This window comes from Diceros bicornis, chromosome 8 (genome assembly GCF_020826845.1).
Source record: "Diceros bicornis minor isolate mBicDic1 chromosome 8, mDicBic1.mat.cur, whole genome shotgun sequence".
In the NCBI taxonomy this organism is placed as follows: domain Eukaryota; kingdom Metazoa; phylum Chordata; class Mammalia; order Perissodactyla; family Rhinocerotidae; genus Diceros; species Diceros bicornis.
Window position 1 is genome coordinate 460,472 of NC_080747.1, and position 71,674 is coordinate 532,145.

General features: G+C 50.3%; 1 protein-coding gene across 1 annotated transcript; it reads right to left on the minus strand.

Moving 5' to 3' along the window:
• Nucleotides 1–11,588: 11,588 nt before the first annotated feature.
• Nucleotides 11,589–53,563, minus strand: RNF212 (ring finger protein 212). Its single transcript, XM_058546359.1, has 11 exons — nt 53,455–53,563; nt 48,772–48,833; nt 41,509–41,583; nt 36,602–36,658; nt 35,061–35,119; nt 32,968–33,020; nt 32,824–32,877; nt 31,565–31,608; nt 26,429–26,492; nt 12,852–12,924; nt 11,589–11,823 (listed from the first exon to the last, which is right to left on the minus strand). The coding sequence occupies exons 1-11, from the start codon at nt 53,561–53,563 to the stop codon at nt 11,643–11,645; spliced, it is 831 nt and encodes a 276-aa protein (XP_058402342.1). The 3' UTR covers nt 11,589–11,642.
• Between the last annotated feature and the right edge of the window lie 18,111 nt (nt 53,564–71,674).

The following is a 71,674-nucleotide window of genomic DNA, read 5'->3' on the forward strand; positions in this document are numbered from 1 at the left end:
CCCGAGTGAGCGGGGAGAGCAGAGTGGGGGCAGCTCCTGCTGCCTGGTCAGCGGCTCTGTGGTGTCGGGCCCCTCGCTCTCCTTCCTGGTTTGAGGGCTGTACCGGACTAAGCCTGGCCTCTCCAGCTCTGTGTTCTGTGCCCTCAAGTGCCCCCTGAATCTCCCTTATTCCCTGAGCCCTCTCGATTTCCCGAGCCCCCGAGCCCCCTGCACGTGGCCCCGAGGTGCCCGGGGCCTGAACTGCAGACGGCCTTCGCTGTGGACTCGGGGCCACATTTCGGTGCGAGGTTTCTAAAGGTCCATAATTCTAGTCACCAGTTCTTCCCACTCTCCCATGCTCCAACAGCTGCGCGGTTTCCCTTCCTCAGGAAAATGCTCCTCCGAGGCCCTGAGGGTCCCAGCACCCACTCCAGCCCTCCCGGCCACAGACAGCAGGCGCCTGAGCCCCAGGGTGAGGCCCGCCTGCCCCCACCCTCCAAGGACACAGCCAGGCTGTGCGTCTGGGGTGACAGGCCCCAGGTCAGGTGCAGAGCACTCCCTGCCTTGGCTCAGCAGTGCTGGGCGCAGCCCTGGGCCACCCTGGAGGTGAGGCTCCGCCAGCTTCCAAGGGGCCAGGTGCCAATCACACGTCAGCCAGGAGCGGGTGGCTCAGGTGGGGTGCCTGTGTCCCAAGTCTGCAGTCACCTTCCTCCACTTTTGCCCCTGCCCAGGGCAGCTGGAGGATGCAGAGCTGTACCTGGCTGGCTCCACCTGTGGCCCCAGAGGGCATGGGCCCCATCACCAGGAGGGGAAAGGCTCTGCCTGCCTCGGAGTCTCAGCCCAGCCTGCTTTCGGGCTGCACATCCTCCATGAAGCCTGGGGAGGGACGCCGGAGACCACCACCCTAATGGGTCCCAGGAGTTCTCTGCTCGGGTTGGTGCTGGAGCGCCCGATGTACTGAGTCCTGCACCGTGAGTCCTGGTGTGGCTGCCAGGTACGTATCTGCTCAACAAACACTGTCCCTGAGTGTGTTCTGTGTTCTTGAGGTCAGGCAGGTTCTTCTGAAAGCAATTTTCCAAATAAAGATGATGACTGAAACACGCTGCATCCAGAAAGATGAGGAGTGCCTGCCCTGCAGCCCGTGCCTCACCCCACTGGCAGATTCGCAGGGCATCTGTTGCTGTCAGCCCTGTCCAGCAGCTTCCACCACCCTCTCCGTGCCCACCCTGAGCATGCTGGACCTGCAGCCGCCCTCTCTGCCAGCCTCCTGGGAAGTGGCTCTATATGCTTGTTCGCAGCCTCAGCCCCTGCCCAGTGCCCACCTCCTGGGCTGCGGGTGCAGCCAGCTGTGTGTGCCATGAGCCTAGTGGGCAGAGCAGTGGCCACTGGAGACACCAAGTCCTGCAGCCCCCTCTCCAAATCTCTCTGTGAAGGACAGAGGCTGCTTCACCCTGATATCTGATCGCTCTGGCCAGTGCTCACACTCACCAGGGTGGCTCCTGTGGGATCCCCAGTGCTGTGGGCAATGGGCCCCTTCTCGGCGAGGTGGGAGCTGCTCGTCTGGCCCCTGGGCCCCTGTGAGCTGGGATGGGGCTGGGGTGCTAACCAGGTGCAGGACTGCCAGCCTGGCCTGGTGACCAAGTGCAGGAATGAAGCCACTGGGACTTGGGGACATTTGCTTCTGCAGCAGTAACGTGTCCTGTGTCTGATGCCAACTTGTGACGTCTTCCTGGACACGCACCACGAATCAGGAGGCGCAGACCACAGGGAGTCACCAAAGCCCTGTGGGCGTCATCTTGAGTCGCTCGTTGCTATTTCCAGTGAAATAAATTAGGTAATAAACTAGGTTTTTAAAAGAAACACTTAGAGGGACCATGTGAAAAATTCCTGGAAGAGGTCAAGGGCAGATGTGTGGTCCAGCTCGTTCACCCTGTGTTTCCTAAGAGTGGCCACGCTGGAGCATGCCGTCACTGTGGTGCGGTCACCTGCCACAGGACAGGAAAGAGCAGACACGAGCGCCGGCTCAGGGTGTGTGCCACGCGAGGTCCCCCGCCCACCACAGCAGGCTGGCTGTTTGCCTCCTGAGCCTTGGATCCCACTGCCCACACTCCTTCTCTCCCTGGCTCGCCTCCTGGGGACCAGGCACCAACGAGGTGGGCGTGGGGACAGAGGCCTGGGGACATGGGGTGGCACAGCAGCCAAGGGCTCCTGGAGTTTCTCCAAACCAGCTGGGACAGCCTGCACACCAGGTGGGCTCTGGGAGGCAGGGGCCCCACCCCTCACTCATTCCTTCACTTGCTCAACCCTCCAGCCAGTGGCCAGCCTCTCCCCCCATTTACGTCGTGCCACCAGAAGGGGATGCGTGACCCGACTCCAAAACCACAGCCTCAGAGCTAACATTTTATGTTGGTGTAGTTTACACGACATGTTTTAAAAGGTGAAAACGGTGTTTCCATATGTGAACATCTTTAAGCTGAATTTCAGTGTGCCTTAACATTTTTTTATTGTGGTAAAATACACTTATCACAAAATTTACCATTTTAAAGTGTACGATTCAGGGGCATTAAGGACATCCACGTTGTTGTGCAGCCATCAGCTCTATCTAGAACTTTTTCAGCACCCCAAACACAGACCCCACCCAATTCGAAATACTTCCTGTTTCCCTCCCCTAGCCCTGGGAGACCTTAAAATTTAACTGGCGTGTTTGCACACTATAGTGAATAAGGTGCTGTACGGATTTCCAGGCTGCAACAGATAAAACCTTCTAGTAAATATTTTATTCAGCATCTTTTGACTTTTTTATTCTGAAATACAGGCACACCCCACTCCACTGTGCTTCGCAGATTCTGGGTTTTCACAAGACCCTCCACCAGCAAAAAGATGACGACTCGCTGAGGGCTCAGATGATGGTTAGCACTTCTCAGCAATAAAGTGTTTTGAAACTCAGGTGTGTGCCCCGTTTTTTTAGACAAAGTGCCACTGTGCACTGAAGAGACCACGGCACAGTGTGAACATCACTTCCACGTGGACTGGGAACCACGGCACTCGTGCGGCTCACCGCACTGCAATACTCGCGGAAGTGTGGTGGTCGGCAGCTGAGCCCGCGCCATCTCTGACGGATGCCTGTGAGCTATCTGTGCTTTTCTGTGTCTGTACCCACATTTGGTGGGTGTTCATAATTTGCCGTGTCCGCTCTTTTTGTTTCCTGGAGACATAAATGTTGCACCTGCAACTCACATCTCCCTCCCACCCCGTGCGCCCAGCCTGGTTACCTGTTGTGCGCCGTTAACAGGAATCTTAACTTCTGGTTTTAAACTTCCCGTGCCCATCAGCTTTGTATTCAGAGGTTTAGTCCTGTGGAGATACTTGGGCCTAATTCAAGGACTTTAACAGCTTCATGGTGTTTGCAAACCCTCCACTGACGCTTCTCCCGCAGCAACGCCCGGGACCGTTGCCTTCCCATTGCCCTGGGCCGGCCTGGCTCACCAGTCCTCGGGACATGCAGATTTCCACCCCACCCCAGTCTCCTTCCACCCCACCCGGGGTCTTCCAGCCCCACCGGGACGGTCTCCTTGTCGTCCTCTGCTCTCCTAAGTGCAGCAAGTTCTTGTCGGTGGCGCACGGCGTGGGGTCCCTGCGTGTCTTTGAGGTGCTCGTGACTGGTCCCTGGAGACATGTGTGGAGGGCATGAGTGGGCACTCTTAGAAACTTCTGTCGAAATCTGTCAGGTAATTGTACATCTTTTGGATCTAGTAAGAAAGAAACAAGCTTATGTTTTGTATCTTTTAAAATTTCATTTCCTAGTAATTCTTTTTCTACTGTATTTATACGAGTATCACTCCGTGGCAGGTTGGACATTTAAGGGCAAAAGTTCTTCTCCGTGGGGAGCTCAGAGCACCGGTGGCTGGGTCTCCCAGAGGAACCAGCTGGACGATGGGGCTGGGGTGCCTCAGCCGGGGGCTCCCGAGGCCTCTTCCTGGGCCTGGTGCGGACTCCCAGCAAGTGTGTGTCTGCACCAGAAGCATCAGGACACCCAGTTACGTCCCCGGACACCGAATAGAGGGACAGAGACAGGCCTGCTAGCACGTGGAGGTGTGTCCTCACACGCCGTCCACACATCTGCAAACATTGTACTAAAAAGCGAAAGTCACCAGCGAAGGGCGCTGGACCTCACGCGCTTGACCCGTGACACCTGGAAGGCCACCCACGTGGTTGTGTGTCTGGAATGCCCACATTGGCCATGAGGAAACATCAGATGAAGCCAGAATGAGAACCACCACACTTGAAAAACAGGCCTGCACACTTAAGACACGTCAATGCCAGCCGTTGTAGTTCAGAAAAATGTGATGAGAGAGTGCACGCATGCAAGCACGTGAGTGTGCTCGTGTGCAAGTGCAGCCCAAATGGGCATGCCAGTGGCAACCGCCAACAAGGGGTGAATCGGCTAAAGGGTGGCGTGTTCTCAGATCAACTTTACTTCGTACTTAGTTCTGTGAGATTTTTTTCTTTTGTGAGGAAGATCAGCCCTGAGCTAACATCTGCCAGTCCTCCTTTTTTTGCTGAGGAAGACTGCCCTGGGCTAACATCCGTGCCCATCTTCCTCCGCTTTATATGGGATGCTGCCACAGCATGGCCTGACAAGCGGTGCCTCGGAGGGTGCCCGGGATCCGAACCCGGGCCGCCAGCAGCAGAGCTCACGCCCTTAACCGCTACACCATGGGGCCGGCCCCAAGATTCTTTCCAAGTTGAAAGTTCAGGTCAACATTCAATTGAGGGGCTCGGTAGGTCGACCTGGGCAGACCCTGGGGTGAAAGGTCTGGCGCCCAGGCTGGGAATGTCCCGGGAGATGAGGCTTGGCGGGTGCTCATTTTGTGCGACGGCTGAGCCCCTCACGAGGGTGACACGTGGTTTTCACGATGCAGAGCTCACGGCTGTGTCCAGGGAGTGTGTCTGCCGTGGTGGCCGTCCCTCTGAGGGGCCTCTCCTGGGATCTGGACACTGACTTGCACAGATGGCAGGAGGGACCTTGACTAGAAGCCTGGTGGACACGTGGGTGCTGTCATCCAGCCACAGGTGGCCAGGCTGTTCCTACGTCTGCCGGACTCTGCAGGAGGACTGTGGGCTTTCAGGCCGCAGGATGCAACATGTTGGGTGCCTCCTGTTACCAGGCAAAACCCCTGGGATCTGGGGTCCTGAGAGGAGGCACAGACAGGGAGGAAGGGATGCCCCGTTCCCTCCTCCCACCATGCAAGCCCTGGCTCTGCGGCTGCCTCATGCACGACACAAAGTTGGTGTGCAGACTCGGATTTACCACCTAAGAATTTTAGGAATTTCCTCTTAGCCTGAAAAGAAAACTCGCTCAAAACCTCCCTTCACTTCACAACTGCGAGGGCATGAAAGGACCTTTGTGCTCTCCGGAGTGGCCACATGGGTGTGCCTGGGGAGTGGGCCCTGCTCCTCAGGCTGCCCAGCCAAGCTCCCGCTCCACTAGGGGGTCCAGGTTGGGTCTGGGGGCCGAGGGGCCTGGCGGCAGGTGGACACTGCACCGGGAGGGCTAAGCACCAGAAAGTGGGGTGTCCTGTGGTGATGGGTCAGCAGTGGTGGCTGCAGAACCCAGACCTGCCTCCTTCCTGAGCTGAGCTCCTCCTTGGTCTTCCTGTCAATCCTGGGGGCTTTCCGGATTCTTCTTCCGATAAAACTCACCGCTGGAGCCGGTGGCTGGGAGGCTGTGGAGGCCCAGTGCCCAGCTCCCAGTGGCCGTCAGTAGGTCCGTCTGTCTGTCGCTGGGGAATAGTGCTGATGGACACCTTTTCTTCCACTTTCAAAAACACATCCAGCAATTGTAAATTAACACCTAACTTGGCCTATTCATCCATGGAAATGTTATGGCTAAAAACAAAGTTTCTGCCAGATGGCCACAGCTCTGTCTCTTAGACGAGGCCAGGTGAGAGGGCCGACATCTTTGCAGGCCAGGAAGCCTGCAGGGTGCTGGGTCCTCCTTCCGTGAAGCGCCCGAAATGCCCCGATGACAGCGGGTGACGGAACACTGGGCAGAGGATTCACTGCCCACGAGGTCGTCCTGGGCACATGGACCCGCGGCGTCTGTGCACTTGAGGGGACTGTCCCGGGCGTGGGGACCCCCAACGTCGGTGCACTCGCGGGGACTGTCCCGGACACGGGCACCCCCGACGCCCATGCACTCATGGGGACTGACCTGGGCTCGGGGACCTGTGGCATCCGTGCACTCTCGGGGGCTGTCCCAGGCGCAGGGACCCCAGATGTCCGCGCACTCACGGGGGCTGCCCTGGATGCAGGGACCCGCGACGTCTGTGCACTGGCGGGGGCTGTCCAGGACGCGGGGACTCGTGATGTCCGCGCACTGGCAGGGGCTGTCCCGGGCACGGGGAGTGAAATGCGCGTGGGATGGCATCTTCATCAGCGGAGAAGCAGTCCGAATGCGTTCTTGCTTACGTTAAAATCAGAGAGGGAACCAGAAGACTCGTTAGTCCAGGGGAGTGGGGAGCGGGTGACGCTGGGCCTCCCTGAAGATTTCTTTTTGGGTAGATTTGACTTTAAAACCATGTAATTATATGATGCAATTATGAACAGAATTACACAGAAAAGCATCCCTAAACACGAGCAGCTCGAGGAAACAAACGGCTTCTCCACGCATCTGCTGGAGGGGCCCACGGGGGTTGCCTGCACAGTCCTGGCAGGACGCGTGGTCACCACGGCCAGACGGCACCGCAGTGGCACTGGAGTGGCCGCCTTCATGCAGGGGCTCTGGGGGCTGGGCCGAGGTGGCCGCTGAGCTATGCAGGGAGGGAGGGCCTCTTCCGTTCTGCGGATTTTCTCCAACACAAGACAGCGTCCCCCACTGCAGGAGAGGCCCCCAGACCCTCGCCTTCCGTCCTGCCTGCCTCACCCTTCGCCTTGCCCTTTGCCCGGCCTTCCTCAGAGCCACACACTTGGCCCTCAACACTCTCCCACCATCTTTGGGGGCCAGGGGCAGTGCACAGGCCTTCCTCCCTGGCGTCTCCCCGTCCTACACCAGGGCTCTGGAACTCCATCGTCCTTGGACCCTCCAGACCCTCTGATTCCTCCCACTCTCCAGGCTGAGCCCCTGTCTCCAGGGCCATCTGCCCGGGCCCTGCCCAGACCCCACATCACCAAGACTGGTCCCTGCCCTGTTTGGCTCCCTCAGGTTGGGGACCCTCATGGCCCCCCACCCGGCTTTCCTGGGCCAGGGGCTTTAGGGCATTCGTGACCGACTGGGGTCTCAGCCTAACGCCCCTCTCCAGCTGGGCCTCCCTCCCGTCCTTTCTCAGCCCCATCGTAGGCACCAAGGACAGGGTTTGGCGATGGTGCCGCCTCGCTGCTCCAGACGGGGAACAAGGACTCCACGTGCCTGTGCAGCGCAGGACGGCCAAGTGCAACTGGCCTCACTCCTCACGCTCGGCCACGTGAGCCAAGGGAAGAGCTCACGACCAAACAGGCGAGTTACAGATCCCATTTTTATTAAAACCAAAACGATCCAACCCCAGCAAGCAGGGCTTCTAGAAGACGAGACATGGTCTGGATGATGCTGTGCTGCCAGAGGAGAAATAGGCCTGATGGAGCTGGCCTGGGCAGGGAGGACGCACCCTAAGCTGGGCTGTGTCCAGGCACCTGTGGCGGCCAGCGTGAGGGGACTCGCCTCCCACTTTCTCAATCTTGGGGCTGGAATGAGTAGGTGTCATCTTGTAATTAAAACAAGATAGAGGGCCGGCCCCGTGGCTTAGCGGTTGGGTGCATGCACTCCGCTACTGGCGGCCCGGGTTCGGATCCCGGGTGCGCACCAACGCACCGCTTCTCCAGCCATGCTGAGGCGGTGTCCCACATACAACAACTAGAAAGGATGTGTAACTATGACATACGACTATCTACTGGGGCCTTGGGGAGAAAAAAGAAAAAAAAAAAAAACAAATAAAAAAAACAAGATAGAAACCAGGATACCAGAGAAGCTGTCAAGGAGTGACCTACACCTATGGGGAGCACTGCATCTACATGGATTAGGCGTAGGACACAAAGAAAGCCGGTTAATGGGCACGTCTGAATAGAAGACACGGTAAAAACCAGGACAGGTGCCACCCTAGGGGCCTGCGGTCAGTCTCATCATCTCATACCCAACCCCTGCACATGACTCAGACGTTGTGGGTGGTCTCCCTGCCTGTAAGCACGAGTCTCGTCCAGAGGCGGCCCTGAGGCTGTCTGGGCACGTGGTCGCCCTGACACCTGCGTGCTCCCTGGGCGCTGTAACTGACACTGCTGCACAGACGACACCTCCCGGGCGCACTGCAGGGACAGGCCAGAATCAGCGACAACGCGGCGGCAGGCGGCGACGGAGACTCGGCGTTCTGCTCTGCGTCTTCACTCGAGTGAACTGAACCTTGGAGTTTGCCCGCATTGCCGTCGTCTCTGTGATTTTCCTCAGTGGCCGGCACATTGCACAGGCTCCCTCAGAACAGCACAGGGCCGGCTGCTCTCCCGAACGACGGATCTGCCTGGCGCAGGCCTGCCCGGTCCAGCGCCCTCTGGCGCCCGCGCTCGGGAGGCTCCCCATGAGCGGATGTGAGAGCTTTTGGCCAGCCCTGCGCTCGCTGGACCGTCAACAGCCTAGCAACGAAAGTCTCATGCTGCACTTAACGTTCACATTGTGACACTTCAATGACATGAGACAGTAGCGTTTTTAATAGCAAACAACTTGAGGGAAATAGTGTGGCCAATTTGAGCAAGAATTACACGATTTTCTTAAAGAACGTGCATTCTCTCGTGGACTCGGCTCCATCAGCCGACCAATGCAGGATTTCATTCCTCCTGGCGGGTCCCTTCCAGGGCATTTCCTCTGACTCCCACGTGCTGTCTGTGACATCTCCTGTCTGTACACATTCATTTCAGTCTCAAAGATTTTTTCCTCAAAACTCAGACGCTTAGCAAAGAAAGAAAAATCACAATTAGAAACGTTTACACTTCCGTGGGGCTTCTGGGAGGTTTCACTTAAGCCATGCAGGGGATGTGGAGACATATTCTTGTCTGGTGACTGTGCTGTGACAGGTGATGTGTGCAGGGCCTTCCCATGTCCCCTCAGCGAGGGGCCTTGCCTGTGCTGGCAGATGGGAAGAAGGGGCCCAAATCTGGACCTGAACCCTGAAGCCCTTGCTCTGAGTGACGATTACACAGCGGCTGCAAGAAAATTAAAAAGCACAAGTCGTGGCATTTGGGAACTGGCACGGTTACCGGGCCACAGGTGTGTCGAAATGCCGGCCACACAGTTCTCCTCGAGTAAGAAACGTGGGATGGGAAGGGAATGTCGCACATAACTTCCGTGTTGCAGATGAGAAACTGAGGTCCCAAGACTACGACAGAGCGGCTGCCATGCAAGTCCCGGCCATCACCTTCCCACGTGGTCCACGGCCCCCGCTTCCTCTGCCGTCTCCAGGCCACACGCCACCAGGCAGGACGCAGGCAGACGGCACACGCAGGAGCAGAGCTCAGCTGCTGGTGCCCCACACTCTGAACCACTGAGCCACAGGAGGGCCTCCTCCTGCAGGACACGCATGGAGAGCCCAGCCTGCGGGCGCGCTGGTCAACGTTCTGCGGCCCTTCTGCCCTTGTGCCGACTCCAGGACGACCCTTTTAAACAACTGCTGGCCCTCGATTCCACGCATCTTATTTTCACACAGCTCACACTTTCATGAATTATCTGTCAATGCCCCTGAACTGCTGTTTCTAGGCTGAATTTGGCTTTTGTCCATCAGCTGATGAAGGGTTTGAGCTAATACCGGGGGTGTTGGCCAGCAGTTTAATTTTGGACGCGTTGTCATCCTTGTCTATTGCAGGATCTGCGCTATTATTTGTACATTTTATTTAATTTTGCCTTTCCACCGAAAATTACTGACAAAGAAAAGCAGATGTGCGGCTGTTAGTGATAAGATGACCAGAAGGCGCTGGTCACCACTGCTGGCGTGGCCAACACTGTCTCAACCGGACACCCACTGGACTTAAACTGGCCAAACAGAAGCTCAACTGTGAAAAAAACAAGAAAAATAAAGAACATGAAATGCTAAAAATACAGCATCAAAGTTTGTGTCTAAAAAGCAAGGTGAGGTGAAGGAAGGAAGGGTGAGATTTTGAAATTACGGACTGACAAGCAGCCCCCACACCAAGCAGACCCAGCGCTCCACCCGGAGGACGCGCACAGAGGCCCAGAGAGGCCAGGACTCGAGGTGCGGCCCCACTGATGTGGACGTGTTTCTTCATGGCTTCTGAAGGAGGACCACAGCCGCCAGGCCATCCGCTGCCACGTCCCTTTGCAAAAACACTCCCAAAGCCCATCTTCCAGCCTCGTGGATCCTGCTGCCAGGCGCACGGAGCTGAACCAGGACAGGACCATCTAAACGTGACCCTCACGTCTGCATTTCATGACCAGCCCACGTTTCAATGTCTGAAACACTCACGTACATGTGACATAAGACACACAGGGAAAGGCACATCCACAATCAGGGATTTCATGACACAGACACATTCCCGGGAACGGAACCAACCTGGAGCACACACTCCCGCACCCCGACTTTAGCACACGTTTGTCAGCTCACAGACGCGGCGGCTGCACTTGTGCCCTGCACGTTCCAGAGGACAGCGAGGGTGCACGAGCTCCCTCTTCTGCCTGCGGGACGCCTCCTGGCCCAGGGAGACACCCGGGAGGCAGGGGTGACGGACACAGTGCCTGGAACAAGGTGCGCCCTGCCCAAGCCTCAGGTTTCCTCAGGGTGGACTCTCCTCCTGCCCTCACCGTGAGCCTGACCCAGTGAGATGACCATACTCAGCTTTTTGACAAGTTTTAGTTAACTGCAACACAAAGGATTATAATTAACCCATAAGCCTCTTTTCCAACCCGGTGTGGTCCTGACTACGGGGGTGAGGAGGGAGCACACTGCTCTCCTTGGCTGAGTGGGGGCGACTCACCCACCTGGTGGGGAGACATCAGCACAAAACTCCTCCCTGGCGACAGATTCATGGCGAGCACGGCATCCATGAGTCGCGCACCATGTGACAGGATCGTGTGGGAGGCAACCCATAACCAGGGTGCAGGGACTGATCTGCACCGAGAGGCCTGACCCACTCCCACCTGCCCAAGAGCTGCCGTCAGAAAGCCCAGCAGGGAGCCAGCAAGAGGGTGTTCACTTTACTGCAACCGCGTTTTAAGGAAGTTTGAAGAACAGTCATGGTTCAAACATATCACGTATATGCTGCCCCCGATAATCAGAAAAATACTTTATTCAATTGTATTAATTACTCCATCAAGAAAAAACATACGATTACATTTACTGCCCATCGTCTGTGTGCTGGGGGGCTGGCTGAAGACCCGAGAACTGAAGAGCTGAGAAGACCCGCCTGGGCGGGGGCGTGCTCATCTCTCGTGCGGCTGCCCGGGGAGGCTGGCAGACCCTGCGGGAGCATCACAGTCACGATCCACAACGTACACACAGTGAACACTGTTGAATTCTCATCTACTAAGAGAAGCTCAGAAACACAATCCCAAGAACATTCAAAGGTTCGAGTCTGCTCTTGTCACATGTGTGGAGTTTTCTCAAATGCACTTTCCCGAGAGAAACGCTGGCTTGTCAGGGAGCACACTTGCCTAAGTGCTGTCTCTGCAGCAGCCCTGAGATGCTGATGGGCTGCCGGGGCGCCGGAGCCCGGGAGCCCCCGAGGCTGGGCGAGGCCCCTCGTCCCGCTCTGCCTGGTCCCTGAGGGGCTGGAGTGTGGGACGGTCCCTTGCAGGGGATCTGCAGTGGTGGAATCCTGGCAGTAAATTCAACAAACACAAAATCAGCAACGCTTCAAATGTCTTTGGCAACATAATTCAAGTATTGACTATTTCTTAGTCTTAAAGGCCACGTGTTGATTCAAACACGTGTTCTGAGTGCCTAGGATGAGCGAGGCTGCGCTGCGCTGGGGGCAGGCAGCCCTGTGAGAGCAGCTGTCTGTGCGGCACCCGCCAGGCACCAGGCAGCCTCGTGGCACCTCCCCTGGGCTGTGATGACCGTGAGCAGGGTCCAGTGCCTATCATCAGCGGACCCTCCCCGACCCTCCTCTGTGCTGATGCTGGCAGGAGGCAGGAGCTTGAAGCAGCGGGCACCAGGCGGTGGGGGCCCGGCTCCCGGGGGGTTCGGGTGACGAGAGGGTCACAGCCCTGTCACTGGAGCAGCTCTGGTCCAGGAGGCGGGTGGGGATGCTGTGTGAAGCAAGGGGCAGCGGGCACACAGACACAGCTCTGGGGGAGCTGGGGGGGATGCTGGAGGCCAGTGGCTGGACTGCCCGTCGGCATCAGGAGCCATGGAGGGGCTTTAGGTCAGGGGGTAAGAGAGAGAGACCGCCTGGACTTCGAGCACGTGTAGGATGGCCCGAGGGCACTTCAGGTGGTGGAGACAGTGGGCCCAACGTCTGAGGGGCTAGTCGACTTGGGGAGGGGGGACGGCAGCCTCAGCTGCTCCTGTAAGCAAAGCGTTAGTGGCACACAGCCTGCCCACTCACCCACTCACGAAAGTGCCCACCCCTGCCCCTCACAGAAACGTCCACCACCCCCGGCCTGTTCCGGTGATAGAATTTCGTGCAGCCGTTAAGTGGCTCTTTTAGAGTTTTCAGTAACAGGACAGCTGCCTAAGTTATACTTTAGCTTAAAAAAAGCAAAACATAAAGTGGTCTACACAATAACTCTCACTGAGAACATGCAGAAATGGGGTTAGAAAGCATCATTTCTAGTGAGTTGGATGCTGAGAAGTCTCGTTTCTCAGTTCCCACGCCGTCCAGGAGCGCGTGAGGGACGCTACCTGAGAGCCTGTGACACGCTGCTGTGACCTGGCGTCAGGCCAAGGTGCTGAGAGCCGCGGTGGGAGACGCTGCCTGCAGGAGACAGATCAAAACGTGAACGCCACACTGCTCCAAGGGCAGAGAAAATCACACCCGCGGCACGCTCTGCCCTGTCCCCCACCACGAGACCAGGCGAGCCCGCCCCGTCCCCACCTCGCCTGTCCCCACCGCACCCATCCCCGCACAGCCCCCCATGCTCTTCCCAACTCGGCAGAGGCATCCCCATGACGGAGGGTGAACGCCCTGCGTTTCAAGATTCAAACCGTCCCAACCACCGAGTGGTCTCATGTTAAGACCTGGGAGCGGACGCTCGGGCCAGCTGAGTTCCAGCTGACACCAAGCCCTGGGCTGTGGCCTCCACCTCCACTGCCTGCGGGCTCGGCAAGTGAGGGGCGCCCCTGGTATGCAGAAGGCACTCACCACCCGCCTGGACGCAGGCACTCCCCCACTCTAAGGTCTTGGCTCTGGGCACTCTGAGAACCACGGGACTCTTCCCTAAGAGACCTGGGTGTCGGTGCCAGGACTATCGCTGGTCCCCACTCAACTGCCAGGTTTACACACCGCCTGACTCTCTCAGCGCTGAAACCTTCCAGGTTAATAAGAAACTTCTCTTAAACGTGCAAGCGGTCCCTAGTATGCTTTAGTCACATCAGAGGGCAAATTTGTACAGATTGCTCTTTTTTAATACCTGAATTCCTTTGTATCCAAATTTCCGAGAATTCAGACATAAAGCGGGAAAGAAGGAAGACAGCACTTAAGTTAGGCTCCCTATGTGTCCTTTCATGTTACCCCTTCCTCACTGAAGAACCTGGATCAGAGAGGGTGAGTGCCTTTCCCAAGGCTGCACAGCACCAAGTGGCCAATGGGGGTCTGGTCTCTTTGCCCCTGGGCTGTGTGGACGGTGGGAGGACACTGCCCTCTGGTGGCACCGAGGCACTCCTCAGAGTCTGCAGGTGACCCTAGGAAGACCCCGAGACGCTGAGACGCTGAGAACCAGGGAGGCAAACTGTCTCGGCAGGCTGTGCTAATCCTGCTTTTTACTGTCTGCATTTTATGATAGTTTGACGTCCTGGGGTGCCTGCCCCTTCCAGGGCCAGCTAACCCCCAGAGACAGTAAACCATCTGGCTGCGAGCGAGCCTCTAACACGAACACCAACCACTCCAGAGCCCGCTCTGAACCACCTCCTCTGCCTGGCTTCCACTCTGCCCTAATCACCTGAGGGGTATCAGATGTGGGGCCCCTGCACCCCAGAGACCGCTAAAATGACTCAAACCGCCAACCCCAAACCTGCTGGCCTGGCCCGCCACCTCACCCGTTCCTTCCTGTGAAAACACAATCACAGCTCCTGCCCGTGCTTCGCCCTCACTGCCACCTCCTGTGTGGCCCTGTGCGCGTGCCCGCCTCCTGCTTCTAGGGCCCTGTGAGCATGAACTTCCCGGCAGGCCCCTCCTGGTCTGCTGGCCTTGCCACACCAGATTTCAAACAAACCCAGCCACAGGTAACACACAGGCAGAATCACGAGTGACGCGGCAGGCTCCTTCTGTTCTGATTCCATGCTCGCACCACCACGGCCAGTTCCAAGTTTCTTCTTTACTCTTGACAGTAATTTGTGGAAATAACTGTTATCAACAGAGACGCGGAAAATGAGGCTCCAAGAGACCAACAACTCAGAGGGGCCGTGTGGGCAGCACCTTGAGGGCCAGGTGTACCCTCAGGCTCTGACAGAACCACTTGGCATGGCAGAGTCTGTTCTAAAGAGCAGTAAATCAGTGAGCTGCTGGAGGAAGGCGCAGCAGCCAAGGAGACACAAAACCATTCGAGAGCCACACAAGAACTCAAGAGCACGGCAGCACCGGGCAGGGCCAGAGAGGACGTCCTTGGGTCCTGAGGACGCCCCGTGCTTCAGCTCAATTAAAAACCGGTGGCCTGGGTGATGCTCTGTTACAAGACACCTCCCAGTCAGCCCTGATTTCTGTTCAAGAAAGCAATGTTATTTAATACATTTTAGAAAGATTTTCGTTTGAAAAATTTAAATTAGAAACATCTTGAGAGCCAGCCCTTAAGGTCTAGTGGTTCAAGTTCGGCGCTGTCACTGCTTCGGTGGCCTGGGTTTGCTTCCCAGTCACGGAACCACACCATCCATCTGTCAGTAGCCATGCTGTGACAGCTCACATAGAAGAACTATAAGGACTTACAACTAGGATATACACCCATGCACTGGGGCTTTGGGGAGGGAACTAAAAAAAGAGAAAGATTGGCAACAGATGTTAACTCAGGGCAAATCTTTCCTGCAAAGAAAACGGGGAAAAAAAAAGAAATTAAAAAAAAAAACAACAACAAAAAAATTTGACATTTAAAGAGGGTAAGTTTCATTATCTGGAATATGGAAAAACTCATTGCCCTGTCATGACAGATAAACAAGGCTCTGCTGTTATGCAGATGAGACAATTCACCTCAAAAAGCAATCACTACTGTATGATGCTGAGAGGTAAGATACCCAGAAACGCTGTTAAATGAAACGGCCACGTGAGCATCGTCATAGGACGTGAAACTGGACAAAACTGTCTGGTGGACTGCCTGTCACCCTGGAGGAGTGGGACACCGCACCAAGTCTGTAAACTCACACGAGTGTTTGCTGAGAAGGGGCTTCTGGCTTCTGGAGTCGAAATCAGTGAACCATCTCTATAAGACCGAGTATAAAACTGGACAAAATTATAAAAACAACTGTTCTCAGAAATCAACGGCATCTACCCTTAGACACCGCTGTGGCCTGAGTGGGAAGAGGGCTTCCTTGCCTGGGGCTGGTGAGAGGGCAGCTGCACCAGTGTGGGGCAGCTGGGGACCAGCGGCGTTGCTTCCTGAGGGGCAGCCCTAAGCAGGAGGAGAAAGCACCCTACCAGTGGTGAATCTGCAGCAAATGGGGGGGCCACAGCATTGCCGGCCTGTAGCCATGACCAGGCAGAGCAGAGACTCACCGGGAATCGAATGCGGAGACTCTGGAGACCAGAGCGCCAGAGAAAGGCTGTACACCACGTAACCCTGGCTGACGGAAAAACACACGCGTGTGCAGGGAAACCCAGAGTGCCTGGGAAAGTGGTCAGGAGCAACTGGAGAGCTGGTTCCCAGCACATGCAGCTCGTCAGCAGAAGAGTCAAGAGAGTCTTGAGAAAGAAGGACAAAGTCGGAGGACTCACTTCACAATTTCAAAAACTACTCCAAAGCTATAGTGAGGGAAAGACAAAGAGAAAAGCAGCCCATCACACAGAAAGCCGAGGCCTACGGCTGACGTCTCAACAGAGATGAAGGAGGCCAGAGGCAGCAGAACAACCACGCAGAGGGCTGAAAACGGTCCACCAGGAGTCCCACGTCCAGGGAAATGACCCTCCGGAATGAGGACAAACTAAAGACATCCAGAGGTGGGCAAACGCTGAGACAACTCATGCTGGCCGCCCTGCCCTGCAGTAAGAAGGTGCTTCAGGCTGGAAGGGGGTGACAGACGACAGTAACGTGAACCCACAGGAAGGAGGGAGGAGCACAGGGATGGTAAAAACGGGACGACTGTGAAGAACACGTGTGGTCTTGTTTCCTCTCGTGATCTCCAAGAAGCGTGAGTTTGTTCATAAGAAGTAGTTACAACACTGTATTGTTGGGTTCACGACACATACAAATGCTATATACAACATATATCAGGATATCACACGTAAATAAAATATCACAAACTAGGGGAGGAGATGGAACTATGCTGGAGCAACGCTGCTGCATGTCACCAGAACTAAGTCAGTTTTCACCTCAAGCAGATTAGAAGGTGCATATTGTGATCCCTAAGGCAACCACTAAGAAAATAACACAACACATTGCAAAATATCAACACAGGAATCAAACGTGTCTCAGTCTGCTTGGGCTGCCATAAGAGACCACCACAGACTGGGGCTTAAGCAACAGACATTTCATTCTCACAGTCCTGGAGGCTGGTGGCCCGAGATCAAGGTGCTGGCTGAGTCGGTGGCTGGTGAGGGCTCACTTCCCAGCTTGCAGAGAGCTGCCTTCTTGCTGTGTCCTCACGGAGAGCATGAGCTCGTGAGCTCTCTGGTGTCTCTTCTTATAAGGACACTAACCCTACCAGATTAGGCCCCTACCCTTATGACCTCATTTACCTCCCAGAGGCCCTATTTCCAAACATAGTCACACCGGGGGTCAGGGCTTCAATATGTGAATTTTGAGGGGACACAACTCAGTCTATAACAAAATGGTACACTAAAAATATTTAATGCAAAAGAAGGAAATTAAGGAGCCAGCCCTGACGGCCTAGTTGTTAAAGTTCGGTGCTCTCACCGCTTGGGCAGCCCGGTTTCAGTTCCCAGGCTTGGAACCACCCCACTCATCTGTCAGTAGCCATGCTGTGGCAGCAACTCACATAGAAAAACTAGAAGAACCTTCAACTGAAATATACAACTATGCACTGGGGCTTTGGGGAGCAGAGGAGAAAAAAAAAAAAGAGAGAGAGAGAGGAAGATTGGCAACAGACGTTAGCTCAGAGTGAATCTTTCCCAGCAAAAAAACAAAAAAAAAAGATCCTATTTGTCAATGTGGCCAGACGATGGATCACTTAAAACAAAAAAAACCCCAAGTCGTACATAAAACAAATAGGAAAAAGGCAGACACAAATCCAAACATATTAACAACTATATTAACTGTCAATGGACTGAACACTCCAATCAAAAGGCAGAGATTACAAGAATGGATTAAACAAAAAAAAAAGCAAGATCTAACCACATATTGTCTACAAGAGGCACACTTTGGAATCAAAGACACAAACAGGTTGAAAACAAAAGGATGTAAAAAGACATATCACGCAAACTACAACTGATCTGAAAATTAAAGAAAATTTCACCATCAAAAATACTTAGGTATAAATTTATCAATAAAGTATTAGACTTGTATACTGAAAACTACAAAAGATACCTTAGACAAATTAAAGAGTTAATAAATGGAGAGATAGATATGTCATGTCTATGAATCGAAAGACTCAAAATTGTTAAGATAGCAATTCTCCCCTAAACTGATGTACAGATTCAATACAATTCCTATCAAAATCCCAGGCTTTTTTGGTAGAATTTGACAAATGGATTTTAAAATTTACATGGAAATGCAAATGACCTAGAATAGCCAAAATTACTTTGGTCAATCAAGAACAGAGTTAGAGGGCTTACACTGTCGGACTTCCAAACGTCCTATAAAGCGAAGTAATCAAGACAGTGTATTTACGAAAGGACAGACTATATTGGCCAATAGAACAGAATAGAAAGTCCAGAACAAAATCTTGACACTTATGGTCAATTGATTAATTTCAATTTTGGACTGTTTGTTGTTAGTACAGTCATGTGTCACTTAATGATGGGGACATGTTCTGAGAAATGCACCATTAGGCAATTTCGTCATCATGTGAACATCATAGAGTGTACTTACACGTAGATGTTTTGCAGATGGTTTTGTAGACAGTATAGCCTACTACACACCTAGGCTATATGGTACTACTCTACGGGAACACCATTGCATACATGGTCCGTCATTGACTGAAAGGTCGTTATGCGGCGCATGTCTGTATATAGAATTACAATTGATTTTTGCATATGGATCTTGCATCCTGTAATGTTACCAACCTTGTTTATGGTTGCTAGTAGTATTCTTACAGATTCTTTATGATTTTCTACCTACAAGATCATGCTGTCTACACGTCTTCCTTTCCAATCTGTGTGCCTTTTTTTCTTGCCTCACTGCCCTGGCTAGAACCTCCAGCACAGAGGCGGAGAGAAGTGGTACATGTGGGCATCCTGGCCTTGTTCCTGGTGTCGAGAGACAACATTCAATCTTCCAACATTATGATGGCGGCTGCAGGTTTTCCATAGATGCCCTTTATCAGATTGAGGAAGTTCCCTTCTACGGCATGTTTCTCGAGAGTTTCTGCCATGAATAGTTGTAGAATTTTGTCAATTTTTTCTCTTGAAAATACCTTATGTTTTTAGGTCCTTTACTAACACAGTTTTTTATATTAACTGATCTTCAGATGTCAAATAACCTTGAATTCCTGGGATAAACCCCACTTGGTGATGGTATATAACCTTTTTCATATGCTGCTAGATTTGATTACATTGTATCTTTTTAAAGAATTTTGCATCCATATTCATGTGGAATACTGCTCATTTTTCTTTCTTGTGTTGTCTTTGGCTTTGTTACTAAGATATTACTGATCTCATAAAATGCACTGGGAAGCGTTTGATCTTCTCCTATTCTCTGAAAAAGTTCACATAGGATTGGTATTAGTTCTTCTTTAAATGTTTCATAGAATTCACCCACGAAGCCATTGGGAAACAGGCTTTTCTTTGTGGAAAGATTTAGAAAGCACTAATTCAGTTTCTTTACTTGATAGAGATCTATCCAGATTTACTTCTTCTTCTTGAGGTATTTTTGCTAATTTCTGTCTTTCTAGGAATTTGTCGATTTCATGTAAATCGTCTATGTTGTTGGCATAGAGTTGTTCATAATATTCCCTTATAATTCCTTTAATATCTGTAGGGTACGTAGTGATGTCCCCTTTCATTCCTGATACTGGTAATTTGTGTTCTTTCATTCTTGGTCAGTCTAAGTAAAAGTTTACCAATTTTGTTAATATTTTCAAAAGACAAACTTGAGGTTTCACTGATTTTCTCTATTGTTTTTGTTTTCATAGATTTCTACTCTGTTCTCTTGTAGCTTCCTAAGGTGGAAGCTTAGATGACTGATTTTAAATCTCCTTCCCTTCCAATGTATTTGAAGCCATACATTTCCATCTAAGCATTGCTTTATCTGCATCCTATAAATTTTGATGTTGTATTTTTTCATTCAGCTCAAAATATTTTTTGACGTTACTTGTGATTTTGTCTTTGATCCATAAGTTAGCTAGAATTGTGTTGTTTAATTTCCAAATATTCATTTTATTCTCAGATTTTTCTTCTGTTGCTGATTTCCAACTTAATTCCATTGTGGTCTGAAAATACACTTTGTATGATTACAATCCTTTTAAACGTATTGGGACTTGTTTTATGTCCTAGTATATGATCTATTTTGGAGAATGTTCCATTTGCACTCGAAAAGAATGTGTATTCTGCTGTTGTTGGGTGGGGTCTATATTTGTCAGATAAGTCAATTGGGATAGTAGTGTTGTTCAAGTCGCCTATCTTATTATTATTTGTCTAACTGTTATATCAATTATTGAGCATGGGCGATTGAAATATCCAAATCATAATTGTTGAATTAACTATTTCGTTTTTTAATTGTCAGTTTTTGCCTCATGTATTTTAGGGCTTTCTTTTTTGGTGTGTCTACACTAATAATTGTTATGTCTTCCTGATATATTGACCCTTTTATCATCATGAAATGCCCCTCTTTGTCTCCAGTAATATTTCTTATCTCAAAACCTCCTGTCTGACATGAAAACAGCCACTCCAGCTCAGTATTGGTTACTGTGTGCTTGATATGTTTTTTTCTATAATTTTTCTTTCAACCTATTTGTATCTTTGAATCTAAAGTGTATCTCCTGTAGAGAGCATCTAGTTGGGTCTTTCTCTCTTAGCAGTCTGCTTTTTTACTAGAGCACCTGGTGCACTCACGTTTAGTTTCTGTCAACAGGCCAGGTCTGCGCCCCTCTGCTGTTGTTTCCTAGTGCCTCATACCTTGCTTGCTCCTGCTCCCCTTTGCATCTTTCCTTGTCTAGCTGTCCTATCAATCTCTGAGGGCACTGAGAGATCTAAAACTGAATTGTCTGTTTCTTTTTTTTTTTAATCAATTGTACCCACATGGCCACAGTTCTTCCAAACAACCACGACTTGCTAATATTTTCACAAGAACACTGTCACATGGGTCCAGTTTTCAAAGGAAAATAATATATAGCCTTTGTTCTAGGCATTTTATACTAGAGTTGGGCACACATCATTTTGACTACCTGCTTCAGAAAGTACTTAGATACTGTCTGACCTTGACATGAGACAATCAAACTGTTGCTGATGCTTTTTTGACTTTTCGACAATTAAAAGTAACCTCATACCACTGGATCGGTCTTCTGCCATTCAATGATATGGCATATATACACACCACACACAAATATATAGATAAGATGGATAGATACATATGTAGTTGTTATGAACTGTGTGAAATAAATTTATTTCCAGCTATGGGTTGTTTGGAAAAAGATCGATATGATACATCTACATTATAAGTAAATGAAAATGAATGCAACCTCTTGGTTGTCTGTGAGCCTGGTTTTCTGTGTGGCTTCTAGAATTGCATCTCTGACACCTGCAACATGTATTAGACAATTGTCTATTTCTTCTTTCCATTTTGTCAGTTTTTGCTTGTATGTCTGCTCTGTTGTTACATGTGTATACATTATAATTGTTGTGTCTTCCTGACACAGTAACCCTTTATTGTTATGAGATCTTCTTCCCTGTCTCCAGAAACATTCTTTGTCCTAAAGTCTCTTCTGTCTGATAGTGACATCCTGCTCTAGCTCTCATCTAGTTACTGTCTGCATTGTATTATTTCCATCCTTTTACTTTGAACTTATTTGTGTTGAATTTAAAGCATGTCTCTTGTAGAGAGCGTGTAGTTGCATACGGCTTTATCTAGTCTGAAAATCTCTGCCTTCTGATTGGCGTGTTTAGTCTATTTATGTTTAATATAAGCATTGATACGAAGTGATTTACATCTGTTGTTTTGCTATTTATTTCTGGATGCCTCATGTCTTTTTCCTTTAGTCTGCCTTTATTGCCTTCTTGTGTGTTAAATGATTTTTTTTTTTTTTTGGTGAGGAAGATTAGCCCTGAGCTAATATCCGTTGCCAATCCTCCTCTTTTTGCTGAGGAAGATTGGTCCTGGGCTAACATCCGTGCCCACCTTCCTCTACCTTATATGGGATGCCTCCACAGCATGGCTTGACAAGCGGTATGTCAGTCCTCACCCGGGATCCAAACCTGCAAACCCCGGGCCGCTGAAGTGTAGCATGCAAACTTAACCACTACGCCACCAGGCCGGCCCCATATACTTTTTAATGTAGTATTTTAATTTAATAATGTAATGTGATGCAATAATGTAATATTTTAATTCCTCTTGATTTTTAAACTGTATTTTTGGAGTTATATTTGTTGTGGTTACTTTAAACTAAACAAGTCTAATTCTAGTTAATACAGACTTAATTCTAGTGAAATGCAGCACCTCTGCCCCAACACAGCTCCATTTCCTTCCCCTCCTCTGTGCTTACTGTGGTATATGTTACAGCTATTTCTTATAACCCAACAAAAATTGCTTTGCTTCAACAACCTTATGTTTTGTTCAGCAGTGGAGACAGAATAAGAATGTAGTGTCTTATACTCACCTACGTGCTCACCCTCTGATGCTCTTTGTTCCTTCCAGAGGAGTCAGGTACCATCAGTGTAAACATCTTCCTTTAGCATTTCTTTTAGGGCAGGTCTGTTAGCAAGGAACTGTTTTTCTTACTCTGTGAATATCTTTTTTTGTGAGGAACATCAGCCCTGAGCTAACATCCATGCCAATCCTCCTCTTTTTGCCGAGGAAAACCGGCCCTGAGCTAACATCTGTGCCCATCTTCCTCCACTTTATATGGGACACTGCTGCAGCATTGCTTGACAAGTGGTGCGTCGGTACGCCCCGGGGATCCAAACCCCAGGCCGCTGCAGCGGAGCACGCCCACTTAACCGCTACGCCACAGTGCTGGCCCCATGTGAATATCTTTATTTTATCTTGTTTTTTTTTTGTTTTTTTTTTTGTGAGGAAGATCAGCCCTGAGCTAACATTCGATACCAATCCTCCTCTTTTTGCTGAGGAAGACTGGCCCTGGGCTAACATCCGTGCCCATCTTTCTCTACTTTATATGGGACGCCACCAGAGCATGGCTTGACAAGTGGTGTGTCGGTGTGTGTCTGGGATATGAACCTGCGAACCCCGGGCTCCGAACCTGCGAACCCCGGGCTGCTGAAACAGAGTGCATCAACTTAACTGCCGTGCCACCAGGCCGGCCCCTTATCTTCATTTTTAAAGGAGAATTCTACTGGACACGGAATTTTTGGTTGGTATTTTTTAAAAGCATTTTGCTGGGCTGGCCCCGTGGCTTAGCGGTTAAGTGCGCGCGCTCCACTACTGGCGGCCCGGGTTTGGATCCCAGGCGTGCACCAATGCACCGCTTCTCCGGCCATGCTGAGGCCGCGTCCCACATACAGCAACTAGAAGGATGTGCAACTATCACATAAAACTATCTACTGGGGCTTTGGGGAAAAAAATAAAAGGAGAAGGATTGGCAATAGATGTTAGCTCAGAGCCGGTCTTCCTCAGCAAAAAGAGGAGGATTAGCATGGATGTTAGCTCAGGGCTGATCTTCCTCACAAAAAAAAAAAAAAGAAAAGAAAAAAAAATAAAAATGAAAATTTAACTATTTACCCTGTCTCAATCCTTCCAAAGAAAAAAATAAATAAAAAAATAAAAGCATTTTGCATATGACCAAATCTGGGAGAATGTGAGTAAAGAATACAACCCGTTGAATAAAACAGCAATCTATGAATCTATATTGCTATAAATGAACGAATGCATCATAAATCAGATAAAAGGGAAAGCTCTTCCTTACAGCAGCATGCTAGCTAATACACACAGAAGGACCCGTGGATGCAGAGAGATTACTGTGTGGCAGTCATCAGAGTGGTGGTGACCACTGGGGGGAAGGCTGCATGAAAAACAGACAATCAGCTTCCACAGGACACTCACCACAGCAGGACACGGCGCTAGCTTGGAAAACTGACAGAACACCAGTGCAGCCAGGTGACGAGGTGGATGTCCCCACGTTGTGACGGGGCGACTTTGTGTGCCCTGACCTGATGTGCCAAGACGAGCAGCAGCATTTCTGGGGCGTTCCTGCCAGGAGAGCTTGGTCTGGTCTCATGAGGAAACAAGCACCAGACAAGCCAGCTCACGGGTCATCTTTTAGAATTTAAGGTCTATATTCTTTAAAAGTGTTGAGGACAGAAAAGACAGGGAAGGTGGGAGGGTCTGTTCCAGCCTGGAGGAGACTGAAGAGGCATTACAACCAGACACAGCGTGTCTTTACACGGGACTGTGGACAGAGAGGAGAAGGAGGTTCCTGCCGCGACGGCCGATGGACCGAGCTGTGTCAATGCTCAGCGTGCCTGGGCTGCGGGCAGTTCTGCAGAGGAGGCCCCCTGTCTTTTAGGGGGGCGGGGCACCATGTCTGCAACACGCTCTCAGGGGCTCAGAGAAACCCCAACGGTAACAGAGAAGGATAAAATCTGGCACAACGTTCACAGTGGGGAGTCCAGGTGACGAGAACAGGGGAGTTTTTATACTGTTTTACCATATTTCAGTGTGCTTGAAATATTTTCAAAATAAATTATAGAAATACCAAGTAGGACAGTCATCTTACAACATATCTCTCTCAAAATATATTCCAAAGAATTTGGAAAAAGGTAAACATTAAAAACTAAAATAAAATAATTTGGGTATGGAAAAAACCTATCTAAGCATAAAAACCTATGAAATAAAAAAGATAATAGCAACAGATTTGAGAACATAAAAATGTTAAGTATCTAAAATGCAAAAAGTCAAATACAAAATTAAAAAGCAAATTGGGTAAAAGGTCATACCCTTCATATTGAGGGTTCCACGCACACGAAGGGAAAATGGAAAAACAGACAACTCATAGACAAATCACAAGATGACTAAAATGAAAACGCTCAGAAGCATCGACAGTCACAGAAACGAGGCCCTTTCCCTTCAGACTAGAAAGGAGGCACCACAGACACACAGGGTGCAGGAAGCACGTGGGGCGACCCTTGTAACTTGTCGATACTTATCAACACACAGGGGGTCTCTGTGTTCCCTGTGACCTTCTGGAAACATTGCTGGGGACAGAGTCCAGTGAGGACAAATGTCCTTGCACAAGCCCCCGACACCCCGACAGTGAGGTTGGCAGGAGGAGAGGTGGCAAAGGTGTTCCAGGCCAAGAGCACACTGGAGCAGGGCGGTGGGGTGCATGCCAGCCAGACCTCCGGCTTCTGTATGGAGAAGGAGGACGTGGCGGTTTAAGAAGCTCCTGTTCGCTCACACACTGCTGGCCTCCAACCTCAGTTCCGAAAAGATAATGGGAACAGTGAAGTCTGGGCCACAGACAGAAGAATGGCCGGGGCGTGGGCAGCACCAGGGCACGTGAGGGCAGCTCATCGGCAGGCAAGGCCGTGGGCCTCACAGGACGCTCCCAACCAAGGGAGGAGCACGACAAGAACCCGCAGCCCAGGAGAAATGCCATTTGCATCACCAAAGAAATGACATCAATAGGCAGCTGAGCAGGACTTGAGCACAAGCATCACCAGCACTCCTCAAGGTGTGACAGGTGCTCCATCCATGTGGGCAAGCCAGCTAAAGAGTGACACATCAGATCACTGCAACAGAAACTGAACGCTGGAGGGGTGTCGGAGCTGCACCCGCCAGCCACACAACAGGACCGAGGTGGGAAGCGTGAAAGAAGAGGGCCGGGACGGATGACAGGGCTCCGGCAGCAGAGGCAGGGAGGGGGACGGGAGCATGAAGACCTGAAGGAGGCCCGAGTGGGATGAGCACCCATGCCAGGCACCTCCCAGCCAGCAGACACCCCAAAGCGTCCAGAGGCAAAGGCACAGCACCGCAGACATGGGAGGACAGGCTGCTCCTCAAGGCTGGGAGCGGTGGAGCCGCCACCCCCAAGCGCTGGAGGATGAGGAGCCTGAGCCAGGGGCTCCCAGGCACCTGCACTCGCTCAGGTGTGAGGTGGAGCCAAAGGCTCCAGACAAGACGGCGCATCTCAGGGCTTCTCTGGAGCAATTATCCTACATCAGCTTCAGCAAGAAAAGTGAATCTAAGAAGCAAGATGGCAGCAGCAATGACGAGAAAGAAAACAGAAGAGCTCAGGATTAAGAATAAAGCACTCACCATGAATGTAAACGTTTCCATGATGACACTGAGACTAATTTCACGGCATCAGCTGGGTGTTTGGTGAGGGAGGGACACGGGGGCGGAGAGGGCGTGGGGGCGAGGGCACAGGGGGTGAGCCAGAATGGAGGTGACAGGGGGGCCGGGGCCAGGAGGACTCACACTGACCCCAGGGGGGAGGGGCCTGAACCAGCGGGGGGGCCGGCGCTCACTTCAGAAACCAACCGGAGACTCCAACAGTTATCAGTAAGCCAGCCCCGTGATACAACTTTTGTCCAAACCCAGGAGGAGATACGAGAGCGGTTTTCTTCTGTGACTTGTTGAATGGTGCTCACAGAGGTGTCCCTGAACAGACCCAGGAGCTGCACCGTTTTGGGAGCACGCAGCCGCCCAAGATGACTTCGCTGAAGGCCAGACTCACACGGCTAAGCTAGGACGGCTGTGACTCGCTGTCCCTTCAGGGGAACGTGTTAAGCCCGCGAGGTGACCTGAGGCAGTGATGGGACGTGCACTCACCCATGCGCCCATCCTGAGGTGGACTAATCAGGGAGATCCTCGGCGGGCCAGCTGCTACCTGAGGCTAGAACACAAAGAGAGAACAAGTGATAACACTCCTAAGCCGCCACTCGCGAGAGCAAGAACCTCCTCGTGAATCAGGAACACAGCTCCTTGGTCTTGATCAGCCTGACAAACTCCTGGCTGACCTGGTTTCCACTCATTCCCTGCGAGGAGGGCAACACAGGAAATCCCCCTGTCCCAGCGGGGCTCACAGCAGTGATGGGTGGAGGACGCACCGGGTGCTGTAAGAATTTCGGCAGAGAGACAAAGTAAACAAAGTTCTTGGCTGTCATTAGAAATTTTGAAATCCTAAGTAAATCCTCATTTTGGTTGCATACTTTTGTCACCTTGAAATCCAGATGTTGACGACTGTTGTTGGCAGGGAGCTGTGTGTGTGCAAGGCCCTGCTCTAGGCTGGGCACCCACATCAGGTCCACCAAGCGGTGTCGCCATCCCTGACTCCCCAAGAGGGAGCTGAGAGCAAGAGCAGCTTGTCCGTCATGAGCTGGTGATGGCCGCCACTCTACCCAGAGCCCCTCCTCTCACCACTCAGGGGATCTGGGGTGGGCTGCGGACACAAAGGTGCTGCAGAAGCAGAGACCAGGTGCGAGTTCTCGCCGCCTGACCCTTCATTTCCATGGTCCATCCTGGCCCCATTCCTGTGGCCCCTCACACTTCCGGCTCCCATGGGTCTGTCCCCAGACTCGGCCACCACCCCCTGTGGCCCCGCTGGGATCTCGGGCCCACCTTCCCAGCTCCCGTGCCTGACATACCCACCCAGTGAGCCTCTGCTCCACCATCCAGCAGCCTCCCTACCAGCTCTGTGGTGGCCTGGCTCCAGGGCACCCTCTGCAAACACCCCCAACCCCGGCTGTCTCTGGCTCATGCCCTCAGGCATGACTCTAACCTTGGAAGGACCAGGCCCCTCGGGCAGAGAGGCTTTGCAATCGGGGACTGCAATGCCTGGCAGGCGGCACCACTGCACCAGGCTGGCTTTCCCCTGAGCTGTCCACCTAGCACGGCCTCCATCTGGCCTCCTCCCCTCCTCATACACTTCAGGCTGATGACTCGCTCCCGCCCAAGCAGAACTGAAACCAGGAGCGTGCCTCCCTGCCATCAGCGCAGACGGCAGGGCCGGCTCCAGGGCGTCCTCTCCCCTGCTCAGGGGTGCTCTCACTCGTCACCTCTGGATCGTTCCGGTCAGCAACCACAGCTTCAACGCAGCTCACCCTAAGGAGAGCCCCTCCTAGCGGAGGTTTCACTTCTCTGTTGCGTGTAGAATAACTCGCAAGAGAGCCTGTCTGTTCACCTTTCTCCCAGAGGCCCCCCTTTCCCCTCTGTGGCCACCCCGCTGGAGTCAGGGTGCCCAGCTGCCCGTGGTTCCTGCGGGCCTGCAGCAGGAACCTCCGACGTAGGTTCTCAGTGCTGCGCCCACCGGCTCACACCACAGCAGCCCTTGGCATACCTGCTCCTCTTACAGCCTCGTACCTGGGCTGTCCCCCACGACTTCCACCTCCAGCCTGTTCTGTGCGTTGCTGCCATCCATGTCCAGTGCAGGCCAACTCTAGCCAACCGATACAGTATTTGAAACTTCAACAGAGAAGGGTTATCCCCACACGCCAGGACAAAAATTACTAACGTTGGATTAGAATTGGATAAGTTATCTCTTCTCACTCGAGCGTCTCATAAGAAACGATTTTTATTTGTTTGGTCAGTTCTTGAGTCCTCTGTTTGCGGGAGAATCCGGTAATAGGTGAAACAAAAAGAATTTAAAGGCCCAGAACGCCCAGGATGGTGGCCATAACACAGAGGCGAGTGACAGACGGCCCAGCTACGTGGGCTCACCTGGGGAGGGCACTGAAGCGGCCGTGTGGATACAGGGTGCTTAAGGCACCGCTGTGAGCACTGGGAGTAAGCCGCGCCAAGACAGGGCCCCACGAGAACCTGTTTTCCGGAGCACATTTGGCAGTTACTGTCTAGGATCTGGGGTGCTGGCTGCTACACTCAGGATTCCAACGGTCACTCTGGCGTTTCACTTTGCCAGGCAGTTGGGCCAATGTGCAGAGCAGGACCAGACCACCTGAAGCAGCAGTGGGAAGCCAAGGGGCCTCAGGGAGGTGCCGACGGCGGCCCGCTTTGGGGAGCGCACCTGAGAGTGGAGGCCCTACGCGGTAAGCTAGGAGTCACAGGGGTATAAGAGAAGACAACCACGGGGACAACCGCCAGGAGGAGGGGCACGCGCCAACAGGCACGGCGCTCACGCCCTCTTCCCACGCACCCCAGCCGTGCCCACAGAGACGGCCCGGCTCCCTCAAGGTTCTCTTGCCCTCAGCTGCCCCCAGCCCCTCCTGACACCTCTGTAGTTACGTCTAATGAGCATACGTACTGGGCTTGGCTTCACGTGTCTCCCTCTGTTCACAACTTGCTCACAGGAGAGTTTTTCCCACCAGAAAATAAACACTCTGGAAAGCTCCAGAACTTCCCTGACGTCGGGGAAGCGTGGAAGATTCTGAAATGGGCAGAAAGGCTGTGGTTGTCTAACGCTCCCTTACAGGTCATCTCGGGCTACAGAGTCTGTCTCCGCGTCCCGGAGTTGCCTACAGCGCTGAGCTGCAGAGAGCAGGTGGCACCAGCGACGGTTCTCGCAGCTGCTGCGGTGCACTCTGCTTGATGCTCCGGGCTCTCTCCTGACGGCCGGTGTGTGTGCGCTCCCCGGATTCTCCCTTAAACCACTTTCACATTTTACTGGCTTCCTTCATTAATGCACCAGTTAAACAAGTACGTACTCACTTCATATTTCTAAGTCATGATTCTACCTCTAAAAAAACCAAGGTCGGTTACTACTGGCCAGTGTGGGTGGTACACAGTCCTGTGCCCAGTACGACTAAAAGCCTTGACTGGCAAAGCCTGCGTCCCCGTCCACGGCTGACAAGCCATCAGCATCTCCATCTTCATTTGCAGGTGGTTGGGCCTCGGGCAGGCAGCGGCTCTGCATCCCTTACCTCCTCTCCCTGGACCCCAGGCTCAGCGCAGGGTGGCAGTGTGGCTGACCCTGGCGGCACAGCCCCAGGCCACTCCCACAAGGCGTGCGTGGCGGCTGTTGCGTCTCCCAGGCTGGCTGTGATGCTTGTGCTCTGCTTCTCCAGCAACCCTCCTTGACGAGATGCCCTTGCTTGCAGCTGCTCACCTCTGACAAGCCCTCTGGGGCAGGGACCCTGCCAAGACCACCCTGGACAACACTCCTCTGGTGGCCCCTGACAGGGGCTGGGAGCCTGTTCTCACTCACCTTGAGGAATGGGGCACTGCCCTCCACTCCTCCCCTGCAGGCCAGCAGACCAGATGGTAAGGCCCCGGCCCACCTGTGCTGTCTGGGTGGTCTCCCGGAACCTCAGCTTGGGGTTTCCAGGAGACATCCCTCATTCTGCCCCATTCAGGGGCTCCCAGCAGCTCCACCAAAGATGCTTCCACGTGCACCACACCAGGGCTGAGGGGGCTTGAGAGGCAAACGACCGGACTGAGAAGTTTTCCTTGAAAACTTGCATTCTGTTCTGGCACAGGGGTTAGCAAACTGTGGCCCACAGCTGATTTCTGTTAATAAAGTTTTACTGGAACGCAGCCGTGCCCACTGTCTCCACGCCGTCAGTCAGAGGGGAGCAGCTGTGGCAGAGACCGAGGGTCCACAAGGCCTCCACTGTTCACCGGCCGGCCCTCGACAGGAACATCCTCTGACATCGGGCCTCACTCCTCACTTTGGAATTTCCAACAGTTCATTGCATTCAGTCCCTCAGCTGCAATTCCCGAGGTAACCCCCAGTGACGGGAAGTCAGCTCAGTCTGTCAGCCTTTAACGTTCGACACAAAGCCAGGCGTGGGCAGAGGCATGTGGTTCAACCTTGGGGAGCGAAGGCAAGCTCTGGGGGGGCCTTCCTCAGGAGCTGCTGGCTGCTCACCTCTAACAAGCCCTCGAAGGCAGTTGGTGGGGCTGGGGTGCACAGGTGGCAGATGCCCAGGGCAGGGAGGTGCTTCCACGGCCGCCCTCCCAGGTGTGACAGGAAGCCTGTGACGTCCGGCAGCGTGGCCGACACATGGGAGGCGTAGGGAGGTAAGCCGGGCACGGAAAGGAGGTGCGAGCTCACGCCAATGGCCAAGGACGGGGCGTCTCCCCCACCAGAGCTGGGAATGGCTCTGCACTTCACCTTCTCACTCCAGAACCCAGGTTCCTCTACAATCTGGCTCCAGGACGGTTCCTTTGGAAGTGACATTATTTCTTACAAACGAGCCTACACACCAGTGTCCACCTCCTAGGACCACCAGGAAGACTCAGTCCAGGTTTTTCAAGCACCTAGAAAGGTGCCTGCAAATAAGAGGCACAGTGCAGCACCACCCCCAGCAGCACAGCGGTGAAGTCACCAACATGCACAAGGACTCATGCACAGACCCCTGCTCACACTCGGGAGAACCCGCTGCAACTCCTGGCGTGGCTCGCTCTCCCTCCCAGCACCCGAGCCTTCTCCCTCCCTGCCTCTTCCTGACTGCTCACACGCGTCTTCCCCAGCCCTTTTCTCAGCTCCGGTGTCTGGCCGCCTGCAGTGCAGACACTCGGCCGGAGCTGCACGGTGGCGGGGCTAGGGCTGGGCCTGGTCTCCTGAGTCTGGCCATGTTTCCTCTGGGCTTGTTTCTTTCCAAGCTGAAGCTGCCGCCTCCTGTTCTTCAGAGCCCTACACATTTCCGACCCACCTCTTAACCGGGGCCGCTAGGATTTACCCCAGTTTTACTCAGCACCATTCCTGCCACTGCTCCAGCCGGCAGGTGGAGCACAGGGCGGCTGGCAGGCCCTGCAGCCGCTTCTCCCCACACAGCACAGGACCTGCCTCCCGCTCTGACCATGGTCCCGCCCTGCACAGAATGAGAGCGCGCGTGACGGTCGCTCAGGACCTGGTTTATAAACCACATCCCTTGGTCCTACACACACTGAAGAGACACTGTTCATGATCCGTCCACTGTTAAATGTATGGTTATATTTATTAGTGCTGAGAAAAACTGTAAATACTAAATACCTGGGAAACAAGCAACACAGGAGAACAGATGTACTTACCTTCCTCATTGGGGAAGGAGTGAGGTCAACTTCCATGGACTCCACTCTGTTAAACAGACAGTGAAACACATTTACTGGGCCTGGGACTTACCTACCATGACACAATACCATGAAGCACACACATAAGACCCCTGCAAACATCTGCAGCATCCTCCAGTTCCATGACGCTGTCAGAGCTCAGGGAGTTACAGATCTGATCGCTGTCATCTCCCTTCTCAAAGCTCTGTGCTGGCCGCCCACTGCCTGTAACACACCCTCATCTGCAGAGCACGGAGGCCCTTCTCCGTCTGGCCCTGGCCGAGCTCTGGAGCCCCGCATTCCCGTCTCACTGCCCACACACCCCCGCACACGCCCACACACGCCGCCTCCTGGCTCAGACGGCCCCTCCTCTGGCCACCCATCTCTTAGCTCTTCCTACTCGTGCCCGAACCTCCTGGGGGCAGCAACATTTTATTTACTTTCGTTAACACTTTCCGCCTGGCACATACATTTTACACAACTAGTGCTCAATAAGTGTTAGTTCCTTAATTAACCCAAAGGTTGATGGGGAAACATCATTTGGGCATCCCTGCAGGAGAAAAGAGGCAGAAAGAAAAAGAGAACAGAGGGAAGGAAGAGTGAATCATCTAAACAACGACTTTCTGAATGCACGCTAAATGCGAGACGCTGAGCGGCCAGAGAAAGCGCCAGGGAATGAGCCAGGGCACTGGCCAGGCCCAACCTGGCTGATTCAGGTGACCTTCCTTCGGGACCTTTGGGCTGATGGGGACTCAACTCCAGCCACTTCAAGAAAACCAACAGTGGAGAAAGAATACGCTCCAGGGGCCGCTCCCTTCAGCAGGGTGGGTTGGGGTCCCAATGATGCCACCAGCACAGCCTCTATCTCTTGTCCTGTTTCCTCTACGTTGGATCCGTTTCCGAGCCACCTCCCCTAGGCTGGCCATCCTGACCGCAGAGGGGAGAGTCCCAGGGACGACGCCCATTGTGCAGCCTGGGTCGTGTGACCACTCCCAAACCAATCACTATGGCCACAAGGACGGTCCTGTGATTGGCAGCCTGTACCACACACCTGGTCCTGGGACCTGCGCCCGCAGACGGGCACACTCCTGACTGTGTGCGCTGACTGTCCAGTACTGGGGGACTTGAGGGGGAGGGACGAGGGAGAGACGCAGGGGTGTCAAAGGCAGCATGTGTACAACTTGTGAACGTCGGTCCAGCGGTGTCCACAAACTCGCAGACCAGCCCCACCAGACGCACACACCTTTCAGAGGAGGATGGGTCCGGTGGCAGGCACGGCCAGCCATCTGGCTTTGCTGCGGGGGCTGCGACAGAAATCCCGGCGTCAGAGACTCGGGGCTGCTCAGCAGCTCTTCCCACGCCCCCCGAGGCGCGACTTCACTTACTCGAAACTGAATTTCTCATTGTGCTGAAAGCTGTCTGTTGTGACGATCTCATACTAAATGACGGAAAAACAGTATTAATTAAACCATAAAAATTTACTTCCAGCTAATTCATTCCAGTTGAAAGAATAAGACTGAAACAGCCAAATGCTCTCCCTGGCCCATCCCCTGGGTCCCTCCCGCCTCATTCGTCCTACATGCATGTTCACGTTCCACCCCACAGACGCTCCCTGAGGACAGGCAGGTGGCCTGCGGCTCCCTGGCTCTCCAGAGCGCAGAGCCACGCCGAGAACACAATGGGACCTCAATAAAGGCCTGCTGAGCGCCTGAGTGACCAACTGACCAAGTGGGAGAAGTGCCACAGGCTCCCAGCTCTCTTGAAGGGCATGTGCACCTGCTTCCAATTGACTCCGTAAAACAAACGTTGCTACGCAACGGGCACGTGGAGAGGATGAGTGACGACACCCGTGACAGAAGGCCCACCCCACACCACTCCGGTTAATGCTGCACAGCCAGGCAGGGTGGAAATGTGCCCACACGGTCTGGGCCTGTGGAGCGCACGGGCCTCCTCCCTGGAGGAGAACGCAGAGGCCCAGGAAGACCCACCACTGAGCGCCACCATGCCAAAAACACTCCACCTGGAGCAAGCACCTGAGGGAGACAGGCAGGTGGCACTGCTGAAGAGATCGGGTTCGGGAAATAAAAAACTGCCTGTGAGATGCCTAAATAAAGATAGACACAAAAATATGCAAGCAACGTGATATAAAAATGACCAGGAATGTTCTAGAAATGTAAAACTGAAGCACCCAAAACACAGCTCGATGGAGGAGGTGCGCAGCAGTAGAGCTGTGGGGGATTGGGAAGGAGACTGAGGTCACCTGGGACGGTCAGAGCAGCTGCCAGGACAGCAACACAGGAGGTTACGAGGCCTGAAGAACCAGCAGGCCTGTCGGGTCTGGACCATGGTCGCAGGAGACTGGAGAAGGGCAGTGCCTGGAAGGACAATGGCTGGGAATTCTCCAGAACTAACGGAAGACATGGTACCACAGAAGGAGAGCAAATCACACTCCGAGGAGGACAACTCAGAGTGAGCCGTGCTCAGGCACCTTGCGGCAGTCGGCCATCCCTCCTGCGAGCTGCGCACAGGGCCGAGGCATGGTCAGGCTCACAGGCACACGAGGGCTGCGCTGTGCTGTTTTCTCATAATCCTCCACAGTGTTAAAGCCGTTCTCAACTTGGGGGCTACACAACAAGGTATGTGGGCTGGATGTGGCACGTAGCTTGCTGACCCTGGAACACACCCTCACAAAGCAGCACCCACAGCAACAACAGCTGGCAGAGGCAGGGCAGGACAGTGCGACAGGTCCTCCCAGCTCCTTCTCCAGCCCGTGGCTCCTGGACCGCCATTCCAGTTCAGCTACCGGATGCCAGAGGGAAGCAGGCATCCACACGCACTGTGTGGGTCACCCCTGCCCACGTGACCAGCTGGTCAGACAGCAGCCCCACAGGGTCATCAACTCCACAACCTTTACACTTGTGTGCAACTCACCCAGCTAGGGCTTCTGAATATTCACCATGTTAAAACACTCAACAGAAAGCTATACCACATCTCATACCATCAAAGACGATGTGGCATGTGAGATGCGCCACATTTACACACGGTGTTTGCTGACCTCGGGCATGTGATGGATTCCACACTGACAACCAGACATGCATGATTCCTGGCAGAAAGGAGGCCATCAGCTGCACGCAGGGGTCCCGCGGGGCCTAGCCTCAGAGCCCCTCTATGTGCAGGGCGGTCACTCTCACGGGCCGCTGGGTACCCACTGCTCGCAGGCCCCCTCATCGCTTCGGGAATCACCCGGGAGCCCCAAGGGGAACCACTTGTGTTTGTGTCACTTTCTTTCTCTCCCTTTTCTTCCCTTTGGCCCCTCACTGCGTTTTTGCTCCGAAGGAAGTTTCTAGTAAGTGAAAGCGCTCCTTCCTCTGTCCCTTGGCTGTGACTGAGGCTGCCTCTGCAGCAACTCTCCCTCTAGACCTGAGACGGACGCCAAGGATGCAGCGCAGGCAGAGGCCCCGCGCTCACGAGCACTCACCTCTGCAGCTCTTGTATCCGCAGCACTGACTTTCGGAGAGAGTCTTCCAACTTAGAAATCTGAAGACAGTGAAATGACTTCAGTTACCAGACAGACTGCGCCAGTGACACGCCGACCCTCTCAATTCCTTAAACCATGACCAGAATATAAGTCAGCGGGAGCTGCCCTCGTGCTGTTTATAGTGAATGCACATGGAGGCCAGGCCATCAGCTGTTTAGGACACCAGCCGGGCACCAGGAGGCAGGTCCTGAGCCGGTCCCTCCAGCACGGGCTGGTGCTGAGACAGTGAGCAGAGCCCAGATAAACTGTAGCCCCAGCCGGGTCCTTGTTAGTGTGCCCTGCTCTGGACACAGGAGAGACCACCGCCTCACGCACTTGTCTCTACTGCTACATCAGGGTCTGGGTCCCTGCCGCGTGGGCACCGCCAGACCTCCAGGCAGTTACTACACTCTCCGATCCTACATTTGCCTCTGCAGAACGTGGTTAATACCACCTACCCTCTAGGTCTGCTGTGAGGACTGAGAAGTAATACACACAGAGGCTTGGCCAGGTGCCTGTGGGCAGGACTCAGGGCAAGGATGGGGGAAGACGAGGCTGTGGCTGGGCGAGGGCAAGCTGGACAGCTCTGTGGAGATTCGTCTCCTCCAGGTGCTCTCTGTGCAGACCCACCGCAGGACTGGCCAGGGGCACTTGAAAAGGAGGGAGATGGCAGGAGGCACCGAGCACGCAGCCGGCCAGGCCTAAGGGGCAGCACCACCCTCACACCTGCCACGTCCTACATAAAGAGGGGGCAGGGGCTGCAGGACAGACACTGGGAGGCTGGACCGCTTCCACATTCAAAGAGGTAGCCACGGGATTCTGTGGCTTCAAAGCCAGGCTCCTTACTCTATAACCTTTAAAGGTTTTAAAAAAGGACTTCTACTTAAAAAAACTACAACGGTTAAAAAGAGAAGCATCTAACTTGCCTCCCACATTTCAAGGGCCCTGATACCGGGCCCAGCCAGGTGAGGGGGATGCCCGACGGGGTAGGGCCCCAGCCTCGCTACGAGGGCCACCCTGAGTCCTCTCCTTATTCCTCTCCCAAACCCGCCCCCGGCTGCTCCCCCTCTCCTGTCTACATGTCCCTCCAGGAGACCTGAATCCAAGTCACAACTGAGGCTCCAGATTAACGGTTTTTACTAAAGCTCTACTTTCCTTCCAATTAGTTTAAAAATCAAGTGAGAATACTCACACGGCAAACAAACAGGTGTTTCCAACCTCCTTTTGTGGGGATTGGCTGGAGCAACTTTATAGCTGCCATTTACGAAAAACTGCCTGCTGTATTCAGGGGACAACAACGGGTCAGTACTGAGCCCCAAGGTGAATCTGCCCAGTGACCACGGTCAGTCCCCAGAGTGGCTAGGTGGCTGACCACGGAGAGGAAGCGTGCAACAGGCTGAGGGTAAGCCCTGTGGCCCACCACTGAGACACGGCATCGGGGGATAATATGACACGAAGTCAAACGGTCAAACCTTCACGAGGTGGCATGGGACTGGATTTACCTTTTCTCTGTAGAAGGTTACCAGTCTCTTCCTGTGTTTTTCTTGAAATTCTGAAATCTGAGAAGGTAACAGGTCAGCTGCACATGGCACACGGCTGCTCCTGCATGTCTGGTCCCAGAAACCAGAGGTTAGGAGGGACCTCCGGGGCAGGCTACAGCGCTCTGCTTCACATGCATCTCCCCAGACACTCGTCCCCCGCCTGCCTGCCTGGACAGACGTGGGCTCCGCTGGATCAGGGGCTGCTGGCTGCTGGCTGCTGCCCTGTGCCTGGAGCAGACGCTCGGTGCAGCCAGATAATGAATGAATGAACGCAGCAGGGCACGCTCAGACAAACACAAACGAGAGCAGTATGTTCCATGTGAAGACAGCATAAACACCGAGGGCTGCCCTGCCCCCCTTCTGTGCGGCTTCAGTGGTGCTCTGGGTCCTGGCCATGGATGGGACGACTCATGTGGGGCAGCCAGTGTGCCGTCCCCCTGGTAACAGTGACTGGACCATGGGATGGCCTCCTGACAGAAAGCACCAGCCAGGAACACCCTGAAACTGGGATAGGGCCCGGGGCCGGGGTAGGTGGGAAGAGCCAACACAGGGAGCAACGCCCAGCAGAGATGGCAGAGCTGCGAACTCCTGAGAGGCCAGTGACCGCGTCTGGACTCTGCGCCTGGAATCAGCTCCACCCCTGGTTTTCCATTTATCTGAGCACTGCCTGCCTGCATGCAGGGCATCTGGTTTGGATGGGGTCCCCAGAGCACCAACGTAAACCAAACGAGTGACCCATGACTCACTCCAGGGGGAGAGAGCTATTTCACACCAGTAAGGTTTTCAGACAATGCTGCCTACCCTCTTGAAATGCTGAACCGTAACTGTGCAAGCCTAACTGTGGTCGCCCTCTGTGCACAGCTGACAGATGGCAGGGCGGGCTGTTGGGCCACTTCCTCTACGTCCATCACCCACATCACTCCCCTCAGGAACCTGCTTATAGGTGTGCAAACGTGAGGGTCGGCTGGCAACCTCCCCGAGGCTCACGGGTCTAGTACCAACCGAGAGAGAAAAGCGCCCTGTGGAGAGGAGGCGGGCCCAGCCCACGGCGGGCCTGCAGTCAGGACTGACACACACCCTCTTCACAGCCTCATACCTCCTGGCTCCTGCATCTTCTGAGGGATTCGGGGTCTCGGGGTCTGGAGGACACGCTGCACGGGGCTCCCACAGAGCCCTCCTGCCCCTGCAGGAATCCTCATGGCTCACAAGGCCATCCCAGAAAGTCTCCCTGACCACACCGATGGTCCATATGTCCTGCTGCCCCTTGGGTCTGCCTTCCAGGTGAGGGGCTTCTGTCGGCAGACACCTGCTAGTCCTCATGTGTGGGTGAGTGAAGCCCCCATGTTAGCCTGGGACCCCGGGAGCTGCCTTCTCTTCCCTTTCCACCTCACACTGAGCAGGGCAGTGAGGCAGGGGCCACGCACAGCTGGGATGAGTTCTGGCAGATCTAAATGCGCCTTTCCCAGCAGCCCCTAGCGACAAGGCTGACAGTCACGTTTCCCTGGTCTTATTCCTCCGCGGATTCTACACCCGCAGCAAGAGTAGAGAAAGATCACACACTGACCCCTAACCTCCTGTCTTGGTGCAGGGTCCAAACTGAGAAAAAGAAAGCATCAGCATCTGGGAGCGACCAGGGTTGGCTGTTCTGGGGTGTCCGGGAGCGAAGAGGGACAGCTGTTCTGGGGTGTCCGGGAGTGAAGAGGGGCGGCTGTTCCGGGGTGTTCGGGAGCAATGAGGGTCAGCTGTTCTGGGTGTCTGGGAGTGACCAGGGTCAGCTGTTCTGGGGTGTCCGGGAGCGACCAGGGTTGGCCGTTCTGGGGTGTCCAGGAGCGACCAGGGTCAGCCGTTCTGGGGTGTCCAGAGTGAAGAAGGTCGGCCGTTCTGGGGTGTCCGGGAGTGACCAGGGTCGGCCATTCTGGGGTGTCCGGGAGCGAAGAGGGTCGGCTGTTCTGGGGTGTCCGGGAGCAACGAGGGTCAGCTGTTCTGGGTGTCCGGGAGTGACCAGGGTCAGCTGTTCTGGGGTGTCCAGGAGCGACCAGGGTCAGCCGTTCTGGGGTGTCCAGGAGTGAAGAAGGTCTGCCGTTCTGGGGTGTCCGGGAGTGACCAGGGTCGGCCATTCTGGGGTGTCTGGGAACTGGATGCCTCCAGCTGGCACCTGGGATCATCGCCGCGGAGCACGGGGCTTAGCATGGCCTACGCACAGGTGAACAGCTGTTTTTATTCCGGCAGGCCGTTTTTAAACAAGGACCTTGGTGAGAACAGGCACGCAGGTCCCTGTGACTGGCACAGACGTGACGGGGCAGGCAAGGCTGCAGAAAGGACACGGCCACGGGCAAAACTGACCCCAGTAGAGAGGCCTCTGGTGGCGGGGGTGCCAAGCTGCAGATGGGACTATCCCCACTGAGCGTGGAGTCCTACAGAGCCTCATGCGAGCTTAGGGGCAGTCTGGACCACACATCCACGTGTCACTCATCTGCACCGGGTGGGGACCAGCCTCCGAGACTCAGAGTTGTCAGTGTGAGCTGTCAACCTGTGTTGGGCCCCAGAGGCTGAGCCACTGTGGCTTTGGCAGGGAGTAGACAGTACCAATAAAAGAAAATTAAAAAGGGCCATGAGTCCTCATCTGGTGGAGAACATGCCTCTTGGACTGAGAGAGAGGAACTGCTTGATGAGATTTTTACAAAGCCCAAAGGCTATGCCAGACCACTGCCAGACCTGGTCTGTCGGAGACCAAGGAAGAGCCGACCACGCACGTACTCTCTCTGCCCGCACCCTGTGGGCCAGTGCGAGAATGACAACAGGAGCCTGGCCGTGCTGCAGGGAGGGAGCGGCTTCCTCAGGCAGAGCTGCTTGGTCTCGGAGCAGCGCAGGCCACAGGCATCCATGCTGAGTGGTCAGGAGCGCCTGCCACAGGACGCCGTCCAGTCCACTGCCTGTTTCCCGTCTCCGTGGAGGAGCAGCATGGGCGTCCACATTCTGATCAAGTGCCCTGTCTGCAGACCTGACGCTGACCAGCCCTGTCGCAGGGTAGAAGCTGGGCAGATGAGAAAGGGACCTCAGGTCATCGAAAAGGAAGAGTTTCAACGTTACAAACCACATCAGGAAGGGTGACTGGGGCCCAGAGACCTCTGACGAGAGTTTCGGTGAAGGAACCTGCTGTGGTCTTGATGCTGCACTCAGGCAGGCCCAAGCCCAGGCCTGAGTACTCAGAGTGGTCTCAGGCCAGCTCTACACCCAACGTCACTGAGGAGTCCAAAGAGCTTTGTTTATGTGGGTTTATCTGTCAGTCTTTACCTACTAGAAATTAACACTCAGAAAAATCTAAGACGTTTATTAATTCATTAAAAAATAACAATAAACCCATATGTTGATATAAATGAGCTACAATCTCAAATGCCCTGTGGCCTCTGGAAATTCCTCTTTGCACTTGTGAGAGATGGGTGCGTGATGACGAGATGGTGTGACCTAGAGGCATGGAGGGAAGTCACTTGGCAGCTGCCTCTACGGTCCTCTCTCCATGTCTGTGCACGGCGTGTGGTCTGAGATGGAGGGACAGTCTGCCCTGCCTTCTCCTGAGACAGCATGAGGCTCTGCGGGCTGTCTGGAAATGCCATGTCCTTACCGAGACTGTTACAGGAGCATGGCTGCCTGTGTTCTGAATGTCGTGGGTGTGAGGAGCTCCCACAGGTCACAAATGCAGGTAGCTTCTGGGCCCCAGGGGACCTGGCCTGAGAGAGGGTCCCACTGTGAATGTGGAGATGGAGGTGGTCCACCTCCCCGCCTGCCACTCGCCTTGTGCCGATGCTGTGTTCTGGGACATCCATGCATCCCCTTGGGGAACCTCCAGGACAATGAGGGACAGTCAGGACACTGCGGGTGCTTCAGGCCATGTCAGAGCCAGAGAGTAGCCTCCCTGAGGACAGAGGAGTGGACAGTCTTTGCAAGCTGGCTGACCGTGGCCCGCAAATGGACAAGCCAACAGGCCAAGAATGGTTGGGGCGAACAGTGCTCTCTCCTGGCCTACTGTCCTTGTCCTGTGGGAAGGGCCTCAGCTGGAGGTGGCTCCTGGTCACTCCCCAACTCGGCCTCTTCTTCTGGAGGGCAAGCGAGATGCGGCCAACAGTGGGGGCTGTCCCGTTAACAGAGAGGAGGAAGCAGGATGGGCTGGGGGCTGGGGGCTGGGGGAAGGGCTCCCTTCTCTCCCGGGCAGCTTCCTGGACAGCCTGGTGAACCAGAGACCATCCAGCGACTCCAAGGAGGTCAGCCATGTGGCACGGAACCCGAGATGGGCATGGATTTACAACATGAGAGGCTGGGGGTAGGGGAGAGCTTGCAAAGCAGCAGGGAGCAGAGGGTGAGATGTGCAGGGGCATGGCGTGCTCATGTGACAGGGAGGAGGGTCGGGAAGGAGACGAGAACCACGGGAGCGAGAGGGAGAGTGTGTGGGGCAGAGTGGTCTGGGAGTCAAATGCTGTGGCCCCGGGGGCTGAGCAGGTTCCGTGACCCTCAAGGAAGGACAGCTTCACGCAGCAGCCCCGCTGCCCAGAATCTAGACAGCCTGGACCCAGGGCCCTTCCAAACCTGAGATCCTGGGTCTGTCCCCTGGATTGTGAGGATCGAGGGGGTGTCTTGACCAAATGACCAGCACGTCTCCACACACCAAAAGCACAAACAGCAACAACAGAACAGAAGCAGCAGCACCATCACAGTGAAGACAGCGCAGACGGCAGTAAGACTCACTGGTCACATCCCAGAAGAGACTGGCCTCCAGAGCGTGTCAAATATGCCCTCTCTTCTGAGATCATTTACCCTGGGTGGTCACAAACCAAGTCTCCAGGACGACAGGTGGACAAGAGTTCTCCACTCACCTGGGAGGTCTCTCTCGAGTACTTCTTACACAGACTGTCAATGCCCATGAAGAGCGCCTGGATGTCTGAGTCAGTCTGAAAAAGAAAGAGAGCCACTGTCCATGTTTATTGTTTCTAGAACACGCTCACGGCACCAGTGAAAAACTGTACTTCAAGATCTAGAATTAACCGCAGATGACGCAGACAGCAGCACTTCATGAACTGTCTCCAAGAGGCGCTGGGAGGGACGCCCACGTCCTGGCTGCCCGGCAGCTGTGGCAGGTGAGGGGCAGTGTCACCTCCTCCAGGATGGAAGGGCAGTGCCAAGGGGCTCTGGGTGCCCACCTGAGGGCAGAGTGGCCTGGCAGATGGCTGAACCCTGTGAGCCACACGTCCTCATCTGTACGGCAGGACACATCCCTGCTCGGAGGGGCTCCAGTGAAGCTTCGATGAGGCCAGGAGTGAAAGCAGGCACAGAGGGAACGGCGAAATCAGAAGGAAAAGAGCTGTGAGCGTAACGCTCAACTAGGTGCAGTTATGTGCTGAGTTATTTACACAGCAGACATGAGGTACTTAAGGAAAAACAGGGTTTAGGAAATGGTGTCTGCCTCCTTGTAATCCCTTTGCAGACCTGCCCTGCCTCCTTCCCAACCATGGCACCACAAGACGCCAGGGTGACAGCCGTCTTCGGGCCTGAATCCGAGAGGAGCTGCTGCTAACCAGAAACACAGAAGCGCACAGACAAGGACCCAGAGCAGACCAAGGAGAGGCAGCACGAGCCCCAGCCCCTCCCACGCTGGGCTCTGGTGGGGAACCGTCAGCCTGCTACAGCGCCAAGACGGCAATTCAAGCCCATCCATTTACCCACCTGTGCTCCCCAAACTCCACTGAAATGACAGGGAAACTAAATTTAGGGGAAAGCAGGTCAGTGGTACGAACTAGGAAATGCAACTTGAAGGCCCAAGGCCTTAAGGAACGTCTGGAGGAGACTGTGGAGGGGCTGGTGCAGGGGAAGTGCCTCCAGGATCCACTCCTGGGCCTTGGAGAGAGGGGCCAACCAGGGCATCAGGCTGGCAGGGGGCCGAGACGCGACCACTGCAGGGCCAGGCAGCGTGCCTACGGACCACCGCCTAGACCTGCAACCCTGGCACACGCCCGACACCCGGGAGCCTCTGTCCCGAGTATAAAGAAGCAGAAATGGCACCTCCCCCGAGGGCCGTAGTGAGCACCCTGTAACACAAAAGGGGAACAGTGTCCCGCACAGGGCGTGGCCCGGCTGGGTGCTGAGCAAGCGGTGACCATTCCTACCACGTAAAGATACGCTACACAAACAGACGTACCCAAAACAATACGATTAGCTCCATGGACCAGGAATGAAAGCAACCGGAAATGCTGTCACCCATCTACTAGGATCTATGGCCTTGTGAAGGAGAAGAAATCATGCTACATGGACGCAGACCCCAAATAAGACAGGAAGGTGGGACATCACTCTCCTCGTGACACAGACCTTGAATGGGACAGGAGGGTAGGGGGACAGAATGACATCACGGACAGAGAGCGGGATCTCCGTGAAGCAGGACAACTATGAGACGACACTGTCACTCGCACAACAGCCACACTGCGGAAAACCATAGATAAACAAGGCAGGGGTATTATCAAAGCACTAAAAATTGGCATTAATTTTCAATAAGGAATTGTAAACCCAGTGAAAATATGCTTCAAAGTGAAGCAAAACAAGAGGCCCTCTTCAGACAAAGCCTGAGAGAAACTGTCACCAACAGGCCTGCACAGAGGAACTAACAAAGGGATTTCCTTCTAGTAGGAAGAGGCCCCTGGCAGGCAGCATGGAGACGAGAGAAGTGACGAGCATGGGAAGAGGGTACATGGGCACGGTGAGTGAGCGTGAACCGCACGGGGAGCTGGAATGCGCAGCAACCACGCTGGAGCAAGGTGGTGGCAGCGGGGCACGTGGAGGTCGGGCACTGTCAGGACAATCTGATGGACAGCAGACCTGAAGTCCAGGCTGCAGGCTGTCATCTCCAGGGTCACAGGGACGAGGGTGTTCTTGCTCTGAGTGCTGCTTATGTTCCCATCATGGAATATTCACCGAGCTCACACCTTCAGTACTGCACTTCAGTACAAGTCAGTAAAAACGATAACTAAAAATCCCCAACTATTTCTAAATTCATCAATCTCCACATGGGTCACAGGAGTAATCCAGTAAAAATTTCAAGTTATTTTGAACTGAAAGATAAAGAAAATATAATACAGCCAAACAGACAAAATGCAGGCAAGGATGAACACAGAGGAAAACTTATAACCCTATAATGTAAATATTAGAAAGAATAAGAGAACTAACAAAATAGACAATAAGCATAAAATAAAGATAAAGAGAGCCAAAAATTAACTCTGAAAATACTAATAAAAATCGATAAACTCTTGGTAAGACTGTTCAAGAAAAAAGAGAGAAGGCACAATGACCACTATTAAAATGAAAAAGGGACATCATTACAGATCTTACAGACATTAAAACTATGTGAGGAGTACAAATACATTGATGACAAGAGACGTGCAAGTGTCAATGAAGTGCACAAATTCCTAGAAAAATACAACTTAAATTGACCCAAGGAGAATCAGGAATTCTGAATCATCTCATATCTAATAAAGAAATTAAGTCTGTAGTTAAATACCTTCCCACAAAAAACCTTCTTGGCTCAGATAGCGTCACTTGTGAATTCTAACCCCAATCTTACAATCTTCCAGAGAAGAGAAAATGAAAAGAATTTCCACCTTCTTCTACGAAGCCAGCACAACCCTGATTCACTAAAGCTTGAAAAGGGCATTATAAGAAAGGAAAACTACAGGCCAGTTCTCACATGCACACAGGCGCAAAAATCCTGATTCCTCTATACCTGCAGCTATGCCGCATCACAACCAAGGTGTAGTTATTCCTGAAAGCCAATGTGGGTTTAAAATTCTAAAAAGAAATGCAATTCACCACATTAACAAAATAAAGTAGAAAAGTCAAATGATAATCTTAATAGTTACAGAAAAACCATTTGATAAAATTCAACATTGTTCATGATAAAAATCCTTTGCAAAAAACCCAGGGTGCACATTAATACTTCACGGGGAAACACTGGAACCTGGACCTGGACACAGGAGAAGACAAACGACGCCTGTGATCACCGCCATCTCCACTCCACAGCAGACCGGAGGTCCTTGCCAGGTGGCACAGAAAACAAGGGCACAGGGATGGAAAGGAGGAATAAAACAAATAAACATTCAGAGATGACACGATTGTGTATAGATAGTCTAGAAAAACCTACAGATAAGCCAACAGAATTGTCAAGTAAACTCTGCAAGGTCACTAGATATGAGTTAATAAACAAAACTGCATTTTTACATACCAGCACTAAGCACTTGACGTGAAATTAAAAACACGACTACGCAGCATCCCAAATCATCAACACCTGAGAACAGCACTGACCGTGACGTACAAAACCTCCAAATAGAAAATCATAGTCATTACTAAGGGAAATCATCTCAGCGAACGGAGGCGTGTGCCACGCTCATAGACTGGAAGAGTCCATATTACATACATGTCTACGTTACTGATACCTACATTACGGATTAAGTGCAAACCCAATAAAAATCCCACAGGACTGTGTGTTGAAACTGACAAGTTGATTCCAAAACTTCCATGGAATGCAAAGACTGAGGCAGGCTAGTGGTGTAACACAGAGCTCCCCGTCTCAGTGGTCTGAGGGGGCATCTGTTTCCTGCCAGTACAGCAGCTAAGGACCGTGCTTGGTGGAGGGCCCTCCATGCGAGGCCCAGCCTCCCGTCAGCTGCGTCCTCAGCATCCAGCAGGTGGAGTGGGGTGGGGTGGGGGGTGGAGGGCTGTCTGGAGGGTGTTGTGGAGGCCAGGCCTGGAGTGGCATCTCTCATGGGACGCAGCGGAGGAGAAGGAGTCTAGCTGGGTGCCCAGGAAGAAAGGGAGCAGGGCTGAGGACAGCCCCTCAGCTGGGCCAGTCTGCCGTTCTGGTTGCTGGTGTCCACTTCTCTCTTCCCCTACGCAGAAAAGTACCCCTCTCACCCCGGCCCCGTGGAATACTCCCAAATGCCCCCGTGACTGTGTCCACACCAAAGCCCAGGGTCTTGGGTGGTGTGTGGTCCTCTCCTTCAGGTCCTGATCTAGTTGGCAACCTATAAACTAGGCCCATCCCCACTGTGACCGTCCGACTGGGGGACTGGGTCACGACAGCCGAGTCAACACCCCCAGTGGCAAGGGGAAGGTGAGAACACAGCAGTCACGAGGACCCTGTGTCAAGTGTCCTGGGGCTCCTACCCCAGGGCCGTCTTGATTAGACTGGTCTCTACCATCCAGGGAAACCTGTCCACCCATCTCCAGCCCCTGGTTCAGCCCGGTGGGGGTTCTTCCTCAACTATGGCCCCCCGAGGCCCCCAGTGAAGTGCGTGTGAGGAAGTGTGCCCGGATCACTCAAGACCCTCTCCAAGTCTCGTCTCCCACCACCTGGAATCTAGAAGCAATCAGCTTCTGCAATGCCGGGGGCCTTCACCTCCTCACGACAGCTGTTCCTCTCTGCTGGACAACCAGACAGTTCCAGCCTAAGTGCACCCCTTTCTTGTCCACATATCCTTCTGCTCTGCGCCTTTGCCAGAGGCCAGCTACCTCCCAGGTGCCCGCAGGCTCCCCGGGGTTCAGTATTTCCTCTTCCCTTGCCACCCACCACCTGACAGATAAGGCAGTGTGCTATTCTCTGTGTAACAGTAACAGCCCAGTTTAATGGCAAACAAGTCAAAGGATACAAATGTCAGTGGTGCCGGTGCTGCAGAGCAAAAGGAGCAGGTGCCAGGCAGGGAGTAAATCCCAGAAATCGGCTTAGCCTGTTAGGATGTGTTTACTGTAACGAAAGAAAACCCATCAGGATAGAAACCATCACGGGGGCTGCATTTAGCAAGGATAAACACTGCTTTGTGGAACTTATTTCACACGTGCGCACACACACGGATGACGCACATGCAAACGCACACACACTGTGTCATAGTATCAATGCTCAAAGAAGCCACCATCACACAGAACCATTGGCAGAGACCTGAAGGCAGTGGGGGAGGGAGAGAACATTCCAGGGCCAGGCGCTGAGGTGGAAGCAGCCCGGCTCCAGGAGCAGCAGCAGGTCAGAGCTGCTGGCCTGGGGACCAGGTGGCCGCCAAAGGCCAGGCGACAGAGCTACGGGCATGCGGGGACTTGGATTTTATTCCTGGAAAGCTGGGGATGCATGTTTAAGCAGGTCCCTCTGGCTGCAGGGTGAGAACAGACTCAAGGAAGCAGAAGCAAAAGGAGGAAGGATGGCCCTTAGGAGCCGTAGGTGGCAGGTGCCCGTGTGGGGGTGGAGCAAGGAGAAAGGAAGAGATGGAGCCTGAAGAGATGGCTGGAAAAAGAGCCCATGTAATCTGATGTTTAGAACGCGGGTGTGAGAGAAAGAGAAGTCAGGAAGGACTCCTGCATTTCAAACAGCTTCACTCTCTCTCACACAGACACTCAGAGAACACTAAGAATACATATTGTTTTCAAATAGCCACAGAACATCAATTACCATGTACTAAGCCACAATGAAAATCTTGATAATCAAAAAACAAAACCATATAGCCATAGTCTCTGGTCACAATGCCATAAAACTAAAATTTTGCCACAAAAATGATAGTGGAGATAAAAATCTAACCACTTAGAAATTAGAAAATATTCTTCCAAATAATTCTTGAGTTAAACAAGAAGTAAAAAGAGAGATCAGAGACAATTTAGGAATGATAAGAAAAGCAACGGCGGAAGTGACGTGGAACGGCAGTGAACAGCAGGAAACGACGGTCTTAAATAAATTCACCAGGAAACAAGAAAGAAAATAATGAACTAAACGTTCAACCCAAGAAGGCAAAGAGAGGCTCAAGGCATCTCCTCCCTCAACCACTAGTCTGAGCAGCTGTGAAAGAAACAGAAACGGGCACTGGGGCTGCAAGCATAAACTGCACATATCTGGGGGGCAAATAAGGCACTTTCTGTTAAAAATTTAAAGTTTAAATCTTTGTCCTCGCTTTCCCACTCCTACGGAAATATTCTTACAACTATGTAGAGACATTAGTAAAAAATGTTCACTGAAGAGTGTCCGAAACGAAAAACTGAAAAAACCAAAGGTTTTCCAACAGGAAAATACTGAAGTCCTATGTGGTCTTTTTTTTTTTTTTTTTTTGCAGGAAAGAGCCGCCATGAGCTAAAATCTGTTGCCAATCTTCCTTTTTTTTTTCCCTTCTCCCCAAAGCCCTAGTGCATGGCTGTATATCCTAGTTGTAAGTCCTTCTAGTTCTTTTATGCAAGCCGCCGCCACAGCATGGCAACTGACAGATGGATAGTGTGGTTCCTCGACTGGGAAACGAACCCAGGCCACCAAAGCAGTGACAGCGCCGAACTTGAACCACTAGACCATCAGGGCTGGCTCTATGCGGTCATTTTTAAAGAGTGTGGGTGTGCCCAAAATATAACATCAACTGAGAAAAGACCATTTTTGTAAAAAGATAAATCACAGTAACACACACAGAGCAGGAACGACAGAGCTGGCTGCGTCGCCTTTGGGAAATGGGACCTGGGGGACGTCCCCCTTCTCCACTACGTTTTCTGTATCATTTGCATCCTGTGTAACTTTGTACCAGTTACTTTGTAACTTTGCGTAATCAGAAAAAAACAACTGCTACTGCTACAGATTAAAACATTAGCTCAACTACAACACCTGGGAGCCTAAGCATAAAGAGAAGAATTATTTGTAACTAAGTTTAAACCAAACAGGTTAAACTGTCATATTTTATAGAGAGAACAAAAGGCACTGTCTCAAGCCTCCTGCAACAGTAATCCACCCTAAATTCACTTTCTGAACAAGCCTCTCAATTAGACGTGACCCCCATGAAAAAGCAAACTCTATCACCTTCTTATGGAGCTTGTATTACACTGGTCTAGTCACAACCCATTTTCATTTCCAGGAACAGAGCACAGCAAACCATGAATAGGGCCAATCCATGGTCAGGAAAGAAAGTCGCAGGAGGTATTCAAAACCAAATCCTAACTGCACTTTGATTACTCAGAAATCTTGTAAGATCGAGTCAACCCAGCAAAATGAATGAAAATCTTAGACACTACAAATGACTAAAAATTCAATCTCAGATTTAAAAGGAAACATCGTGATTAACATTCAGATACTACAAATTTCAACTTACGTGTTTTGAAAGTAACACTGTACGACAAGGAACTTTACAAATCAAGCATTCATCCTTTTTACCTACAAAAGGAAAGCAAATTTGATTAGATTACAGTGAGTGGTGCTTTTAAACACATATAAATGCAGACTTTAAATTACCACACTTCTTCAAAAAACATACAGGATTAGAGCACGTACATGTTTTCACGTCCAGAGAGTAGATGAAACTGTAGGTATGGATACAGTTGGAAACATTTGCACAACTAACAATCCTTTCTCTCCTGCTTTGCAAATATGCCCCCAAATTGTGACCACAAAGATAACAACACTTAGACTTAAATCTACCCCAGATACTTCTCAGAGATTTTATAGTGATATCTTAATTTAAACTTAACTATTCAAAACGAAAACAGCTCCTCCCACCCCACCTAATGGATAAAGCAAGTTACGCTCTGCCCCTTGCCTCACTGCTGTGACACCAGACAGTCCCCCATCCACGCACTGGATGAGCTTTTTATAAGCATTTACTGAGCTCCTGCCACCTGGAAGGCAGTGCTAGGACCTAAGAAGCAAAGGGTAATATGTCTCGCCTGCTAGCGTCCAGCTAACTCACCTGCCCTTTTCCAGGGTCTCTGCCCCAGACCCACAGTGACTCTAGCACCTATTTCACGAGCTTCCTCTCCGTGAAACTCTACTCATCACCCCGGAACACCTGCACCCCTGTGGCGCTGGCCACTAACGTCAGCCTTGCCTGCCCTCCACACTGGACATTCTCCCACGACCACACCCTAGGCCATCAGAGCACCTCGTGTCAGCACACTCAGAACTGCCCCTACTCATCCACCTCCCTGGCTTTCAGCTCCCCTGTAGGAGCAGCAGAACCTCTCATCCCACATCCTCACACCCTCCCACCTTCGTGTCTTCACTAACCAGCCTGGAACCCAGCGCTGACCCATCAATATGGCAGTCTCCTCATTCTTTGTCCTTCTGGGCAGCACACCCAGCCCAAACCCTGGGCTGTCCTTCTCCCCCTCTTCCGGTCCAATGCAACTGAGAATCAGGAAAAGAATCACTTAACTGAGAAGCAGATTCACAGATTTGTGGATGCCAACCCTGTGAATCTGCAACACTCATGGGCAACCCTCCACAGCTCTTGGGTGTTCCCCCCAAGTCCCTATGGGGGAAGTTCAAACAAGTCCCCTCGTGTCATCTACGGAGAGAAAAGAAGCCTCCAGTCATGACCTACCTCGATTCCCCTGCCTCTCCTCCTCTTACCTACCACAGAACAACCCAATTCACTCTGCCTCCCTCCTCTCCGTCTTGGGGAGACGTCCTCTCTGGGCTAGCCCTGCATCTCTGTGTTCACGTCATCTCCTACCCACCGCACATAGGATAGCGTCCGTGTGTGGAACGAGTGGGCCCCCTTTCCCCTCTTCCCACAAACACGTTCAAGTTGCCCCTTCCTGAAAACATTCACCCTCAGCAGTATGTTCCTGCCCTCCGTGTCTCTACTGCGATTCTGGAGCAAGGAAATTCCCCTTGTGCACCATCACAGCCATAAGCTGTGGAGTCAAAGATTAACAGACCAGACTCCTAAAAATCCAAAAATCCTGTTGTGAGTGGGGGAAGTAAGAGATGTGACAAAGAGAGGAAATGGTTTGCAGTTGGTAGGCAAACCGATATTTGTCCTTGGTATGTGAACAGCGCTCACAAACCGATGAAAAATAAACACTCCAATGAAAGGGCGTGAGAGGACCTGAACGAGCAGCAGCGGAAGTGCAGATCTCCAGTGAGGTGCGAATCCAGACCACCAAGGAGAGATGCAGAAGGGGAGGGGCTCACCGGCCAGCACGGGGACGCAGAGGAGCCACCCCTTCTGGGGGGGCAGTTTGGTAGTATGTGTTAGTTGTTTTTTGTGTGTGTGTGCGAGATCAGCCCTGTGCTAACATCTGCCAATCCTCCCCCCCTTTTTTTTCTTTTTGCTGAGGAAGACTGACCCTGGGCTAACATCCATGCCCATCTTCCTCTACTTTATATGGGACACCGCCACAGCATGGCTTGCCAAGCAGTGCGTCGGTGCACGCCTGGGATCCGAACCGGTGAACCCCGGGCCGCCGCAGCGGAGCACGCGCACTTAACTGCTTGCACCACCGGGCCAGCCCATACGTGTCAGTTTTAATGCACACACTCCCAGTCTAGCAATTCCACCCCTGAATATACCCAAATGGAAAAAACCAAGTAAGTGAACAAGTGGTGAAGTGATGTTTAATAACAAAATATTAGAAAACACAAGTGTCTTTTAGTAGGGAATCAGTTAAATAAATTCTGGTAAGGCAACTAGAAAATAGCGTATGCAGCCTTAAAAATGATGATACAGACTTTTTTTTTTTTTGGTGAGGAAGATCAGCCCTGAGCTAACATCCGATGCCAATCCTCCTCTTTTTGCTGAGGAAGACTAGCCCTGGGCTAACATCCATGCACATCTTCCTCTACTTTATATGGTACGCCACCACAGCATGGCTTGATGAGCGGTGCGTTTGTGCATGCCCGGGGTTCCGAACCTGTGAAACCTCAGGCTGCCGAAGCAGAGCGCACGCACTTGACTGCTGCGCCAATGGCCTGGCCCCCCAGACTTATTTTAATATGTAAAGACGTCCACGTCCTATTAATAAAAGTAGCTTACAAAATGGTATATGTTTTGTTCTAAAACTCTGTACCTATAGGAAAAAGTCTCAAAGGATATACACCAAAACTTAAGGAGGGCTTATCTCTGAGTAATGGGTCACGGCAGAAGTAGGGAGCTACGGTCAGTGTGCGCCCAGAGCCCCACCGCTTTTCACTGTTTGCTGTGTTGCCAGCATCTGTAGTTTCTTAGACGAATGAACTTGGGCTACTGGAACGTGCTTCAGCCTCAGGCATCAAGAGCCAGAGGCACCTGGGAACCACCTTCGGCCCAGGCCCTAAGCCAGTCCACACTGGGTACTCCAGACGGGCTTCCAAGCCTCCCCCTGCCCCCTTTCCAACATCGAGTGTGCGCCCATCAGCACGGTCCTGAAGCACTGCCCAAGGTCGTCCATGTCACTAAATCCAGTGGGTGGCTCCAAACTCTGATTCTGACCCCCCAATGCCTAGTTCAACATCTCCACTTGCTTTTTCCCCCACACACCTTCTTTAACAAATGCTCTTCCCAAGGTGACATCATGTTCTAGTTTCCTCTGCCTCTGGTGCTTTCCTCACGCCAGCATCTTTAATTGTTATCTACATGCTAACGACTCCCCAAATGTAATCCTGGCTGTCCTGACTCCCAGATCCATAAACACACCTGCCTCCTCAGCGTCTCCCCTGGGACGGCTCTCACGGGCACCTCAGTGTCCAAACATGAGCTGTTGGGCCTCGCACTCAAACCTGCTACGTCCTCTCCACGCTCTGTGCGGCCATGAAAACCCCAATGCAGACCCTGTCCAGCTCCACAAGTCAGAAACTGAGCTGCCTTCCTGGACTCAAGTCTGCTGAATCTAACCAACTTCCCCAAACCCACCACTTCTCACCAGCCCCATGGCCCCATCCTGTTCCCATCACCTGTCACTTGCTCAACTGCACAGCTTCTTCCACAATTCCAACGTTCCACCAACTGATGTTTCACCTAGCCACCAGACTTTTCTTTTCAAATACACATCTCAGACTCAGCAACTCCACTCCTAGGCATACCCAACAGAAATGTGCACGGGCTCACCCAAAGACACGAACAACAGCATTCCCAGCAGCACCATCTGTAACAGACAAAAACTAGAAAGAATGCAAAGGCCCATCAACAACAGACTGGTCAAGAGATAAGAGTATATCACACAACGCTGCGGCCACTGCACGACGCACACAGATGAGTGTCACAACGCGACGCTGAGTAACAGAGGCCAGCACGGGAGCAGAGCGGGCGGCACGGCTGTGAGACTCGTCTCCTGGAAGTCCACATCGCGCAGGCGAGGCCGCTGCTGGGGGCAGGACCGCGGTCCTCGAGGGCCTTCCAAGGGGACGCTGACGCTCTGTCTCCGTCTGCGAGCTGCTTTCACAGGCAAGCTCCCCTTGTACAAATTCATAGCGCTTGGCACTTGGGCTTTTTTTTCGTATAAACTTTATAATAAACTTCAATAAAAAAGTTTCACAAGAAGAAAAATACACCTCTGAGCACGTCCCTGCCCTGCTTGAAACCACCGGCCTCCCGCTGCCCACGGGACGGGCCCCCCACCCCAGCTCTGCCGCAGCTCTCCCGGCTCGCCCCTTCTGCCCGGGGTGTGCACGCCCCGTGCACCCCGCGCTGCCTCTGGCGCCAGCTTCCCTGGCGGGCCCTGAGGGTGCGCCTTCCTGGGCCCTGCCCTCCTCTCACCGCGTCCCGGGGACAGGGACTCGTCTAACGCCGCCCTCCCTGGGCCGGCCAGAGGCCGGCTCTGACGGCGTCCCGGCGCGAGGAGAGCGCCTCCTCGGTCACCACAGCGCCCGGCAGGTGCCCCACTCGCCCCCGCACCCCGAGGCCCCCGCCGTTTGCCGAAAGGAACCGGGCGTCCGCGACACGGGGCACTCGGGCCACTGGGGCCTGCGCCCCTCCGTCCGGGCCTTGCCCCTCCCCTGGAAGGCCCCCTCCCCCCGCCGCGCCCCGCGGTCTGGGGTGCGGCCGGCCGAGCGCCCTGGCCCCTCGACCTCGCCTGACCTTTGCCCAGACAGCCCTGGCAGTACACGTGGCCACAGTTGGTCAGGCTGAAGCACGCCGTCCTCTGGGGCGGCTGGAAGCAGCGGTTACAGAACACCCAGCTGGCCATGCCGGCCAGCGTCCCCGCTGCCAGGCCCAGGCCCACGTGAGGCCGCCGCCAGGCCGGCCCGAGGGCGGAGACTCCGCGTCTGCGCACGCGGGGGGCGGGCGGCTCTGCGCCTGCGCAAACCCCAGCGCGTAACTCCGCGCCTTCGCATCAGAGCGCCGCGCCGCTCCCGCCAAAACCCTCACGCTGGAAGATACCAAGCCGGGATTGGAGGAGGCGTGAGTTAGATGTTCCTCCCTGGGGGTTGTTTAGCTGGACGTCGGGTGGAGGAACACGCACGGGAGGACCTGGCCTCCCTCCTTCATGCAGTCCCCGTGATTCTTTTGTGAGCGGCGTGCGGTAGTCCAATCCCCGGCGATGCTGCCCCCATGGGCGCCGACATGGGCGCGCCGGGACGGTGGCGCAGGCGCAGAGGCCGCTGTCTCCGAGAGGAGCAGGCGAAGTGCTGAGGCGCAGGTGGGGGGCAGCCGTGTCGCCCTCGGGTGGACCGCAGTGGGAAAGGACGTGAGGTGGTGGGCCGAGCGGACCAGGCTGGGGTGGGCTAGGTGGTCCTCCATATCGGAGATGGAAGTGGTGGGAGCACCCAGGGGATGGGGCGGATGGAAGGGGAGACCCGGGGGATGGGGCAGAGGGAGGGGGGAGACCGGGGGACGGGGCAGAGGGAGCGGGGAGACCGGGGGACGGGGCAGAGGGAGGGGGAGACTGGGGGGACGGGGCAGAGGGAGCGGGGAGACGTGGGGGACGGGGCAGAGGGAGGGGGAGACCCGGGGGACGGGGCAGAGGGAGAGGGAGACCGGGGGGACGGGGCAGAGCGAGGGGGGAGACTGGGGGATGGGTCCTCCATGCCCTGCATAACGGGGGGGGGGGGGCGGTGTGGAGGGTCCTAGGGGCCCAGGCCGGCCAGGGTGGGGGCACAGGAGTGACCAGAGAGACCAGAGGATCAGGAACGGGGGACCAAGGGGCCTGGGCAGATGGAGGTGGGGCATGGGAAGCTGTGGTGGTGGTGGTGGGGACTAGGAGGACCCAGTAGACCAGGATGGGGGCAGCAGCTGGACTGGGAGACCAGGACTGACTGGACCAGGATAGTGTGTGACTGGGGCCCTGGGTGCACTGGCTGGACCACATGATAGAGATGGGCCAGGCCAGAGGCAGCTGCTTGTGTCTAACATGAACATGTGAAAGGGTTTGACTGTAGGGGAGATGATTTCCCTTCTAAAAATAATAGATGGGGGGAGCTGGAGAAGAGAGTCTTTGTGCTATTTTTGCAACTTCCAGTGAGCTTATAATTATTTCAAAATTAAATTAAAAGAAAACAGATGGAAGTTCCTTTGCATGGAGTTGCACTATTGGTGTGATGCCCCATGCTCTCGGTGGCTTGGCAGAGCAGTTTCCATCCACATCCAGAGGTGGTCAGACCGTCTCCAAGGCCTAGTGGGGACCAAGTGAGAAAACTCCGTGCAGAGAAGCTTCTGGGCCGTTTACTTGTGTGAAGAAAAGTTGCCATCTTTCAGGGAAATAGCAAAAAGCAGAGATTTGGGATGACTCTTTCTAAGTGGAACGCAGTCAGGAAAAGATGCACTCCTCTGTCCGGTACTGTGGCTGTGGGCCTCGTGTGGCCGTTGAGCCCTTGAAATGTGGCTGGTCCAAATTGAGATGTGCTTTGAGTGTAGAATACACCTGGGTTTCCAAGACTTCGTATCAAAAAAGGAATGTAAGTAATTTTATACTGATTACATGTTAAAATGGTAATATTTTTGATGTATTGGGTTAAATACATGTCACTAGGGTTAAAAATCTTTTTAATGTGGCAACCAGAAAACTTAGCATTTACTTATATGGCTCCATTTTGTTTCTATCAGACTGTGCTGATCTCTGCCAAGTGTAAAATAAGGACTGGGGGACCTGCTTGTGGTGTCCCGCTTGGAAGCTACGTTGTTAAAGCGACATTTTATCAGTGTAAAAATGCTGTAATGTGAGTTCCAACCTCCGACGTCTTTGAAATCATAAAAGTAATACACATTTATGAATGTGTTTTGATTATTAACTCAAACGTTATGCAAATTAGCAGGTAGTTGTTTGTCTTTATTGACATTTTAAACAAGCTTCTTAGCTATAAAGAAGTCTTTAAGGGACTTCATTTGGAAAATTCCAAATGAGATAAAGATTAATGTTTGTGCAAAAGCCCACGATAAAACATTGCTATTTGTATCTTCGCTGGTCATTCGAAAATTTTCTTCACGGTCCTATGCAGAAGAGAAATAGGCAGGTTTAGTTTCTTAAAGTGCTTAATGCATGAATTTGAGGGGAAGGTGCTATATGCATTCAAGGTGTTTAATATTTCCCAATTAGTATCTTATACCAAAGTGTGGTGGCTGGTTTTCTAAGCTGGGGTGTGGCGTTAGCCAAAGACAAGGACTAAGAATCAACCTTATAAAACACATGTTTTTATTTTGGTGTGAATTATTAGGCATTTGATCTACTGCTTTACACATTTTATTTGTCACCATGGATCAAAGTGAACATTACCTAATAGTGACAGATTTTCATCATTTGAGTCTTTACTTTAAGCTGGGCACTGTGCCCAGCACACCTGTCTTCTTCTTAATGTCCAGATAAGAAAACTGAAGCTTAGAGATGACACGAGGCTAGTGTGAGTGGTGGAGCGGCTTTGAGCCCACGTCTGACCAGAGTCCACTGAGAGCAGTGACCCAGAAAACATGAAATGTCACGAGAACAAAGTTGTGATTTAGCAAGTGGGCTTTCTGAGCCTCTTCAAATATTTGGGTTTTTGGAAGCCCTCATTTATTCATTCTGTAAGTTCCCACCCCAAGGCGAATGAGCCACAGTTCCCATTCCTGGGGGAGCTCCTGGTCCAGCAGATAGTGAAAGACTGCCCTCTCCCCACTCCCTGCGTGCCTGCACAGTCCTAGCTCAGAGAGAAAGACCGAGAAACAGGCAGTTTATTCTTTCCTTGGTTTGGGGGCTTTGTCTTGAGAATTGCATTCCTGGCAGGAAGAGATAAAATAAGCTGAATAGGCAGACTGACCCTTTGATAGTTTTGTTCTTTGACTATTTGCTCAATTTGCTCAAGTAGATGTTCAAGCTTGAAGCTAACTTCATTAACTTTGTCCTTTGCTTGAGCAATGGCTGCATCAAGGTCATGTTCGCCAACTCGAATATCTAAGTGGATCCGCTGTACAAACAGTGAACAGGAAGAAACATGTTTTACAGCAGCCCCGCTCTTCCCTGTGTCCGCCTGCCACCCCCTTCCTTTTTCTCTGCCCCCCTTTCTGAGAGCAGGCGCTGCTTCATCCTCCATCTCTCCTGTCTGCCTCACTGCCACTGTATTCCCCATTCCCCTCGGTAGTCTTTCTTTGTAATAAGAATGCATTAGACGGTAGCTCCTGACCTGAAGGAGTACTTACACCTTCCTGAACATCAAATTTACTATTAGGCAAATGCCCTTGATGCTGAGAGAAGTTGACTACTTACAGGAAAATTTTCTTTACATATAACTAAATTTCTGATGCTAAAGTACAAATTCTTTTCGTCTGTTCTCAGCACATTTAGAAAATTGCCAATCACCATCTACCATGTAAGAGTTTTATTTATTGGAATTCCATTATTAATTCACCCTTCAGCCTTCACTTGTTTTCAAGCCTGAATAATCACAGTTCTTTTAACCTCCCCTCACGGTTCTTATTTTTCAAGCCCTGTAATCAACTTCGTGGCTCTCCTTTGAACCCCTTCCAAGCTCTCCAGCTCCCTCTTTGGTTGCTGCGCTGAGATCTGGACGCAGGCCTTCAATAAGTTTCTAGCCAGTCTGGGTGTAATGGTTCTGCATACCAATGTCATGCCTGAGTAGTGCTGACGCTGTGTTCGTCAACAAGGACATGGAGGCGTATACTCACCAGCTTACTCCCTCCAAAGGACACAAGCCTCGTAGAATTAGATTCTAAGCAAATGATGTGTTCACCCGGTGAATGTGAAGTAAAATAGAATGTTCCTTGTGGGCCATATAACTTCGACAATAATACCTAGGGTGGAGGATTTCCATAGTTTAAGTTTTTTATTCTCTATTTTCCATTCTTAAAAATAAATCTGTTCTATATAATCTAATGAAAATTGTGCAATTCCTGAAGAAGAAATAAAATGGCCAATAAACATGAAAAATATTCAGCCTTGCTAGAAATAAAAAAAAAAAAAAATACAAACCACAGTAAGATATCCCTTGTTTGTTATCAGATTGGCAAAGATTTAAAAGTACCCAGAGACAGTACTGAGAAATACTATCTCTAAACACTGTTTTTGGAATGTAAATTGAACATTTTGGACAGCAGTTTGGCAATACGTATTAAAAATTAAAATGTATATAACCGTTGACCCAGCAGTTCTATCTATAGAAATTTATCCTATGGAAATGCACAAGTAGGCAGAGTTATATGTAAAAAGACATTTAGTGTGATGTTATTTGTAACAGCAAAATTGCCCCCTTTTTTTTTTTGCTTAGGAAGATTGTCCTTGAGCTAACTGTGCCAGTCTTCCTCTATTTTATATGTGGGATGCCACCACAGCATGGCTTGATGAGCGGTGTGTAGGTCTGTGCCCAGGATCTGAGCCTGCGAACCCCAGGCCGCTGAAGCAGAGCACGCAAACTTAACCACTATGCCACTGGGCTGGCCCCCCAAATTTCATTTTTGAAGTAACATACCTTTCAGTAGGGGATTGATTAAATTTAGGCAAAGGCAAATAAAGGAATGTTACGTGGCAATAAACAGAATATTATACCCATATCTGTACTAAAAGTGTCCATAATATCCTGTGGTAGAGCAGTCTGTATAGGATCTTGTTTTTGTAAAAAGTATCATTTGTAAAAATTGTTAAAAAAAAAAAAACGCATATGTGTGTTTCTTTGTGCTTAGATTCTAAAGAATGCACACCAAGCCGTTAGGGGGTTATATTTGTTGGGGAACTTTGATTTTCTGTTTAGTTAATTTCTATATTGTTTGGCATTTTAAAAACAGGTATAGGACTTCCAGCCTGGAATACAAGGAGCTTGGAAATTTGTCACTCTGCCCTAACAACAAGTAAAAAACTGAACAAAAAGAAAATCAATTCTTAGATCTGTCAGAGAATTGAGGTCACAGGGCAAACCACTGTGCCAAATTGGAGAGACAAACAAGCAAATACAAAGAATCACAACTTACCAGAGCAGCAAGCTCTGTGGGAACCAGCACTGAGTTCCTTTTACCCAGTACGTCGACAGATTTCAACAACACAAAAGTTATATGGCATACTAACAGGCAAAAAAACACAGTTTGAAGAGACAGAGCAAGCATCAGAACCAGGTGCAGATATGGCAGGAATATTGGAATTATCACATCAGGAATTGAGAAAAACTATAATTAATATGCTAAGGACTCTATAGAAAAAGTAGACAACGTGTGAGAACAAATGGGTAATGTGAGCAGAGAGATGCTAGAAATCAAAAACACTGTAGCAGAAATGAATGCCTTTGATGAGCTCATTCAGAGAACGGACAGGGCTGAGGAAAGAATCTCTAAGCTTGAGAATATATCAACAGAAACCTCTAAAACTGGAAAGCAAAGAGAACAGACTGGAAAAAAAATAGGAATAGGGTATCCAAGGACTGTGGACAACTACTAAACGTGTGATACACACATAATGGAGGTACCAGAGGAGAAGAAAAAGTGAAAGGAACAGAAGAAATAATTAAAGCAATAATGACTGAGAATTTCCCCAAATTAATGTCAGACACCAAACCACAGACCCGGGGAGCACAGAGAGGACCAAGCAGGATAAATACGCAAAACACTACACTTGGGTACGTCATATTAAAACTTCAGATATCAAAGATAAAGAAAAATCCTGAAAGAAGCCAGAGGAAAAAACACCTGCCCCACAGAGGAGCGAAGATCAGAATTACAGCCGACTTCTCCTCAGAAACCATGCAGGCGAGAAGAGAGGGCAGCGAAATGTGTCGAGTGTTGGGAGAAAAACCCACTGACCTGGAATTCTGCGCCCTGTGAAAGTCTCCAGCAGCGGAGGAGCAATAAAGACTTTCTCAGACAAACAAAGGTTGAGGGAGTTCCTCAGTGACTGACCTGCCTTCAAGAGATGGTAAAAGTAGTTCTTCAGAGCGAAGGACAATGATACAGATCAGAAACTCGGATCTGCATAAAGAATGGAAGGGCGTCTGAGAAGGAATAAGAGAAGGTAAAATTAAAACTTCTATTTTTCTTAACTGATCTAATAGATAACAGTCTGCTCAAAGTAATAGCAACAATGTAATTGATGATTGTAGTTTATGTATAAGTGAAATGAATGACAGCAATGGTGCAGGGGTGGGAGGGAAGAATTAGGAATACTTTGTTATTATAAGGCACTTGCGCTCCCCGTGAAGTGGAATGGTGTTATTTGAAGGTGGACTTGGACTAGTTGCAAATGTATATTGCAAACTCTAGGGCAACCACTAAAAAAAGGTGAAAAACAAGAAGTATAATTGATATGCTAAGAAAGGAGATAAAATGGAATCATGTAAAATAATCAATTAAAACACAAAAGATAGAAAAAGAGAGGAAGACAGAACAAAGAACAAGGGCAATGAATAGAAAACTAACAAATATGGTGGATATTAATCCAACTATATCAACGATCATTTTGAATCTCAGTGGTCTAAATGCACCAATTAAAACACAGAAATTGTGAGGATGGATCAAAAAACAAGACACAACTATATATTGTCTACAAGAAATGCATTTTAAATATAAAGATACACTAGATGGAAAGTTAAAGGATGGGGAAAGACGTATAGGCTAGCTTTAAGCGAACCTTAATCAAAAGAAAGCCGGAGTAGCTGTATTAACTTCAGACAGAGTAGACTTCAGAGCAAGGAAGATTACCGGATAACAACATAACGGAGCATTACAAAATGATAAAGAGGTCAGTTCTCCAAGAAGACAAAACAATCCTTAATGTATATGCACCTGACAACAGAGTGTCAAAATATGTGAAGCAAAAACTGATAGAACTACAAGGAGAAATAGAAGAACTCATTATTGTAGTTGGAGACTTTGACACCTCTCTATCAGAAGTGGACTGATCCAGTAGCAGATCAGTACAGACACAGTTGAACTCAATAGCACCATCAATCAACTGGATATAATTAACACCTATAGACTGCATCCAACAATAGCAGAATACACATTCTTCTCAAGCTCACATGGATCATTCACCAAGATAGACTATGTTCTGGGCCGTAAAGCACACCTTAGCAAGTTTAAAATATAGAAACCACGATGTATGCTTGCGGAACACAATGGAATTAAAGTAGAAATCAATAATAGAAAGATAGCTGGAAAATCCCAAAATATTTAGAGATTAAGCAGCACACTTGTAAATAATACATGGGTCAAGGGAAAAATCATAAGAAATTTAAACATATTTTGACCTAGGAGAGGATTCTGGGAAGATGGTGGAGTAGAAAGCGCCAGGAATGTGTCTTTCCATCGAGACAGCGGTCACACTGTTAGAATCTGTCTGATGTAACCTTTTTGGACTCTGGAGTCTGTTGAAGGCTTGCAACTTCCAAGGAAAGTCTTGGACAGTAAAAGTGGTTAATTTTGGTCAATTTCAGCTCCTAGTTCAGTAGGAGCTACCCAGCCACACAGCAGGCAGCTGTGCATGTGTTCCTGAAACAGCTTGCACACAGCTCGTGGAACCCAGGATGGGCAAAGAGGACCCTGTCCTCCAAATATGAGGGGTCTGTGATGATATCACATACAAGGGATCTTCAGTAAGATTATCAGCAGATTTCTTATCAGAGACTTTGGAGACCAGAAGGCAGTAGGCTGATACATTCAAAGTGCTAAAAGAAAAAAAGGGCAATAAGCACATGAAAAGAGGCTCAATGTCACTAATAATTAGGGAAATGCAAATCAAAACTACAGTGAGGTACCACCTCACAACCATTAGGATGGCTACTATAAAAATAAACACAAGTGCTGGCAAGGATGTGGAGAAATTGCAGCCCTTGTGCACTATTGGTGGGAAGGTAAAATGGTACAGCTGCTGTGGAAAACAATATGGTTGTTCCTCAAAAATATGAAAATAGAACTACCATATGATCTAGCAATTCCATTTCTGGGTATAAACCCCAAAGAATTCAAAGCAGGGTCTCCAAGAGAGATTTGTACACCCATGTTCACTGCAGCACTATCCACAATAGCTAAAATGTGGAAGCAACCAAAGTGTCCATCAACAGATGAATGGATAAGTAAAATGTGGTCTATACATACATTGGAATATTATTCAGCCTTAAAAAAGAAGGAAATTCTGCAATATGCTACAATATGGATGAATCTTGAGGACATTATCCTAAGTAAAATAAGCCAGTCACAAAAAGACAATCACTGTATGAATCAACTTATATGAGGTACCTAGAGTCAACAAAATCATAGGGGAGTTATTGTTAATGGGTATGGAGTTTCAGTTTTATAAGATGAAAAAAGTTATGGGGATGGATGGTGGTGATGGTTCCATGACATTACGGATATATTTAATACCATTATGACATTATGGATATATTTAATACCACTGATCTGTATACTTAGTAATGGTTAAGCTGGTAAATTTTATGTGTCTTTTACCACAATTTAAAAATCTCAAAAAATATTTTGAACTGAATTAAAATGAAAATACAGTTTATCAAAATTTTAAGGATACAGCAAAAGCAGTACTTAGAGTGAAATTTATAGCATTGAATGCATATAATAGAAAAGAAGAAATCTAAAATCAATCATCCAAGCTTCTACCTTAGGAAACGTGAAAAAAGAAGAGCAAATTAACTCCAAAGTAAGCAGAAGAAGAGAGTAAGATCTGCTCTAATAAAAATTAGTACAGAAATCAATGAAATTGAAAACAGGAAATAAATAGAGAAAATCAACAAAACCAAAAGCTGGTTATTTGAAACAATCAATAAAAATCAGTCCTCTAGCTAGGCTCACTGAGAAAAAGAGAAGACCCAAATTAATATCATTTCATCAGAAATGAAAGAGGGCCATCACTATAGATCCCACTGACGTCAATAGGGTAATAGAGGAGTACTATGAATAGCTCTGTGCCTACAAATTTGATAATCTAGATGAAATGGACCAATCCATTGAAAGACACAATCTGTCAAAAGGCACACAAGAAGAAATAAACAATCCGAATAGGCCTATATCTATGAAAGAAAGTGAATAAATAATAATCTTCCAAAACAGAAAGCACCAGGCCCAGATGGGTTCACTGGTGAATTCTACCAAACATTTAAGTAAGAAATTACGCCAATTCTCTATAATCTTTTCCAGAAGGTAGAAGCAGAGAGAAAACTTCCTGACTCATTCTGAGTCCTGCATTACTCTAGTACCAAAACCAGAGAAAGACACAAGGAAAGAAAACTATAAACCATTATCTCTCAAGGACATAGATGGCAAAAATTCTCAACAAAATATTAGCAAATTGAATCCAACAATGTATAAAAAGAATTATACACCATGACCAAGTAGAATTGACTTCAGATATGCAAGGCTGGTTCAACATTTAAAAATTGATTAATGTAATCCATCACATCAACAGGTTAAAGAAGAAAAATCACATGATCATATCAATAGAAGCAGAAATAGCATTTGACAAAATCCAACATCCATTCATAATAAAAACTCTCAGCAAACTAAGAATAGAGGGAAACTTTCTCAATTTGATAAAGAACATCTATAAAAAGTCTACAGCTAATATACTTAATTGTGAGAAACTAGACGCTTTCCCAATAAGATCAGAAACAAGGCAAAGATGTTCCCTCGCACTATTCCTTTTCAACATCATACTGGAAGTCCTAGCTAATGCAATAAGACAAGAAAAGGAAATAAAAGGTAAACAGATTGGGAAGGAAGAAATAAAGCTGTGTTTGTTCACAGGTGACATGATTGTCTATGTAGAAAATTCAAGATAATCAACAAAAAAAAATCTGCCGGAACTAATAAGTGATTATAGCAAGGTTGCAGGATACAAGGTTAATATGCAAAAATTAATTTCCTATTCAATCAGCAATGAACAAGTGGAATGTGAAATCAAAAACACAATACGATTTACATTAGCATCCCCAGAATGAAATACTTAGTTATAAATCCAACAAAATATGTATAAGATATATATGAGGAATACTGCAAAACTGTGATGAAAGAAATCAAAGAAGAACTAAGTAAATGGAGATATTCCATATTCGTGGATAGGAAGACTCATTGCCAAAATATCAGCTCTTCCCAACTAGATCTATAGATTCAACACAATCCCAATCAAAATTATTTTGTGAATTTTGACAAACTGATTCCAAAATCTATATGGAGAGACACAAGATTCAGAATAGTCAATGTAATATTGAAGGATAAGAATAAAGCCAGAGGACTGACACTACCCAACTTCCAGACTTGCTATAAAGCTGTGGTAATCAAGATAGTGTAGTATTGGTGAAGGAACAGACAAAGAAATCAATGAATCAAGAAATAGCCCAGAAATAGACCCACACAAATATAGTCAACTGATCTTGGACAAAGGAGCAAAGACAATACAATGGAGAAAAGATAGTCATCAACAAATGGTGCTGGAACAACTGAACATCCATATGCAAAGAAATGAATGTAGACACAGACCTTATAGCTTTTACATAAATTAACTCAAAATGGATCATAGATCTAAATGTAAAATGCAAAACTAAAACTAGGAGATAACATGGGAGAAAATCTAGATGCCCTTGGGTTTGGTTATGACTTTTTAGATACAACCAAAGGCATGATCCATGAAAGAAATAATTGAGAAGCTCGACTTCATTAAAATTAAAAACTTCTGCTCTGCAAAAGACACTGTCAAGAGAGTAGAGAGACAAGCCACAGACTAGGAGTAAATATTTGTAACAGGCGTATCTGATAAAGGACTGTTATCCAAAATACACAAAGAACTCTGAAAACAAGAAAATGAGGAAATCAATTTAAAAATCGGCAAAAGATCTGATTAGACACCTCACCAAAGAAGACATATAGATGGCAAATAAGCATATGAAAAGATGCTCCTTGTCATCTATCATTAGGGAATTGCAAATTAAAAACAATGAGATACCACTTCACACCTAGGAGAAAGGCAAAAATCCCAAACTGACAACACGAAATGCTGGTTAGGATGTGGACAACAGGAGTCCCCATTGCTCTTGTCGCTGGTGGGAATGCAAAATGGTACAGTGACTTTGGAAGACAGTTTGGCACTTTCGTACAAAACTAAACATACTCTTACCATACAATCCAGCAATCATGCTATTTATTTACCCAAATAAGATGGAAACTTATATCTGCACGAAAACCTGCACATGAATGTTTATAGCAGCTTTATTTGTAATTGCCAAAATTTGGAAGTGTGGGAGATCAAGATTTGGCCATCCTAAAATATATCTCTTTACCTTGATTGTTTTCTCTGAGGGACATTTGACCTCCCCCACTAACTGCCTAAAGAATTTGACATGGTGGCTCCTTCCTGGAACAGATCTATCATGATGGCTGTAAAGATAATGTAGGATAGAGGTTACAATAGAAAAGGCACCAACAAGCCCATCTTATTGGAAGTTCTGTCTCTCTGGCCACATTCTCTGGATGGCCCTGCGAGGAGTTGCCAGACAATCATTTACATTTATAAGGGAAATCTCCATTTGTAAAGGTATCTCCCTCTCTGTTTTGGGAAGAGGGGGGGATGGCCTCATTTCTAGAGGCTTATCAATGTGGAAGGTGAGGCCTTAAATCTGTATAATAACCTTACTCTTATTTACTGTGCTTTAGTGGTAATCTCCTGTAATTGACTCCCCCCACCCCCAAAGTCCTCCTTTGTCATTGGCTGAACATGGTATTTAAGATGAGAATTTCTGCTATTGTGTTGAGAAACGCAGTGTCCCCGCTTTCTCCCATGTATACATGTTATTAAACTTGGTATTATTTTCTCCTGCTAACCTGTCTTGTTAGTTATTTGGCCAGCCATAAGAACCTTAAGGAAAAGGGCAGAGGGAGATTCTCCCTCTTCCCCCTACAGAAGCAACCAAGATATCCTTCTGTAGGTGAACAGATAAATCATGGTATACATTCTGACAATAAAATATTATTCAGTGCTAAAAAGAAATGAGCTATCAAGCCAGGAAAAGACATGGAAGAACCTTAAATGTATATTGCTAAGTGAAAGAAGCCGATCTGAAAAGGCTACACACGGTATGATTCCAAGTCAATGATGTTCTGGAAAAGGCAAAACTATGGAGACAGTAAAAAGATCAGTGGTTGTCGGGTGGGGGGGAGGAGAGAGGGATGAGTGGGCGGGACACACAGGATTTTTAGGGAGTGAAACTACTCTGTATGACACTACAATGTGGATACGTGTTGTTATACCTTTGTCAATCCCATAGAAAGTACACCATTAGTAAACTTTAATGTAAACTGTGGACTTCGGGTGACTATGTCTGTGGAGGTTCATTGATTCTAACAAACGTACCGTCTGGTGCTGATAGTAGGAGGGGCTCTGTTTGTGTGGGGGCAGAGGGCGTGGAGACACTCTGAACTTCCAATGAATTGTGCTGTGAACCTAAAACTGCTCTAAGAAATAACGTCTATTAAGTCATTTAAAAAAAGGTATGTACATAGAAAAATACAATAAAGATTCTTTTTTCAAGTCTTTCAGTTTTGGTTTGGAGAAAGTGAAAGGATCTTGCCATGTACTCCTTTAATAGACTGTTGATAGCGAAATTTTCTTAAATAAAACTACATTCAAGATTTTACAATTGATTTTTTTTAAATTTTTTGTTTATTGCAGTAACATTGGTTTATAACATTGTAAAAATTTCAGGTGTACATCATTATACTTCTATTTCTGCATAGATTACATCATGTTCACCACCAAAATACTAATTACAACCCATCACCACACACATGTACCGAATTATCCCTTTAACCCTCTTCCCTACCCCCTTCCCCTCTGGTAACCACCAATCCAGTCTCTGTCTCTATGTGTTTGTTTATTGTTTACAATTGATTTCTAATTTTGTATGGATAACGAAGAACCCTTCCCTGAAAAAATATTCAGTGACTACTCGTCACCTATTAAATTTAATTTCTGAGCTTTAGTTTCATGTTAAAATTCTACATAGTCTACTTCCAATGAATATTCAAGTCAGCAAACATGTTTTGAATGCCTATTAGTTTGGTGTATTGGAAAAAAACATACTTAAGTTTATTTATTTATTTATTTTTTTAAAAAAATTTGTTTATTTATTTTTTTGTGAGGAAGATCAGCCCTGAGCTAACATCCATGCTAATCCTCCTCTTTTTGCTGAGGAAGACCAGCCCTGAGCTAACATCTATTGCCAATCCTCCTCCTTCCCCCCCCCCCCAAAGCCCCAGTAGATAGTTGTATGTCATAGTTGCACATCCTTCTAGTTGCTGTATGTGGGACGCGGCCTCAGCATGGCCGGAGAAGCGGTGCGTCGGTGCGCACCTGGGATCCAAACCCGGGCTGCCAGTAGCAGAGCGCGCGCACTTAACCACTAAGCCACGGGGCCGGCCCCCATACTTAAGTTTAAATCTTAATGTTGCCACTTGCTAATGATGTGATCTTGTATAAGTTATTTAACCTCTCAGAACCATAGTTTCCTCTTCTACGAAATAGAATAGGACTATTGGACATGAAATAATGGAAAATGGAATATAAAATGCATATGATTATATGGTACATATATATTGTTGCTATTGTCTCCCCTGCCTACCCTACCAGCCGTGTGATTCCCCTGGGCTGTCCATCACATGCCATGGGAATGGACTCATGGTCGACATTGGCGACTTAGAGTGCCCTGTGCCCCAGACCATTGGCCCAAGTAGGAGCAGTCAAAGTCCTTGTGGGGGTGCTGATAGGGATCTTAAAAAGTTATCTTCTCCTGTAAGAAATGTTGAAACTAGAGCTACTTCCAGTCATCCTACTTCCAGATGGAGAGAGCCTCCCTGGAAATAAGGCTTATGGGGTGAGAATTTTGTCTCTCTCCTAGGCCAAGAATTGGGTTGGGCATATATTAGGCCCATGATAAATATTTGCTGAATGTTTGCAGAATGAATGAAAATAATTCTCCTCCCTTCTGGAAGGGGATATTGTTTCAGGCAATCCTGTTTTTTAAAGAAGGAAACTTCTCTGTCTTTTAGAAATAGTGAATAGGTTTTTCTGTGACAGTTTTTAGCCCAACTAAAATTTGGATTCTGGGTTTAATAAGCTTTGGCGACATCTCCAGATTGGTCCTGAAGGACTCCTGGGAAGGTAAGAGAGGAGAGTTGGATTGGGGTAGGTGGGCAAGAAGATAGGAGGACGGGTGGGGGGAGGATGGGGTAACTGTACTGACGGGTGACGGGTCAGGAAAGGGCCGCACAGAGCTGTCGTCAGGGAGGTGCCAAGTGTGCCAAGACAAGACTGCTACACAGGCGGGAATCAAGTGTCCAACAGTCCAGTTGGAATGGAGTCTCCAGTAACCCAGCTCCCGGTCGCCATGTGAGTAGGGGTGTCAAAATGTCTCCCCTGAGCTCAGACCAATCAGTCGTCCAGTTTTCCTGAGAATAGGAACTTTGACCTATCTACATCAAGTACCCTCTCCTGGCCGGAGAAGATGCCTGTTCTGTTCTACGAGGCTCTGCTCCACCACCATCCTGCTACCCATGAGCACATCACTGGGCAACTCTAAGTCCAGAGGGAAGTAGTTCTTACAACTATGTTTGAATTACTGGACTGAGCAAGTCAGGGTAGCTTGAACTGGCACGATGGGGAATAGACATCTCTTACATCCATTGTACAGATGAGAAAACTGAGGACCAAAGCGGTCAAATACCTGCTCATGATTCAGCTTGTAGATGACAGTCTACACTTTAACTTGGCTCTGGCTCCAAAATCCACATTCTTTCCACTTGACCATGGAACCTTTCTACTCTGCTAACTCCCAGTGAGACCAGAAGGACCCAGAGGCTGCCACACTGCCAGGACGAGAGGAGGGAGGAGGGGGCCTATCTGAGCCTCGTGCCTGGCTGAGGCTGCGGCACCGGCAAAGCAGATGAAGCCTGGCCCTGCAGAGCCATGGGGGTGCTTTGATCCTGTGGCTGCCCTCTGCCCAGGAAGCCCAGCAGACCTCAGGGTGATGTGTCTAGGCCTACCATTTGTGTTGTTTTTAAACTTTGTGTGAAGGGGTCTCTGCTCATAGCTCAGGCAGGCACTTGCTGCATCTCTATGCGGTCCCTTATTCAGGGCTATATACATTAAATGCTAAAGGCTGAGTAATGAGTGCTTATGCAGAGATTTAAAAAGTTTGTGAGGATACATAACATGAATTTTTAGCAAATGAAAAATTTTAGTAACAAAACATAAAAGAATGTTTTACCTCATCATTGTAAGTTGTAACCGTCACAAACATTCCCAAACCAGGAGCAGATTCAAGGAAGTCATGTCTGCCTATGTCCCATCGCTGTATCTTGAAAGTCCCTGTTTCAAAAACATAGATAAGATGTTTATTATCAAATAAATCTAAGAAATAGTTGTATATGATTACTGATAAATGACCTTATATTTTTCAGTTTATCCAAATCACAAACTACTGTTAGTTTGGATAGCTTATATCTTGGTGATTAGGTCATGTAGCAGAGCAGGCAGACTCTGGAGTAGAGAGGAGACTTGAGTTCTCGGTCCACTTCTCAGTCTTTACGAGTTACTTCACCACCTCATGCCTTGGTTCCCTGGTCAGAAAATGGGGATGATATCTACCCCTCTACCCCTCTTAGAGTTGTGAGGACTATTGAAGAGAATTGAAAGCCTGTGAAAGCTTACGCCCAGAATGTAAACTCCTTGTGGGTCAGGCTGAGAGACCTTTCCTAACATCTCTCTAATAGTTCTCCTGCCTCCGGTTTCTCCTCTGTAATTTTTTTTTTGTGTGTGAGAAAGATCAGCCCTGAGCTAACATCCGATGCCAATCCTCCTATTTTTGCCGAGGAAGACTGGCCCTGGGCTAACATCTGTGCCCATCTTCCTCTACTTTATATGGGACGCCGCCTCAGCATGGCTTGACAAGCGGTGCATCGGTGCGCGCCCGGGATTTGAACCTGCGAACCCCAGGCCGCTGCAGCAGAGAGTGCACTTAACCGCTGCACCACTGGGCCGGTCCCACTCCTCCGTAACTTATCCTATACACTTCCAGCACAGCTCCTTCCTAAAGCACAGGCGCGCTCATGTCAAATCCCTCCATCCATTGTCTCCCGAGGCTCCTGCTAAAATTTGCATCACGAGAAGAGCCTCCCACTTTCCCCCTTTAGGATAGGAGAGCATCATATGGCTTAACTTCCCCCCTGTGCCCTTGGAACGTACAGGGAGTGAAAAAATGGGAGTGAAAAAGTGGTTAACGTTTATTGAAAAATAGCTGACTGTACCTTATTTGTGCAGGGACTGTGCTAAGCACTTAACACGCATCATCTCGTTTGTTCTCAAAATGTGCTCTGAGGAAAGTGTTTGCATTCATTCGTCCACCAGTCGTCTGACCAGTATTTAACGAACACCGTGCATGGCCAGCACTGTCCTAGGAGCTGAGGACAGCAGTGAACAGAATGGACAGCCTCTTTGTTCCCATGGAGCCTCCATACAGATGGAAACGGACAACAAGGGAATAACCGCGTACTGTGGACGGTGTGAGGGATGCTGTGGGAAGACAGACGTGGAGGGACAGGTGGTGCTGGGGGCTTCGAGTGTTATGTGGGGTGCCAGGCAGGCTTCTCTGACATCGGAGCAAAGACTTGAAGGAATAGGGGAGTAAAATATATATATATATATATTTACAATATTTGTACTTATATATTATAAATATGATCTACGTAAATTATATCTATGTCTTTATATATCACATTCAGTGCTAATTATGTGCCAAGCGCCATTCTGAGGAATTGACACACATAATCTCAATTTTCATGACAACAACACTAGGTAGGCAGATACTATTTTTATGATATTTTACATATGATGAAACCAAAGCATAGAAAAAGTAATTTGCCCAAAGTCACATACGTAGCAAATGGCAGAGTCAAGATTCAGACCCAGGTGGTGCAGTGCCTTTCCCTTCCCTCCACATGGTGCTGTCTCCATCTGGGAGGAGACCATTCCCAGCAGGAGCAGGGGCAAAGGTCCTGGGGCAGGGGCGCACTTGGGGTGTTCAAGGAATGGCAGAGTGGCTGGAGTGAGGTTAGCAAGCAGAGAATGGTAGGAGATGAGGCTGAAGGCGTAGCAGGGGCCAGGTCATGGAGGGTCTACACGTCCATTGTGAGGATTTGGGGAAGCAAATGAATAGAGGGTGAAATGATGTGGCTTTCATTTTAGGTTTTGTATCGGGTGGAGAAAAGAGTGAAGAAGGATCGAGAGTGGAAGCAGGGAGGCTGTCGTCATCGTCTAGGTGGCTCGGACCAGATGCTAGAGGTGGAGGTTGTAAAAAGTGCTGGATTCTGTGTTATTATCCCTATTTTACAAGTTGAAAACTGAGTCTCAGAGAGATAAAGCCACAGCCCCAAATCACACAGCTAATAGGTCATGGAGGCAGAATTAGAACAGAGGGGGTCTGATCCTAAAGCCCAGAACCACAGCTCCAGTGCCACACTGCCTCCCTGGAAGGCATGAGGGGGCCAAGTCCCTGACAGGGACCTGGGACGGGAACTTCACCCTAGATGCTGACCGTAGAGGCAGCCCCTGGAAAGGGAGGTGCTCTTTGGGGGACACCCAGAGAGAACATTTCCTGGGATGGGAGGCTGAAACAAACCCTCAAGCCCTGCCTGCACTTTGGAGTGACTTCAGCTTAGGCATCCTTTGAATAGAACTGGCGCTTTTCTCTGTAGAATTTTGTGAGCCATATAATGCATATCCTATACTTTTAGAATGGTCCATCTCAAGAAGTTCTTTAAAAAGGTATCATTGATGATTCTGGAAAAGATGGAGTAACTCCATTCCACCCTATTCCTCCTGCTAATTACAAGTAAA

What these genes read in the sequence shown, in the direction of transcription:
- RNF212 (XM_058546359.1), bottom strand. Translation starts at nt 53,563, where the DNA reads ATGGCCAGCTGGGTGTTCTGTAACCGCTGCTTCCAGCCGCCCCAGAGG. An exon ending in CCAGGGCTGTCTGGGCAAAG is followed by an intron (nt 48,834 to 53,454) that starts GTCAGGCGAGGT and finishes TTCCTTTTGTAG; the next exon opens with GTAAAAAGGATGAATGCTTG. An exon ending in CAGTGTTACTTTCAAAACAC is followed by an intron (nt 41,584 to 48,771) that starts GTAAGTTGAAAT and finishes TTTCTTTTTCAG; the next exon opens with ACTGACTCAGACATCCAGGC.